Here is a 72,089-nt window from a genome sequence, read left to right on the forward strand (position 1 = left end):
TTCATGCTATTTATTTATAACTAAGAATAGTTCTTATCAGAGCCTTTTTTACATCAGTGATTACAGGTACCCCTCTGGTCGCCCCTTTATATTTTTGATATTTTAAGCAAACATTTAAAAAATTAAACTTTCAAAAAGTGAAATAATCAAAATTGCACATTAGGTTTAGTATTTTAAAAGTTTGATCAATTTTCTAAAATATCAAATTTATAAACGATATTTAGAATTTTGATATTTTAGTAATTTGGTTAAAATTTCAAAATTTCAAAACATTAACACAATTTGAAATTTTGATATTTTAAAACTTGGATCAAAATTCCAAAAATCTAAAATTTCAAAACTTTTTAAAACTTTGAATTGATAAGTGTTACACGGACCATTTAGGGATTTCAAAGTGAATTTGGCAGTCGTTATTGATCTTGGTATGAGTCGGACCCTCTCAAACTGAATAAGTCAGTCATTTCTTACAGTTATAAGGGAATTAATGATGAGTGAAGCCCATACGAACTGAACTTGACAGTCTGTCCTTACTGTTACTACAGTATTGTTGATGAATCAAGACCTTATCCAACGAAATTGGACAGTCTGATTTGAATGAATTCGTAACGAATTGAACCCTTTACAACTGAATTTGAAGCCTGTCCAGACTATCATTAATTTAAACAAATTTTATTTACTCAAATTAAAATGAATTGGATGTAAATCATACTTCTGAAGTCCGCTCTAAGACTATAACTAGTGAACTAGGATTTAATCGAGCACTTTTCAACCAATGTTTAAGTTTATTCTTATTTTGTGCTGTTATACCAATATCCTTTATTGGAGAGGGTTGAGGTTAATTATTTAAACCCTGTTGCATTTGACATGCCTGTCGCATATTAGTATTAGTTGTTGTTAAATAATGTAATTTTTTTTTGGTTTCTATCAAGATTTTGTTATAAATGCCGTGTTAGTGTTTTTTTTGTGTTTTTTTTTTTTTATAGCTGGCTATTTATGTACGATATTGATGCTACCATTAGTCCTTTCCATTACTTATTATGGACGTTACATTGTACATGTAACTTTTGTAAATCAAATGGCAATCAAGGTAATCATTTATCTGTTTTATGTTGGTTTTTTTTTATATAAAAACAAGGACTTCAGAGTTATAGTGAAAGATTTAAGGAAGCCAAAACGAGATGGTTGACAGTTAATGGAGTATAAGTTTCACAGATGCCGAATGACAACGGGTATGTTTCAATTGTTATAACCGCAATCCGTGCTCTTTTCCTCGAATGTGACATCATTGAATTAGATGTATTAGATGGTTTGTGCAAACATGAGTATTACGACGGTGCCACATGTGGAACAGAATCTGTTTACATGTCCGGAGCAAACGAGATCATTCCCGGTTTTGTTGGTTCGGTTGCTAGATCTTAGTTTGCTAAGTTGTGCTTGTATGCTGTTGTTTGTCTCTGTGTTGTACTTCGTTTAATGCTATGGCATTGTTAGTTTGATTTCGACTTATGTGTTTGGATTTTTCTATGGTGACATTTGCCTCTCTCTTAGCAAGCCAATGAAACTAAATGTACAGGGAAACAGACAGAAAGCACGCCTGGCAGGGTTTTGAGGTTTTCAACATTGGTTGTGATGCATTGATACCGATTCTACATGTTGATCATGAAAATGTAATGACCATCGTTAAAGAAAGGACTGAAACGACTATATATCATCGATTTGCTACAACACATGTACTTTTGCTCGGATTTTACAGTCAATTTGAAGTGACTAATTAACTTGTTTTGCACCTTCCGATGTTTCTAATAAAAAGGTAACTTCTCTTCAACGTGTATCAGATTCAATATTAAGTGTTATCCAAATTTACATTGTAGCGACAATAATTGATAATTTGACTGTGCAAACAATGTTAATATTTATGTTTCTAAAATTTGTTTAAATATAATTTTATAAAATAAATTTTATTTATTGTCTCTTCAATCCAGTTTTATGTATAATCCTTGACATAATGTTAAGTAAGTCAAATTGATTGTTTGCCTGTGACTAAAAATGTAGAAAAATCTATTTGAAATTTAATTTCACTAAGTTTCAATAATATAAAGATATTGATCATGTAGGTGAATCAAATTCAAGAGGAATTGTTCATACCCCTTTGAACAGTTTCAGGCTGAGTTGTTTACTGCATTTACATTGAAAACAGTCAGATTTAACGTTAAGTTCTGATTCGCAAAATCACGAACACTTTCCCTAAGTTTGTTTAGCCTGAAAATGTAAATAAATGGATCACATACTGGATTCAATAACAAAAGCCAATTGACTACAAAGGCAATCGTAGGTGTTTCTTCGTTCGAGTCTGCAAAGTTTTGAATATACAATCCATAAACTGTTCTGGGAATTATTGAGCAAACGGAAACAACGATGATACAACTTAATGTTATCACATTGCTGCGCATCTTTTGAGCAGTTTTTTTCTTTTTCTTTTCTTGTAATTCAGTTAATCCATTAATGGTGAATACTTTACTCTTACGTTTTACAATTCTAATTATTATTGTCACGTAACATCCAGCAATTAGAACTACTAACACAACTTTCGGTATTGCATTAAAATGAAGAAATCCTTTCTGAAACGTGTATGATATATCGCATCCATTTGATTGGACGAAATTCTCCTCTGCAAAAATAACTAGTAAATATCGAATCAAAGCATATAAATGGACCACTAAAAATCCAACTCCTACAGCAACATTACTGGTAAGTCGTCTTAAAATAAGACTTGAAACTGTAAATGTAGCATTAAGTCGTTCAAAGCATATAAATAGAGTTTGCAAAAGTGAAAATGTAACTGTTCCTGATGTTAAGTTATACAGAATGATACACTGTGTATGATAGCTATCACGGGTACTTTCAGTTAATATTCCTCTAACTACTGCTTGCCAAATAGCTTCGACCATCATAACTGCATCACTTATACTCAGATATAAAGCTAAAGATAGAAATCTACTTGCTGACCAGTTCTTGGTTTTTACCACAAGTCCAATTACACAAATATGAACAACAAACAGTAGAGAACAAATCGTAATAACAACAAAGTTCGATGTATTCATTCCGACAGCGATTTTAAAATAGATATGACAGTATCTAAATTCCTAGAACTTCACTATATTTGACTCTCCCTCTGGTATCTTTCGTCCCTCTTTTATAGATTTTCAGACATTGTAAATCTGCTCAAATAACATGACTTGTAAATAATGAAATACATATTAACATTTACGTATATATAGGAAATTATACCTGTACAATTATTGTTTGTATATTAAAAAAAAAGAAAAAACTGATTAGTATCCACGGTAATATAATTGAGGCTTTACGTCATGCAATAATTACATCGGTATAGTTCATCGAGACTTAATTAAGAAAAAACACCCAATTGATGACATGTGTTCTGACTGCAGGTATATTTCAGTGTCAGAAAATACCATATCAGCGACTTGTAGGAATAACAAACCACAAGAACAAAGCGTAAAGTAAAAAGTAAAATCACAAAAATACTGAACTTCAATGAAAATTCGAAACGGAAAAGTCCTTCACCAAATGGCAAAATCAAAAGCTTAAACACATAAAACGAAAAGAGAACAGCTGTCATATTCCTGAATTGGTTCAGGCATTTTCTTATGTAGAAAATAATAAATTAATAAAGGCAATAGTAGTATACCGCTGTTCAAAATTCATAAATCGATAGAGAAAAAACAAATCCTGGTTACAGACTAAAACTTAGGGAAACGTATCAAATATAAGAGAACTACGACACAACAGAGACACAACACCGAAATGTAACATACACAGAAACGAACTTTAGACCTGGTTTAAAGCTAGCTAAACCTCTCACTTATCACGATGACAGTCGCATCAAATTCCTTTATATTTACAAGGATGGGTGAACAAACCAAACAAACTGTTTGGCGAAAATGTAAAAAGGGGGGTAGAGCAGTCAACATGTGTTTTATATCTCATTGCCGTAACTTTAAAAGGATGATCGTCAATTCTAACAAATATCCGTATTGGTATTCATAAGTTTTTGATGAGTTTGTCTCAATAGCGGCTCGGTTAGCTATGACCAACTTATTATGCCACACACACGCGTTGGTCATAGCTAACCGAGCCGCTATTGAGACAAACTCATCAAAAAGCTATGAATACCATTACGGATATTTGTTAGAATTGACGGTCATCCTTTTAAAGTTACGGCAATGAGATATAAAACACATGTTGACTGCTGTACCCCCATTTTTTAACACGACTTTAGATAAATAACATTTTCGTTGAATTATAAATGTCTTTCTTCGTCAGTTTCTTCGTATTTTCATCTGATGTTGCAATGATAGGCCAAGCAGTCGATATATGTGTAATTGCCACTGACCTATTACTGATATGTTATCGAATGGAAACTTTTCACTTACGTAGTAACTTTTCGTTTTGAATTTTCTTGTAGTTCGGTATTTTTGCTTTTTATTATTTTTTAAATGTATCAAATTAAAACATAATGATATGACTGTATGGATAATTTTATCATCCTTAACGACTGGCAAACAAAGCAACCCTTCAAGGTAATCCATCTTCATATAAAATGAAAACAACAGGTCAAATAAAGCCATGTGTCCGAAGCGCTTCATGTCACGATGAAGCATATACCCTTTACAATCGCAGAGAAAACCAACAATGAAAGGCACTATTCGATAAACAAAAGCTGTATTGTGTATAGCCTTGTTAATCGAGTGGTACAGGAAAGTGTACACAGTGTTAGCAGAGATGCTATAATGTCCAATTAGCATGGGTTTGAATTCCACTGTGAAAAGAGTAAACATTTGCTACTGCAAGTTTTCATATATAACATGATTGTTAGGTTCAGATTCAGATTGATAATGTATTTTGGACGTTTTGGCATGTAAATACATATAAATTTAACCAATGCAGAGTTTCTATGGTAGAGCTGTCACACACTAAAAAAAACCAGATACATAAATATCTGTGACATCGTAGCAACGCAGTTTGCTTTAATCCACTAATGAAAGCTAATTGTGATTGTGTTGGTCGAGTGGTATAGGTCACTAGACACAGTGCAGATGTTGTTGTCACTATGTCACATAAGCAAGAATTCAAATCCCACAGAGGTGAAAAGAGTGATAAAAGAGGGACGAAAGACACCAGAGGGACAGTCAAACTCATAAATCGAAAATAAACGGACAACCCCATGGTTAAAAATGAAAAAGACAAACAGACAAACAATAGTACACATGACACAACATAGAAAACGAAAGAATAAACAACATAAGTGGTTAACAATACATGTGCTATTCAGAAAGGCAGGACATCGAATGTGGTGTTTTATAATATTTATTAATAATGAGATTCTTCGAGATACTCTCGTTCCTACGGTATAATACCTGCATTGAGACATATACTAATCAGTCAAAACATAGTACAATTACAAATCAGATGTGGAACATTATGTGCTCAGTTACATGCGTTGAACATAAACACATAAATTTGCTTCGTATTATCAAAATATATATTTCGTCAATTTCTCAAGCATCAAGTAAATAATTTTATCAGTCAATGACCAAGAACGAAAATTGCAAATCGTGATTTCAGACATACATTCGTCACAAAAAACTGTGAGGCGAGTAATGATAGGACTTCAGGATAGTCTTTAGAAAAAAGGGAGTGATAGATACTGCGTTTTAATTGTAAACAAATAAGGATTATTGTAAAAACAAAAGCTATCGTATGAAAAGGGTATTATTAATTACTTTCAATTAGATTTGTATGAATATTGTGGGCAGATTTAAACATCAGTATAATTTACAAAGTCGTCACTTTGGTTGAATGACAAAACAGCAATGTGTTAGATAATGTATTTGAATGCATATGCACGACGTGTTTTTAAGTGAATGATCTATTCAGGTAAGGTAGATTTAAAACTTAAATCAGCCACAGTTGTGAGAGGTATAAACCCAAAGGCACAAAACATAAATTCGCAAAATCACTTAATCACTTAATAATGCAAGGAAAATATTTTTTCAAGAAGTAAATAGATAGATACATTTGGTAGAAAAATATTCAATCTGTCATAAAATGAATAACTTTATCGTGCATAATGAATACATTCATTTCTATTTCTAAGTTTCCTTTTCATTGTGATTTTATTTGCAAATGATGCCAATATGTGTCAATCAAATAAAAAACCCACACAAAATATAACCCATTGATTAACACAATATTAACACAACAGTCATACAAATTTCAACATATTTTAGAATTGTTTGGCGTTTTCGTGTGCATTGTCACTTTTTGAAACTGAGTACCCAAGACACGAAGGTACCAACAAAGCCATCGAAAACCATGTTTTACTGATTGACAATCAACGAAATGACAGAAAGAAAAAAGATTTACAGATGAACAACAGACATAATACAGTACACAGAAAAATAAATTTTGTTTTCAATTTATCTAACAATCTCTACTTACATATAGATTTAAAGTTTATTAATATTCGAGAAATACATTTTTACATTTTTCGAACATTATTTAAAATACAGTTGGGTAACCCCATACTAATGTGTACAATGCTTGTTCCACGCATAGCTAACTCACATACGTTAATTAATCCTTTAAACGATCCGTAAATTTGCGTGATTGTTAAAACTGTATAATAATAAAATTACATATGTAATATTGGCAAAGATAAAGACATGCGCATATTTAAAATTCTATCACGTTTTAAGATATAAATTTTGTTTAAATATAGCAAATAATATATTGAACTCCACTTGAAAAAGACTGGTATCTTATTTAGTGAGGAGTTGTGTACTTCAACTGGGTTTCCTGAACGTTAACAAGAAAATCAAAATGTGTTTCAAAGTAACCTGCGAATCATGTAACAAGCCAACATGGGCAGGTAAGCTTTTTACCTGTACTCATTTCATTACATTCTATTCATTTGTTTACATCTGTCCTACGTCACCTGTTGTTCAGTTGTTGTCGTTTGTTGATGTGGTTAATAAGTGTTTTTCGTTTTTTGTTTTTATATAGATTATGCCGTTGCTACATTTCTTCTATCCTTATGCACAAATATATATACCTAACATTTTGTATCAAAAGAAATAAGCAAGCGAATTAAAAATAAGCATTTGGAATTTCTCAAAAATGTAATCCATGTTTATCAATTTTTCAATTTAATTGATTCCAAGCTAAAATTGAGAATGGCAATGGGGAGGTGCCAAAGTGACAAAATCCCGACCAAGGATTAGAAAACACCTCAAGTGTACTAGTTCGATGAAAACGAAAGTAAATTTAAACTCTGCAACATATAAATGAAATAAAACTATAAAAAAAACCATACAAGACTAACAAAGGTCTGAAGCTCCTAACTTTTGAGAGGCGCAAACATGCAGAGGGGTTAAACATGTTTATTGAGATCCCAACCCTTCCCCATACCTCTAACTAATGTACACGTAGCATAACACACAGTTAAACTAATTTAAAAAGGCGTCTGAGTCTGATGTCAGAATATAGTTAACAGAAGAAATTTAACAAAATGACAAAGATACACAAATTAAAAAAAGTGCTAGCAGTTATTGATGTGCCAGCTCAAGACAAACATTCAACTGTTTGAAAGGTCATGTCTACATCATATGAATATTATGTGCTAACACTCCCGTTAGGGGTTAAGTATCATAACATCATAATATATACTTGAAGATCATAACTCGTATCATGCATGTAGTTAATTTCTGATGCAAAGACCTTATTATTTAAGCTATGGTAATTCTAAAATATGCATCTATGAAGAATATGTGTCGAAAGTATATCCCATCTGAAGTATGTTCAAATGGTTAGCGTTCATTTCAGTTAAAACAAATGATTAAAAGAATTTTTTTTTTACGTTAACGGCATTATTAGCTTCCTTGCGAATGTATTGTATGACCCTTAAAAAGTGAATAGGTAGTATAAAAGTTATCAAAGGAACCAGGATTATAATTTAGTACGCCAGACAAGCGTTTCGTCTACATAAGACTCATAAGTGACGCTCATATCAAAATATTTGTAAAGCCAAAAAGGTATAGTTGAAGAGCATTGAGGATCCAAAAGTCCAAAACAAATGTGTCAATACGTCATGTGTATTTACCGTTGAAATAGACGAAAATGTCTATGAGAATTACAAAATATTTCATACCATAATTGAAAAACCAGTTAATTATGTAACACTGGATAACCTGCGTGTATATTTTTTGTATTTTCAGGATGTGGAAATCATATTGAAAAATGTTTGAAAGACATTCCACCAGAAGAAAGATGTAAATGCCCGAAAAAGTCAAATTAATGGTGATTTTTAATTAAACTTCAACTACGTGTATAACTTTTTAACGTAAAATTGCAATCTTGAATCAAATGAGCAATAGGAACATCAAGAAGTATATGTTGTAATTAAATCATTTTTTCAAAAGAGTAAATTAAGTTCTGAATGTGCATTAAATATTTGCGAGGCTTTTTGAAATTACCTTTTAAACAGTCAAAACAAAAATATGAGATGCGGAATGTACCATAGACAAATTCGTTAGTGGAAAAGAAAAAGACCAGAAGAGAAACAACAGTCTATATACCCAACATAGAAAATAAAGAGACTGAGCATTAAGAACAATTTACAGTTACAAAAAGCGTTAACAATCGTCATGTGTTGTAGTGAACATATTCAACGGTCTGCTTTTAATTTTGAATCATTTGTATACCTTTTTACTTAGACAAATTGTTGTTAAATTAGCTTATCTCATATTTTTCAGGAAATATTTTGCAGATTGGTGTTGGTTACACGAGTGAACAGAAGAACAAGAAACCTTTTAATTTGTAACTTTTGATTTTATTGATATGTCTATTCATCATGAGTATACATTAAAATATTTAAATGCATCACCTACTATTGCTTTAAATGTGCTTAAGACTCTTACTGTAAAAATACTTGCTGGCGTGGCCATAAACTCCGCATAATTTGTGTTGTAGATCTTGTATGTTGCTCTAGCATTACCTGACATGCTTCCTTCCTTTTTAGACTGTTTAGAATACTAATATGAAAAAGTAAAATCACAAAAATACTGAACTCCGAAGAAAATTCAAAACGGAAAGACCCTAATAGAATGACAAAATCAAAAGATCAAATTCATCAAACAAATTGACAAATGCTACATTCCTGACTTGGTACATGCATTTTATTATGTAGAAAATTGAGGATTAAACATGGTTTTATAGCGCTTAACCTCTCACTTGTATGACAGTCGCATCAAATTCCATAATATTGTCAACAATGTTTGAACAAAACAGACCATCTGTAGCATAGTTAAATTTAAAATCTTTTGGAACTGATTTATAAACAAATATCAAAGCATATACTGCTTAGTCAAAAAGACCACACGGTTATCTATTACTGGGTCAAAGCCAATGCTGGTGAACGTTTCGTCTCCATTAACCTGATCTGTTACAACATGAAATATCATTGATGCAGTCATTTTTGGACACATTTACGCTGAAGAAATATTCTAATTACTTACAGGTTCTGATCTATCATGCATATATAGATGGTTTTATCTGGTTCAGGCACAATCTGATATGCTATTTAAATGTTGCTTTTCATCTTCGTTATTGATTTCATTTGATCTTCAAACTTTCTTTATTCGAGTGCAACTGGTTAATCTTTTGAGACGAAACGTAGGTCTGGTATCTGTGTCCCTATTTTTTCACTTAAGATTTTTTTTAGGACTGTGTTGTTTATTCTGAGTTATTTCTCGGTAGACCTAATGGATACAAATATACCCCTATCAATCCGCAATTGTCTATCGCTGATTTTGACTTTTCATTTCGTTTTAAGCATGACCATCTTTAGTGGAGCAGAATTTGATATAAATTTAACGTATAAGTATCATTGACGATGACAGAACTTATATGTTGGGGTTGGACGGCTTGTTTAGTTAAAAAAATCATCAAAACAGAATTGAAAGTTTTATTGAAAAAAAATACATTTGTATTTCCAAGATAATAACTAACAGTTTACAAAATCATGGTTAATAAAAGATAAAATCAAAATATCAATACTATCACAGAATAAAATTGATTGTTGAACATGTAATACTGGAACTATTCACAATAAATTTACATACATTCATGTTTTCAAATAGACATCATTGCGGTTTTGTAGAAATGTAAATTTGAGTTAATGCTAATGTTTCATTCATAACATTATTATGTTTCAGTGAATTGTAGTTTGCAATTTTAATAACTCTACTTCAATTATAAAAATATATCTTAAATATAATATGTATTACATATTGCACACAGAGTAATCTCTATTTGTAGATTGCAAAACGTCATCTAAACTATTCTACAGCTACTAAAAGAATATGTATGTGACATTCAATACAAGACCATATCAATAATGATTATACTACAGACTTGACAAACTTAGGGAATAGTTTCAGTATTTATCCGGAAACAATATAATAATTTGACATGTTGCAAAGAGTTCACCTTAATTTCAGGATTGTTATAGTTAACAGTATGTTCAGTACCCACAAATAAATATTCAACATATTACAGAATGTTAGTGAAAAAAAAGGTAAGAATAAAGATAAATGCATTCTCTATAAAAAGTTGATATGTCTGATAAGAAGGTAATGCCAATTCATATTTTGACAGCATATTATCTAATTATCATATATATATGAATATTGTTGGGTTGATGTTTAGACGAGTTGAATATTGTTACTATATACTAGATACATCCTAGATATATAATGTAAAAAATCGTCTTGAGATTTCTCGTTTCTCGTTTCGATAAAAACAACATATAACAATGAAATAAACAAAATCAATCAATAAAAGTGATCAAGGCAGATAAAACCGATCACAACTTTTGTGTATATGATTATTTAAAAACAATAGCTCTTCAATACATAATAATATTTCGTTTTTACCCAATAGCATAATCATAATACATAAACAGACAGACATAATATTTTTTTTTCTAATTGATTGTATTTATATATATTCATGGATTGATCCCTGATTGAATGCTAAATGATAATATTGGTTTCGACAGATCTACCAAGTAGACAATAAATATTTACTCAAAATACCCAAGTAAAGAAAAAGAACGTCAGGAATCCTTTTGTTATCTGACCATTTACAATATAGAACATCCCCAACAGCATTGTTGAGGGTAATCGGGTGCATGGACCTTTCTTTCTAGTCCATAGACCCAGAATCTTGAACTAAAGTCTTCCCAGGTGTAGTTAGCTTCAGTTACTGGCACAGCACGCAATCTTTGTCTCTGAAAAAAATTTCCATTTCGAAATGAGAATCAATGAATCATTTCGTAAATATGTCAGATTTGAAATATTATATACTCCTCAGTCAGCTACATGTCATGCAAATAACCAATGATTAGGTATTCGTACAAATACAGGACTAGTGTGTCACTAGCTGACAAGGAGCACTGTAATTGTGATCATATAAATCCAGAAATATAAATTTACCATGACATTGTCAGTTTCTCTTGAACAGATGAGTATTATATGACCCCTTAGTTTGTTCATCCTCCTTTTCCATGTCAGTGGCTCTGTTGTTTTTCTCTTAACAGGTGATGTGTGTCCTTCTGGTTTAGATTGTAACAACGATTTGTTTTCTCTGAATCGATTTATGAACTTTGAACAGCAGCATACAACTGTTGCCTTTTTTTAATATATCTAGAGCTGATTACATATCTGACTATCACATTGTACTTCACTATATACCGATTTGACTTAGATATTTAAAAAACATGTAAAGTGTCCTTCCATCTGAGCTGATTTAGATCAACACACAAAATAATCAATTCTGGAGAAAATTCTAAATCGGGATTACATTTGATTTATAAACTTGTGAAACAATATTTTTTCATAGGTCATATGTATAAGAGAATGCTCATGTATGGGAGAACGAAGTTAAATCTGCATCAAGGGCTACATGCTATTTTTTAATTATTACCAGTGGCATATTTTAATATAACACCCAAAAGGTTTTTTCTAACCTCCTAGAGATTTTCAAGTATAAAATAAAATTGAAAATAATAAACTAACCTGCTGAAGCTGTCTTTCATTTGGAAATGCACTTCTATGAGAATTGACCAATCGAACAGAGTTATCATTAATCTCCCTCACAGGGTATGACGTAATTGGGAAAACCTAAAAAGGAACAACGTTATGATTAACAAACTATCAGTTGGTTTAATTTACAATTTACTTTTCGTATGCAAGAACAATTTAACTTTGATGTTGATCAATGATTTTTTCCGGAATGGTCTTTTACATGAGACTGGACTGTTGATGTATTATTGATGTGCTCAGTCCTCACGATAATATAATAAGATAAAGGGTAATTTATATAAAGTTTATTCTTTTTCAAGCACATCAAATACTTCAATTGTAAGTACAATGAAATTGATATATTTCCAATGCCAATATGTACCTATTTAGCAAAAATGATGACAAGTATTACAATGTAATTCGTTAGATTCCTATTTGATAATTTTCGTTGGAAAACGTTTAACGCCTAGTTGATTGAGTGGTCTAGGGTGTTTGACACAGTACATGTGGTATTGCTACAATGTGATAGAAGCAGCGGTCCGAATACCACAAAGGAAAGATCTAACGCAAATTTGCTGATCTGACATTGTTGGGCTACATTACAATATAAACAAAGATGAAAACGGTAAATAGTTTACATATTTGGAAGCATTTTTTTAAAAACATTTAGATGACATCATCACATAAACTATTTTTTGTTCCTGTCAATGCTAATAACAAACCTACCTGTGTCATTACTTGTTCAAAAATGGTTTCACCCTTAGCGTGTCTAACCAGTTCATCAGGCATGTCAGTTCGTTCTATAATGTGGTCTTCGTTGTGATTGGTACTGAAAAATACATAATTCCTAATTTAAGATGACACTCCTTTATTTAAATGTCTGAAACTATGATAAAGGAAGAAAGTAGATTAAAAAATCAGGGGAAAGTTCAGAAACTGTCTCGAAACTGTAAATCTGACGTTAAATTGAGAAAGAATATTAAGTAAATGAAGAATGTGTCTGAATACACAAATGCCGCCGCTCAATCTTTGCAATTTTCAGAGTATATAAAGAGGAATAACTCTAGAGAGGTAATTAAGTGACTCACTGCTAAAATTTGAACTTTTTCTGTTAGTTTTGGTTAATGTCATTGGGTATACATGCATTTCATGAAATTTGGATGAGGAAAACTGTAGTTAATGTGCCGAAACGAGAATGGGACGGGCGGATTAAAGTAAGGATGGTCAAATGTACCTTAATTGCCTATGACGGGGGCATAAAAAACTGCAAGGGCAAAATATCAGATTTTTTAAATCCAAGAGAACAATATAGCATTCACGACATGCCAATGAACAAACAAGAACAATCATTGACACCTAACCAGAACGTGTTCACATCTTGTTAAAAACTCGTCACAATACCACTTCATTTGTTATCTCATCAACGCTACCATAGCAATGCTATCGTTTTCTATTCACTTACTATGTAACTGTTAACTTAATGTAGCACTTCATTTGTCTGTATCCATCACAAGTATCACATGTAATACGTCCATCTCCACCACATGTGTGACAGCTGAAATATAAACACATCGTTTACATACAAAATAGTTACAAGTATATTTGATTAACTATTCAAGCAAAAGTTCATAACTTTTTGTGAATACGTCGTTACATGTCTTTTTGATATATTTTCTTCGATTTGACACTGATAAAATTATATGTTTTAAGTAAGAACCATTATGTAGACTTACTCAGGGCTAAATTTGTATACCATGACATAGATAGATCTAGGAACTATAGGTTTCTTATAATGTTTTGCATTTCTTTACAACAATAGCAAAAGTAATGAACCGAGGTTGTGATGGGATATAAAGATTATAATATCCGAATTTGCATCTAACCAGGTCTCCCATTTACATGTACAACTTACCTACAACGGCCGTCCCCTCCACATCTGTGACACCCTTCCATACGCTGGTTACCCTCATGGTCAGTTCGCATCACTCGTCCATCTCCTCCACAACTGTCACAATGAGTCTGACCCCATCCACCACACCTCCAACATCGATGGTATCCCCGGGCATCACAATCATGACAAGGCTAAAATTATTGTTAACATTGTGATTATTGAAAGTTACGGTATGATAATATAACTTCAAAACAGAATTTTGTAAAAACCAAAAAAAAAAGAAAAATAATTTTCTTGTATAATATGTTATGAATAAAATATTTTAAAGAAAAACACCCTGGCAATTGAACACTATTTAAAATGAGCATGACAGTAAGGGCTATGAAGTTTAAAACTTTTGATAGGCAACAGGTCCCATTATTGGATTGTTGGTGACATTTACGCATTCTTAAACGGAAATGTCACGTTGAGATCCCAGATATCGAAAGACGTGAAATTTGGCTAACGGAAACGTCAACACATATTAGAATAATACAAAAACTGTTTTTTTTTTTAAATACTTGGTGCAGATAACAGGGAATTATATAAATAAGCATTGACGTTTACCCTGACTGTAGCTGTATGTGGAACTTCCATTTCCTTTGTGTGGGTTTCAAACATTCCGTTTGGTTGGCATGGAATTGCCCATGGTGGCGGTGGTGGACCGTTCTGTGGTCCATCCACAGGTCCACCTCTATATGGTTCATTGACATACCCTGTGTCCCTTCCTTCACAGAATGTCTCAAGTGTATACTGAAACGAAATTGACAAATCAACGTTCATCAGAAGTCTTCGTTTAAATCACCAAATTATATAATAAAAAACGTATACCTGTTAATTTATGATTTAAATTGAACTTGACTGTCATAATACAAGTTTGAATGATATAAAAAGTATATTCTATTCGTATTGTAACTGAACTGGTGACAAAACAAAACATCAGGATCTTAATATCGAATTTATAGCATGGCCTCTTTTAGTCTGAGTGGGTTTTGTATTTACTCATTTACTCTCCAAAAACTATAATTCTTGCATCCCGTTAATTTTCACTGATATGGACACATTACATCAATAATTTGCAATGATGTATGCTATATAGACATTTTCGTTATAAATTTTCAAAAACTTGAATAATTAATATAACGTTTAATATGATAAGAACACACATTTTATTCTAATTAATAAAGGGCCCATGTAGAGCAAAGTAATTTATTACAATGATTTTGATAATTGACACAATATGTGATTGCAAAGCACGGCACCATGTACTCACATGTAAAGCAGTTAGTCCTATGGCTTTGGAAAGATTCATTTCATTGGCTGGTTTCTTGCCATAGCAACAGTTCTGGTTGACATGTTCAATCATAGCTGATTTACATGCTGCTTCGTCCAAGTTGGCTAAACTAAAATGGTATTAAATTATATCAATATAATACATCCAGTATATGCTTACTTAGTATATAATACCGTCAGTTTAGGGAAATATAGTGTTATTTTTTTAAGTGTGAAATTAAATATAATTCTTTTTATCGTTATATTTTGATGTACAATATCAACTTTGATCTTGATAAGCCATGTCAATTAATACGTCCTATATAACAAAAAAACGTCTTTCAAAATGCTATACTGTTATTTCCGCTTATGAAAATGTTCCACAATATAATATGTTTGTATACTCTACTGGGCTTCACTGAAAAGGCATTTAACAGGACATATATAAGCTTGCTCTTGTTCATTGATCCAGTACCCTAAGGGTTTAATAGTGGGAAATAGAAATATGGTCACTTTGGTCTTCTTCCCACCGACTGTAAAACCCTCCAAAAAATGGGGCGTCCGTTTGGCTGTACAGAATGTATGAAGTACATGAATAAACTGTGAAATTTGTTCAGAAAAAAATAATCCAACAGTTCTTGGTGAGAGGTGGATGGGAGATTACAAAAATGTTCTATCTAACGCTTTCGATATAATAGTGATTATAAATAAAGACACACAAGACTGGTGTGTGTATATAAAGTAGTTTGTACTTGCGCATTTGAGAAGAGATGACACTAAAACATCATTTAACGACTTACTCTGTAAATTCCATTGGAGGTGGTTTTCCTTGTGGTGGAGGTGGTGGCGGCGGTGGGGGCATCGGTGCCACTGAAATAAATGTGATCAGTTACAATTGAATTAAACAGATTATTTCACGTATGTGCAATATAAAGAAAACAATGTCTTACTTCATTTAGAAACTATACCTAAAAGCGTAGCTGCAATTGTTGTCTTTATTTGGAAAAATAATTAAAAAAAAATTATCATGAAATTTTATAAATATACAAGTGAACAAAATCAACAATATTGGATTGATATATAGTGGTTCAAGTTTCTCAGTATTTGATTTGTATATTTTGTTTTGAATACTGTTGTTTGTCTTCCGATCTTTTGGGTATTTGCCATGGAGTTGTCAGTTTATTTTCGACTTTTGAATGTTCATTTGGTATCTTTCGTCTTTCTTTTAAAAATCCTACTAGCAAAACCGGCTTTAGTCAAATTACTTTACACCGGCATAAAAGCGTTGCAAAATGAAATAATTACACAATTAAAAATGTTTTGTTTCATACTTACTCTGTCCGAAACCACCGACTTGACCATATCCTTGAAACTGTGGCATCCCTTGCATTGGTGGGGGCCCTCTCTGAGGTGGGCCTTGGGCCATTGGACCCCTTGGTGGGCCTTGACCTTGTCGAAAATCGGCCGGAGGTGGTCCCATGCCGGCATTCCATTCTAGAAGCAAAAAAAAAGGTACAGAAAAAAATGTTACTATTTAAATTTTCAGCACACAAACGGATGAATATTTAATTGATTGATTGGTTGGTTCAATAACATAGAATCAGGGTGAATATGCTATATTGACTACATGTTTATTTTTTTTGGATGAATGAATAAATGAATTTTATTCTCATCAACTAATGACATAGTTATAGAGACAATAAGTATTTACAACAATATAATATACAGTGCGAAATCGAAATGTACATTTTGTCGATAAAAATAGTACAATCTAAAAAATATCAACAATAAAAGCATTCTATTAAGAATCACTGAAAAGTTTGAATGCCTTCAAAGTATTTCATTCAATGGGTAATTAATCATAATTGGTGAAATATTGGAACTGCCATTTCAGACTTTAAACCATATGTAATAATAGAAAATACTTACGCTGAGGTGGAGGTCCTCCATAACCACCTACAAAATAAAATACATTAATGAATTCATTGGACCCACATATCTTTGATAAAACAGATGTTTCAATGCGAAATAAAAGAAACGTGACACATATAGATAAACAGCTCCAGTACCATTGAAAATGAAAGCAAACAAAACACATTCTGTAATTCATGTGCAATTTATGAAAGATGGCAAAACCCCTAAATTCCAAGTATGCAAATAGTTGTATGGCTCAAATTACACTTTGAAAAACGAAAAACTTTATTCTATGCCATCAAAATACTGTGTGGTATCTGGTTTTACTAAGCAATTGTTTTTTGAAAGTATTGAAGTAGTGTTGTCTAGCAATTATCAGTCGGGTGGATTGTGAAATTTGTGGATGGTCTGACATTTGGAATTTAGGATTGTCGAATTTTCACTTATTTAATATGCCAAGTTTGGTGTGTATATTGCATTGCTAAACTAATTCAGTGGTCGATCGAGCATTCATTGAATGTTTTTATAACTATTTTTTGGTTTATAATATATGTACTATATTAATATCTAGCGAACTTTACTGGAAGATATTTTATATAGCATTATATACGTTGATGGTTCTGTCTGATAATGATATAGTCAGTACATTGGTTCCACTGTCCCTCATCGACAATTGGCAATATCCAGAGCACAATTTTTATCAAAGTTATTGATTTTTGCTATATTCTTTTAATTTTATAAGCAGAGATCTGAGACAGAGATTGAATTACAATGCATGATTTTCATGTGAGGTACGTAGACAGACCGGTAGACATTGAAGGTTTGATGCGTCAAAAAAGTTGAACGTTACTATTGCGTTTGATATTGTTCACAAATATTCAACAAAGACAAAGTAATCTACTATATTGAATTTTCACTTGACCGATATGGCCAGTCTCGTTTGCGTTTATTGTTATCGCTCAATGCTAATCTTAGCAAACAAATGATGTTAACTGTTTATCCCTAATGCATATAAAAACAAATGTTTTGCACAGTTCACACCATCGCCTAATGGTCGATGAATGATTTGACGTTTATCATTTTAATTCAACGCAAATGTTAAAAAAAAAAAAATTATAAAAAAAACCAGATTGTTAGAGACCACATGGTTAAATGTTGATATACAAAAATAGCAATGAACATTGTCAGAAATTTTGTTATAAAAATCGATAATATAAAAATGTGCGAGTTTATAATTAAAAAAAAACCTGTAAAAACGTAGTCAAGTTTCGGGTAAAATTCCTTTGTCAGCAACACCTTTTAAATTATCATTATTGAAAATAACCTGAGTAATGAACTAGGCGGATTATCTATTTTATATAGAACTTTGAAATAAGAACTGGGATTTAATTTTAATTGATCTTATTTTAGGACAGCACTGTCTAGGAACAATATAAATATTAGACCAAATCGTACATACTCAGTTTTTTAACCTTTTAAATCAATTAGTTCATGTAAACTAAGTTAAATTTCTGTGGAATATTACTGTTAAAAAGGTATTTACATAATTATGAGATGAACATCGAACATCAATACAAAAAGTTAATAAAACTGTTGGGATTCTGTTACATTAATCAAATACTAAATTGAACTTGAATCTTATATAGAATAAGTTCCTGTGGCAAAATTGACCTATTGCATGATGTCCACTTAGATCATACGATTCTCCACGTGTCCAGGTACTTATACAACATTGGCTTTCAATTTTTTTTTCTGGTCGATGAAAGTGAATCCACGAAAGTGTATCGGACGCACACCATATACTCACTTTGAGTATAATTGCATTGGTTCGTAAGACAAAATTAAGTCTCGTCTAAAATAGCGTGCAGTGTTTCATGCCATCTAATAAATAACATAAAAAGAGTAACAAACAAAGCTGTTGTGGATGAAGATGGTTATTTTTCTCGATTTTTATTGAAAATAATATAGCAATATTCTGGTCAGCAATCTGTTATATAGATATACGTATTTTGAACATGGTAGAGTAGTGCAACTAGTTGGCGCAAACATGAATCATTATTCTGTAGATATATGTGTACTTATGTTTATGCCCGTTTTTGATTGAGCAAATTATACAAATCAGTTCATACCCTCATGCATGATTATATATAGATATAAATATTCGAAACACTAGGACGATTGTCTCGAATACATACAAATTAAATTAGAACACAATAACGTCCAATAACAGCAAACACTCACGATTATGTACCAAATAATGGCATAATTTAATGCATGACTAACTAATTTTAAAGGGTTAAAAAATGCATAGCCTAAGATACAGGATTATGTTCAATTCCATACAGGTCAATAAGATATATATTAAACATCTGAAAAATAATACAATAAATTGATTTGTAGCCTTTTGATAGATAATTCATTTATTTACAAATTTTGGTATAATTTCTTATCATTTATGATACAAATTTAAATCAATAAAAAAACTTACCAGGTGCTGCCATATTTGCAGGCTCAGTTCTTTACAAACACGTGTCCATGACAGTACACAAACAAACGGGTGGTTGTATATGAAAACAAACGTGCCGTGTGCAAAAAACCAGGTATGCTATCAAAAGAAAAACTATTTATAGTACATTGTATATTGATTTATAGAAATACGATATAATTTAAAATATTCCATTCGATTTGACTACGTCATGAAATCTAGATGACGAAGTTCAAAGAGTCGGTGTATTACATTTTTGGTGACTTAGTTTGATACAGAAATATAGGTTAATGGTAAAACTGTCATATTCTCCTTATACCCAATTTACTCAGTCTAATTCATTAAGTTTATACATAAATATATATATGGTAGTTGGGATTAAGTTGTTAGTGTATATATAGTTGTCGCAGTATAAGTAAAAAAAGTTTTAGGCTTTTTTGACATTTTATATTTTAAGAATTTTGTAAAATTATTTTTTTTCTTGTATTTGCAATATTTCATCAGAGACATATATACACATGTATATGTGTATATATGTCTCTGATTTTGTTAACTTTTCTTGTGAAAGGTTATCATATCTATGTTTGGTTGGACCTGCTTTATTATGTTGGACATAGGACTTCATCATCGGTAAATATTATCTGAACAGGACCTTATATTACCATATATTACGTGTTAAACTAGTCAAAAGTCCATAATTGATAAGTGTCTTTGTATGCTAAATGAATTTCACAATGCGATAAAAAAAAAATAGGCGCAATTATTTGTAAGGCAAACTATTGCGTTTATTTTTTGTATCGCATTTTAAATTTTAAAAAACTATACTTAGGAAAAGTGAGTTGAAATTACTTTGTGATTGTTAGACAATTTATAATTTCATTTGTGTAATTGTATAAATCTATGTACGGATTAATCGACACTCACTATATATAGGCAATTTTTGATCCTATAAGAAGTATATACGTTTGGAGGAATTTATATATATCTTTATTCTCAATAAACCATACATGTATACATAGGTATAGAGAAGGCATGCAATTATGTACAATATTTACAACAAGACAGAACAAACAAAATAGTTGCTAAGACAATACATGAAGTCCATTTTAGCCAGGAGCACATACACCCGTGTTAATAATCTGTATGAATTTACATAATTTAACCAATACTGATTTGTTTTTTGAAGACATAATCTGTTTGTATTTGACAACATTTGCATTTTTTAAATAATAATTTGACAGACAGTGTTTCCTGTTTTCTTCAAAGTATTTACATTCTAATATATAATGCAATTCATCGCCAATATCATTATTGTTACATAGAAGACAAATTCTATTGTTTATAACTATATTGTTTCATCTACCCTGTTCAATGGGGAGCTTGTGATTTGTGGTCCTAAATCTACACAAATCAATAGACAGTTTGTTCCCAAGAATTTCAAAATAATCTTCTTTTCCAAAAAAATCCTTAAAAAGTTTGTAATTTAGTGCTTTTGGCGAGTTTTCAAGTAAAGAATGTCAGACTTGTACATACTGATCTTTAAGTCTAAGTTTGATGAATGAAACTAACCACTTGCAATTTATAAAAGATTGCTTTTCCCATACATTTGGGATACCACATTCGTTCAGGATAGTCTTTATTCTGTTTAACCATGAAAAATTCACATTGTCATTGTGATAACACAATTTATATAAAATATATATAAAATATATAATAGTTTTGTCTCTTTACCAGAGTTTAATTTCCCCCAAAATGAAATCAATCTAGTTTTTATGTCCAAGTCTATAGGATATCTCCCAAGCTCCCCATAAATCTTAAAAGATGGTGTTGATGTTTTCAGACTTAATAACAATTTACAAAATTTTAGATGTACCCTTTCAATCATTTCGTTATTGCCAATACCCCATACTTCACAACCGTACATTAGTATTGGCTTTACCACTTTATCAAATAAATCCAGCTGGCTATATATATAGAAAGATTATGTAGACGACCTAGTCTTAACACTTCGTAAAGACCCTTGGTAGCTTTTTCTACTTTAAACTGTTTTGTTTTATTAAAATTGCATGTTCTTGTTAAAACTATTCCTAAGTAGTTAAATTCATCAACAATATCCAGTGTGTTGCCATTAAATAAAAATTTTCATGTCTCAATTTCATTTTCAATTAGAGCTATTTACGTCAGTCCTGACTGTTTATAGTATAGTATTCTTGTACTCTTTGCTTGATTTTATGCTTACAAACAAAATAACTAAAACAATATGTTCATATTAATATAAAGAGAAAGAACATATTGTACTGCCAATTATTTAAGAGCCCACAAGGAGGATAAAGAGCATACATATATAAGGAAAAAATAGCGATCAGACTAGATACTAAGAATTTAATACACAGTCACAATACAATTATACATAAAACCCTTTTTTTTTTTATGAAATAATGTATAGAGAAACGAAAAATAATCGATCTTACTCATAGACTTTAATAATTTGTCCAACAGCATTAAGGCCCTGATTGCTCAAAAGCTTAAAAAATAAACGAATTTTTGCTGATAATTTTGATAAATTGGAAGATGTGCATGCAAATGAGACAGAAACGTTAGCCAGAAAACAAAATATTTTATTGAAGATACACTATAGTGGTTTCAAGCAATAGACTTTTGGTAGCCACTTAGCTTTTTTTTTTTTTTTTTAAAAAGCTTGAAATTCACAGTCACAAATGATTTTAAGGGACTCAGGAAAGGTCAACTTTATTGTTGCTTAACAGCACAAGCTTTTAAAACTTTAAGTATGTAACGGCGAGCCTATGTTTTGGAACAGTATTATGTCCCTTTAAAATGAACTGTTTTACAATTAACATTCAATTACTTATGCATTTTACTGCAACTAGACACGATGTCGCTATTGTGTCTAACATTATAATGCATTTAGACAAAGGTTCAAATGACAGATCAAGCTATGTCACTTTTATGTGAATTTTTACTAACTTTATGTTTTTATGTTTTTATCTTTACAAAATTGTTGATATTTGTCGAATTATAATTTGCTAAAATAAACTATGAAAACTTGCTAGTATTAAATATGAAGGATCAGAGGCTCAGGATCTAGATTTAAACTCTTTATGCAGACAGGGGTAAACAGTTGGTTAAAATATGTCGACAGTGACACGGAAAATATACTACTTTATAAAAAAAACTCCTGTTACAAGTAATTAGGACTTAAAGGACTTAAAACAATTTATTTATTTCTTTAATGTTTCTTACTGTCCAATTCCGGTTTACGTAAATGGTTAGCTCCGTTTTACCTAACTGTTAAACATATGCCAAAAGATGCGATAATACCTTATGTCAGCATTGTCTGTTGTCTGTGTTTTCCTCCTGAAATCAATAGCCTGTATTGCTTTAACCTTTATTTCTCCAATGAATGTCACTACGACGTTGCCAGCGGTGTATTATGACGTCGACCTCGCTCGTTCTATAACGTTAGTCTTCCCGTTGGCCGCAAATGGTTCGTTATTATACCCCTGCTTTAACAAAAAAGGGGGGTATACTGTTTTCCTCTTTCTGTCCATCCGTCCGTCAGTCCGTCCATGCCATCATGCATGTATATTTCCGTCCGTCCTATGTATATTTCGTTGCATTTTTCTCCGGAATTTCTGAAATTCGAGTTTTGCGTTTTCAAATTCATCACTCAACACATTCCCGTTTACCGAACACTTGTATCATTTTACACATGATGGCCAAGTTGAAAATTTTTCGTAATACTTTTCTCAGGAACTACAATGCCAGGATTTCCGAAATTTGGTTTCAGGGTTTATATAAGTCAGCTATACAGTGTAATGCGTTTTCAAATTCATCATTCAACAACTTCTCGTTTACTGAACACTTACATATTTCTGCACTATTGACATTATCCACTTGGGGCGGGGGTTTCATCAATGAGCAGTAGCTCGCAGTTACAATTGTTGTTTTTCTTCACATTTTCTTGTTTTTTTTTTTTTTTTTTTTTTTTTTGCGACGTCAAAATGTGACATATTGGGAAAAGATTTATTTCTCTGGTGATTTTAATCATTAGCATATAAAACGAGATACTGAACATGAAGGCATGGTTTTTTCAAATGACATTTTGCTTAATTTGGTGACCAACACAAATTCTGCTTTTGCTTATCGTTTCTATCAAAAAGAAAAGAAAAAAACCCGACATTTTTGAGAATTTGAACTCGGTTTTCTCTAAAACTAGCACAAGAACGTCATGAAGGTGTAATTTTTTCAATTACATATATGAGTTGACTCGGTGAAACTTGTTGGCAATTTCATAGTAAAATGACCGTGGGGTCAAAACGAAAACGCTGTACCTTTTAGTGGAAAAAAGTATTTTGCCTATGTATTTTTTTTGATAGAAAGAAACGGACCATGAATTGATGCCTATACTGTATAATACAAGTACCAATAATTACATTAGATGTAAGTTTCATTATAATACGTTATTCTGATTGGCTAACATGTTATTCCGTAAACAATTGCATCAGACAATAACATTTATCATGCATGATGACACGAGGTCCCATAAAAAAAGTGCACAGGTGAATTAAATAAAACTGGATAAAAATCGTGTTTTCATGATTTTAGCTAAAAAAATGTAATTATAAGTATTGAATACTTCTTTTTGAAACTTTATAGGGTTGTAAAAGCGTTGACCGTGCGTACATTTTTAGAATGAAGCGCTTCCGCGCTTCATACAAAATGTACTTCGGTCAACGCTTTTACCACCCAATAAATTTACAAAAAGAAGCATTCAATTCTTAATTATATACTTCACGTTGTACATTTCATCGTGTTCATTGTGATGTATACTTCACGTTGTACATTTCATCGTGTTCATTGTGATGTAGAATCTATACTTCACGTTGTACATTTAATCGTGTTCATTGTGATGTATATTTCTCCGCCAGATATGAGGCCTTTTGAAAGGGTGTATTTCATCAAAATTCAAATCAAATAAATAACAATAACAAAATAACAACAATTGAAAATATTTTTATCTTGAGAGCAGAGCTTTTTCCCCCGTTTCAGGCCGAATCCTTATATTGTTGATATGTCTAATACCCGTTACGTTGTTAAGTACGTGACTACATAGACAATACTTTTAAATGAAATCCATTTGTTAACGACAATAATGATAGAACATTCAGTCTAATAAATTGAATAACACATAGCTGAGAGGGTGATAGAGCAGATCGGTACCCCTCGAAAAAGCCCTGTCAACCTTGACTTCGCCGCAGTTGATAATGTTTTTTTCGAGTACCAATCTTATTATCACCCTCTCAGCTATGTGTTATTTATATAATACCACATGCCAAGCTCCTTATAACTCTGAGTTTATACAAGATGCAAATAAAGAGGTATGTTGGTCTACATGTTGGTCAGTGGAATGACAGAAAGGTGTGTTTGATTGTTTGTTTGTTGCTGTTTTCCACATTCAATGACCTCGGACATAACAAAGTGGCCACGCTTTTTTTGTGTGGAGGATACAGAAAGGTAGATATAACTAGCGACCAGACCGAAAAGTTTTAATCCTTTCAATAAAGATATAATTCAAGTGAACATATTATACCTATCATCACCAAACCATGAAAATTCAAACTGTCAACATCAAGAGTTGGCAGGCCAGTAGTCAATTTAGATGGGTGAATTAACTTGACTACCAATTTTCCCAAATGACAAAAGATTAGCAGAAGGACTTGCAATCTGGTCATAAAAAACTTTAACTCCATAACAGCAGTGGATCGATCTTATCATTTATGTTAAAACAAATATGCATATTCGGAATTTAAAAATCAGTTTCATTTACAAACTTATTTCTTATCTGCAATTATGTGTGGCATATTTAGGACTGTGTTAACGTTTACATCTGCAGTATACGTATCAAAAATTTGAAATAAGGTGTGATATATCTTTATTATAAACTAGTTACACTTGATCAGTACCATACATGCCAATATTTAAAAATTCCCATGGGTTTTTTAATGTGCCAGATGGTTCTCATTCTCTTAAAAGACCTTTAAAGGGGACTTCAAATTTATCTAAAATGTTGTTTATTTGATTCTCCACACTCTTACCATCGCAACCCATGGTAAATAAAGGCAACAGTAGTATACCGCTGTTCAAAAGTCAAAAATAGATTTAGAGTAAAAAGAATCCGGGTTACAAACTAAAACCGAAAGAAACACATCACCTACCGTATAAGAGGAAAACAATGAATTGATTGTTTTATATTAAATTGTTGACAAAATTATTCTTTTAGAATTTCCAATTGGGAGTCTCCATGGGGGACAGTTGGCGGATATGCAGTACCATGACGCATTGACTGTTAGTCCAAACGGCTGTCATCTGAACTTAAGCAAATGCTTCAGTACTGACACGATTTATAAATATGACAAATATTATAACAGGAAATGTTCAGCGTATAAATAACACAACAGAACACAGACTAAGGCTACAACTCCTTCATTAACATTTTTCGGTGTCTGTTGATACCTTTTTAGTATTGACGTTGTTACTGTTGTAAATGAAATTGCTTCCTCAGACTCTATGTATCATGTACCAGACGTACATGGTAAAGGTACTTCAATAGACATACAATTAACTATACCTTTATACATCAACAGGTGAAAAATGAACAATAAGGAACAAGGTGATTCTATTATCGTAAAATCTAAAATGTTATATGAAGTTCATTTTTTTCCGTTTCAAAAGAATGTTTACAATTGTTTTCTTTTTATTCGTGAATAGTATCATTCAATTTTATATATTATGGGATCTTTGAATGACGTACTGTTGCTATTTGGGGACTCACAACAAACGAATAATTTGTGACATACCAATCGTAAACAATGAAAGTTAACACAAGCCCAAAGAGATAAAGAAGAATTGCAAAAAACACCCCAAAAAACTACATCAAAATAGATATAGCAAGACGAATATCTCATAAACACAGCAGTGAACACAGCTTGTTTTGAAGGATAAGCAATCACTCTTTCATTAGTTGGTTATTTCTGGTCAAATATTTTATTTTATCTGTTTCATTTCTCAAATCAGGTAGTGTAATTATTGAAATATGTCTTCAATAACGTTTATTCCATATTAGTAGGATTTTATATATATTGAAGTTAGAATAAAATATATTGTTTTTGATCTTCACATGGGATATTGGCTCCACCCGTTTTTTTGTTTTTTTTGTTTATCTCATTGGCCGCCATGCTAAGGGATAATATGTCACTTACTCGGGTGCCACATGTGAGACAGGATCTACTTACCCTTCCGTAGCACCTGGTATCATCCCCTAGTTTTTGGTGGGGTTCGTGTTGCTTATTCTTTCGTTGTGTCATGTGTACTATTGTTTTTCTGTTTGTCTTTTTCATTTTTAGCTATGGCGTTGTCAGTTTATTTTCGATATATGAATTTTACTGTCCCTCTGATATCTTTCGTCTCTTTTTTTACAGGGAAAATTCGACTGTTGCATTCAGATAGTATCAGTCCTTTAAATACTTCACCATTGCTGAAACAAAAGTAATGGTATAATATTTCATCACGAGTCTTTTTGTGGAAAACCAGATACGTTAAGTTTTTATCTATTTACAGCACATATGAAATATTTCCTTTTCTTTTCTCCCTCTGACAAAAGAACAAGTTTTAACACTTATAGCGACGACAATAAGTATAACATCTGACAGTTAAAGGACATAATCTGACATCTTTCAATACATATAGAAGCAGTTCTTGAGGTAATGATCATATACTGTGTTTAAATTTAATTTAAGTATATTTTAAAAAAAATCGATAACAATGTTTTATCATATCTACTTTTATTATTTTTTTTATTATTTTCATTATTATTTTATTATTGTTTTTATTATTATTTTTATTATTGTTTTTATTATTATTATTATTATTATTATTTTTACTTTCAAATATTATATTGCTATACAATAAAAGGCTTATTGCATGAATATTGGGGAATATTGTCCCTCGTAGAACATATATTGCACTCGCAATATTCCCCAATAGTCATGCAATAACCCTATATTATTATTATTATGATATTTACTTTGACACACTAGTTTGCAGTTAACATTAAAATACATTCTGGTATAATAATCTCATCATAGATACCAGGATTGAAATTTTTTATTTGTGTAAGATTTGTTTCGTCTACATCAGTGACGCTCGAATAAACAAAAAATAATTAAAAAGGTCAAATAAAGGATGAATTTGAAGAGCACTAAGGACCAGCAATTCGCAAAAGTCTTTTCCTGAGGTAGAAAAACCTTAGTTTTCCAAAAATTCATGTCAACACAGAAGTGAGGACTAAGAAAAATATTTCGATACAGTCAAATTCAGGAAACTTTAAGGAAGCTTTTTTTAATATATATATCCAAGAGATATATTCTACAGTAAAAATGTGGTTATATTCTAAAAAAATTATTTTAGGTACATTTCACATTTAATATTGGGGTCCAGTCTGTGATTAAAAAAATAATAGCACTTTTAACTTTGTTAAACCTTCGTTAAATTTTGAGGAATGTCTACATAGCTGACAGACAATAAAAATCGTAGGCAAAACACAGAGTTCCATGAAATCCCAAATATTTTTTTCTTATCGAAAATGATGAGCTGATTTGGTTATTATCAAATGTATAGACCCTTTGGGATTCTATTTTGACAACTTATTACTTTTATTTTCAGCATCAGTATCAACGAATTATGTACAAATCTATACAGTACAGTATACTGTTTGTCCTGTTTATTTCGACAACTACCACCTTCTGTTCGGAATGTCCATTTGATTCTTCTTGTGATTGTATTGTGAATACGTCAACAAATTTAACATCAGCATTATGCTCCAATAGAGGATTGGATACTCTTCCAAACTTTTATAAAACTGCACGTCTGCTAGAATCGTTTGACGCAAGCCACAACAAGATTGTTCAGATACCAAACTACACCTTTTCAAACACAAACAATTTACTTCACATGAATTTATCGGACAACAACATTTCAGCACTTTTTTCCGAATCATTTCACGGACTAGAAAATTTAGTAACTTTGAATCTTGAGCGCAACGGTTTAACGTATACATTAAACACCATTCCGCCGACTTGCTTCAAAAATTTATATAATTTGAAATCTCTGTATTTAAAAAACAATATCGGGTTTTATCCGACTGCTCAAAGATATCCAAATTTGTCAGCTTTGTTTGAACTTGAAACTTTAAAAATTGATGGATTACCGAAGGACAATTTTGAACAACGATTTGAAACACTCAAGGAACTTAAAGTTTTGGATTTGTCTAGTAAAGATTGTGATATCAAAATTGTAAGATCAGAGTTTTTTCTGTCAACGCCAAATCTTCATTATATAGATATATCCCATTGTAAAGTAAAAAAGATTTGGAAAAATACATTTAGCGAATTAAAAAATCTTACACATCTTGATGTTTCTGATAACGAAGATTTAAAGTTTGCTGGCATTGAAAATGTAACACATGACTTACAATTTACAGCTATTAAAATATTTAAATTTAATAAAGTGCATAAAACATTTGAAATGAACACAGAAATTGGTCGTAATACATGGAAAGGTCTTCAACATACAAACATAACAGAGATGCACATGGATAGTAACAGAGTTCAACTTGTCAGGACTGGGGTTCTTTCAATGCTGCCTAAAACACTAAATATATTATCAGCCGCTGACAATATGTTTTCGTTTGGAATATACATATTAGAAGCAAAAACCCTAAACATTAGTTTTATAAATGTTTCCTATCAGTTTTCCTCACATCAACCCGAGTTAGGTTCCGTGGATAGACCAAATTATAGTATAAACCGCTGGAAAAGAAACCTAAGAGTTGACTTTCCACTTCCGTTTCCAAAGAATCTTCGCACAGCTCACTTTCGGAGAAGTCAATTACAGTACGACATTCCGAGAGTTGAAATCATGAAAAACAATCTAGAATACTTGGATGTCAGCAGTAATCTGCTTGCCCGCTGGAAAGGTCCAACGGTTAATTTTCATCACTTGAAACATTTGAACTTATCTAGTAATTATTGTTCTAACATATCAACGGTTTTCTTCGAAGGAACAGTCAACCTGGAAAAGTTATATGCACAAAATAATTTGCTTGGGTTTAGCATTCAATTTGATATAGATGGTAAAATTTTAAAACCGCTCAAAATGTTGCAAGTAATAGATTTTTCACAAAATAGAATACCATTTTTGCCACCCTTATTTTTCGTATTTCTTGAACGGTTGGAAGTGTTAAAGTTGTATGATAATCTCTTTGAAGATATTGATTTCAGATTGACTCAAATGAAAAATTTATCCCTTATTGACCTATCTAGAAATCGCATTCAATTCTTAGGATCTGTTGCAATTAGCCAGTTAGAATCAGTTTCGCGCGATCACATGGTGTCATTAAATTTAAGTGAAAATCCGTTTATTTGTTCATGTGCTTCATTAAAATTTCTTAAATGGATGACGGAGACAAAAGTAGTGTTACTCAATCGTGAAAACTATTATTGTAAATATGAAAACGGCACAAAAACATTACTTTTAAACGTTAATAACATTTATAATAAACTGAAAAAAGATTGTTCGTCCTACCCTGTTATAATCATTGGAATAACCGGGGCTATATTTTTGTCTGTTTCAATCGTCTGCTTTGGACTATTTTACAGATATCGATGGAAACTTCGATATATATATTACATGACTAAGAATAGGTTCCGTGGATATGTTCCAGTAATAGATCATGCAAACAAAACTTATCTCTACGACGCTTTCATTTCTTACGCTGAACAAGACTGTGGTTTTGTTCATAACGATGTCATCAAAAATTTAGAAGGAGAAGGCAATCTGAAGCTTTGTTTACACAAGCGAGATTTTCTCCCAGGAAATGAGATTGCTGCAAATATCACAAGTGCGATTCACAACAGTCGTAAAACTGTTGTAATTCTAAGTCCTCATTACTTATCTTCTAACTGGTGCAGGTTTGAGTTTAATATGGCAAAAATGGAAAGCATGTACACAAGAGAAAATGAAAATATACTTTTCATGGTTTTTCTCACTAATATTCCTTCCAGAGAATTGCCTTTGATGATGATGGAATTTATTGATTCCAATTCTTATATAGAATACCCTGATGATGAATTTGGGAACGTTGTATTTTGGCAAAAAATGCTGGAAGCTGTAAGTGCTTGAATTTAATCAAGATTACTGAATTGTTTGTGTCTTGATAATAACTGTTAATAATAAATTTGACTTACTAAAATACACTGTGACTGTTAACTACACATCATAAGGACTCATGCAAAAATGATAAGAGTTTGACGTCTTTATCATGTGAGTTGTCGATATATATATATATATATATATATATATACTGGTCAACAAAAGAAACGATACAAGACTTTTTTTCAAATTAAAGATAAAGTTTTTCATTCATTGGACTAATATTGAATGTGGTAATACTTAATCATTATGGAAATATAAATCCGCTTAAAAAATTTTTTTTTTGCTTTCGTGACATTTTTCGCGATTTTATGTTTTTTTTACAAAATTTACATAAAACGACAATTTTAAAAACAAAAGTTCCAACTAATGATGCCAACCTCTCATTTAAAGGTAAAGTCAGTGTTTGCCATCAAGTTATTTTTTAAAATCATACAGTTTCTTCGTTTATTTGTTAAGCAAAGTTCGGCCCCACGAGAAATCGTTAAAATGTATACATAATCAACTGATTTACTATAGACAGCATGTGTAAAGTGATATTCAAAAAGCGGTAACAATCTTAAAACTAATCCGAAAGGTTCCAAATTTACTGTGTGTTGTTTTCATTAATAAAGCATCGATTTGAGACGAAAATAAAAAAAAAAATTTGCAGTTTTTGGGATTTCAAAAAACACTTTTTTCCCCCAAAATTTGAAAAAAACAATATTTCAACCGATTATTTACAACATAAACATTACTTGATTAGCATATTGAATATTTTTAAACAAATTTGAAATTTTATTTTGTACTTAGAAAATTATGTGTCAATTTTTTATTCAACTTTCGGCGAAACTAATTTGCACCCTATGATCGTTTACACGGAATTTAAATACTTTTGAATTTTATTATCACTCATATGTGCATACATTGCAAATGAAAGCTTTTTAAAATAGTGTATTGCATTTTGTTTTATATTTAATACTTTTTGATAAATTTTATTTCAAAGTCGTGTATCGTTTCTTTTGTTGACTAGTATATATATATATGACGATGTGGACATGATTATTCATGTATATACCTATTCATACGAGAGGACAACGTTATCGTCTAATGATGTCTATAATTCTAAACATTATCATCCTAAATTTCGAGTTTAAAAATAAAACGGTAAAGGTCAAACGATGCAATAGTAGGGTCATATATGTCTTATATTTGATATTCTACGCCATGTGTTCGCAACTTTACAAATGATAAGCGACAAAAATTCGTAGAAAATTCGCTTACATCATCAAATTAATCGGTTACATGCATTAAAGGCATCTGCAAAAAACAACAGAACAAGCTGCTTTAGCACACCTAGTTATATTGGGATTGATTGGACATTTAGATCAAAGCATATAAAGACTTTTTTAATAACAGTTCAAATTATTGATATACAGGAAAATTCATTATATATCATGCGATTCGAAGCTAAACCAATGATATAATTGTTAAATACAATACGAGAAGAAAGCTTTTAGAAAATGGTTTGAGAATATCAAAAGAAAAAAAGTGCTCAACATACGTTTTTGGTGGCTGAAATATGAAATATAAAATAGTAAAATCTCAAGTAGATTCCTTAGGAAAAGGCACTATATCGGTCAGAGTTACCTCCCGTCAAAATAACAATTTAAAAACATTATAAATTAAGCAAAAATAATATAAGAGATATAGGAAGATGTGGTGTGAGTGCCAATGAGACAACTCTCCGTCCAAATAACAATTTAAAAAAAAAAGTAAACCATTATAGGTGAATGTAAGGCCTTCAACACGAAGCCTTGGCTCACACCGAACAACAAGCTATAAAGGGCCCCAAAATAACTAGTATAAAACCATTCAAACGGCAAAAACCAACGGTCTAATCTATATAAAAAAACAAGAAAGTAAAAATAATTTTAAATGAGGATTCACATTAAGTATCTGCATTCATATTCAAATTTTGCTATATTTGACGTTGATTACATGAAATGTTGATTCTCACGTCAAACTGTGACATATCGGTAAACAATGCATTTTCGACTTTTATTTTAATCATTAGCTTAAAAAGGAGTACATTGATCCCTCTTTAAAAAATGAACATTTGGATTGATTATGTATGGAGATTCTTTGTACAAACTTTAAAAACAAAATTCCGACGGTTTTGTTTAAAGTGGACAAATAAAGATCCAAAAATGCCCTTTTTGTCCTAAATAACGACAATTTGTATAAAAAGCAAAAAGATTTAAATGTTTTTTTCTATTATATTTATAAACAATGATTTTAACTCATAAAACCAAAATATCTAGTTCATAGTCTGGACTTTGCTACATCTCATAGAATTATTGCCTTTACAAATGGAGAGAACATAGAATAGGAAATACATTGTTTATATATAAGAAGTTCTGAAACTTTTATCTTCACACTTACAAGTTGGTGATGAAAAGAAATAACAACATTTAAACTGTTATAACACTGCACCATAGAATTTCAAATAACGGAAACATAAGTAAACGGTCATGTTAGTGTTATAGTATCATGAACAAGGAAACCCACTCTACTTTAAAAACCAGAGGTACTCTCAGCATGGTACCATCACATCCACTTGAAGTAAAGAACCAGTGTGAAACACACAAAATAATTTAGAATAAAAAAATAAAAGTGCCCAATTGCATTGTATGGTAAAGATTATGTGACAGTTTGCTTGTACGATATTAATACCCCCAGTTTAAGCAAAGTCAAAGTCCATGGGTTTGCTAGGGAAAACCTGAATATTTTGAACAAAACACAATGGAAGTGATGAAATATGGCATTATATGTTGAATTGTTTAGTAAATTTATTAAATTACAATTTGGGATTTCTGAGGATAAATGTTTTAAATGTATAATGTTGTGTCCGGATGCGATAAAGACCAAACTTTAACTCCAAAATGTTATAGAAAAAGACACGAAATAAGATGTGCAAAAGGTCTTCGTATGAGTAAGTTTTCCCGAAAGTTTAGTATGAATCTGGCGAGCTGTTTGGTACACTTGATGCAAATGGATCAGAAGGACGAATGAAGTGACGGGCTACAGCAGTTCCTGTATACAGATTGTTTTTGAAACGCGGGTATATAGTAATCCTATGGGATAACGATTCAAACAACTACAGACTTCCAGCAATGAGCAAAGCAAATACCTTATAGTAAGCTATAAAAACTCCACAAATTTTGAAAAAAAATGCAAAATATACATCAGGTAGGATAAATTAACTGTTGACACAGAGATTTGTCTCGCCTGTCTGCATGCAATTTAGAAATAGATAATCTGAAAAACAACATTTCGAATTAATTCAAAGTCACTGGACCAGTGTCTCGAAAAGGTTGACAAACGGAGATGTACAAACAGCAATATAACTGTATATGTTAGAGAGGAGCCAAAGATTCCAGAGGGACACTCAAACTCAAACCCAAACTGACAACGCAATGTCTAAATAGTTATCAAAGGTACCAGGATTATAATTAAGTACGCCAGACGCGTGTTTCGGCTACATAAGACTCATCAGTGACGCTCATATCAATATATTTATAAAGCCAAACAAGAACAAAGTTGAAGAGCATTTTAAAAAGTTATGCCAAATACGGCTATGGTAATCTATACCTGGGATAAGAAAATCCTTAGTTTTTGAAAATTTCTAAATTTTGTAAACAGGAAATTTATAAAAATGACCACATTATTGATATTCATGTTAACACCGAAGTGTTGACTAATGGGCTGGTGATACCCTCGGTGACGAAACGTCCACCAGCAGCAGCATCGACCCAGTGGTGTAAATAGTTATCAAAGGTACCAGGATTATCATTTAGTACGCCAGACGCGCGTTTTGTCTACATAAGACTCATCAGTGACGCTCATATCAAAATATTAAAAAAAAATAGATAAAGACAAACAGACAAATAATAGTACACCAAAACAAAACATTGTAAAAAAAAAGACTAAGCAACACGAACCCCAAATAAAAATTTACGAAGGGACTATTTCAACTTCACCATTTGGCACTCTTGTATTAATTAGTGTTGTCAACGGTTAACCGGTTAACCGTTCGAACGACCGAATACCAAATACTAAAAACGCTAACCGGTTAACCGGACTTTTTTCAATTCTAATAGGTTTGATATAAATTTGTATTGAAATCATTAATTATTTGTGTTTTGTTTAAAAATTGTCGTCGTGGTAATTAATTTGACGGATCAATTGTCCAGTATACTGATCGGTATTGTTAATCAAAAAATCAAAACTAGAGGCTCTAAAGAGCCTGTGTCGCTCACCTTGGTCTATGTGAATATTAAACAAAGGAAGCAGATTGAAAATTGACTACAAAGGTCAATAACTCCTACGGGGTCAATTGACCATTTCGTTCATGTTGACTTATTTGTAGATCTTACTTTGCTGAACATTATTGCTGTTTACAGTTTACCTATATCTATAATAATATTCAATATAAAACAGCAAAATTTCCTTAAAATTACCAATTCAGGGGCCGCAACCTAAAAACAGGTTGTCTAATTCATCTGAAAATTTCAGGGCAGATAGATCTTGACCTGATTAACAATTTTACTTCATGTCAGATTTTCTCTAAATTATTTGGTTTTTGAGTTATAAGCCAAAAACTGCATTTTACCCCTATGTTCTATTTTTAGCCGTGGCGGCCATCTTTATTTGATGGCCAGGTCACCGGACACATTTTTTAAACAAGAAACCCCAAAGATGATTGTGGCCAAGTTTGGATCAATTTGGCACAGCAGTTTCAGAGAAGAAGATTTTAGTAAAAGATTTATAAAATTTACGAAAAATGGTTAAAAATTGACTTTAAAGGGCAATAACTCCTAAAGAGGTCAACTGACCATTTTGGTCATGTTGACTTATTTGTAAATCTGACCTTGCTGAACATTATTGCTGTTTACAGTTTACCTATATCTATAATAATATTCAATATAATAACCAAAAACAGCAAAATTTCCTTAAAATTACCAATTCAGGGGCTGCAACCCAAAAACAGGTTGTCCAATTCATCTGAAAATTTCAGGGCAGATAGATCTTCACCTGATTAACAATTTTAACAATGTCAGATTTGCTCTAAATGCTTTGGTTTTTGAGTTATAAGCCAAAAACTGCATTTTACCCCTATGTTCTATTTATAGCCATGGCGGTCATCTTGGTTAGTTGGCGGGGTCACCGGACACAATTTTTAAACTAGATACCCCAATGATGATTGTGGCCAAGTTTCAAATAATTTGGCCCAGCAGTTTCAGAGGAGAAGATTTTTCTAAAAGATTACTAAGATTTACGAAAAATGGTTAAAAATTGACTATAAAGGGCAATAACTCCTAAAGTGGTCAACTGATCATTTTCGTCATGTTGACTTATTTGTAGATCTTACTTTGCTGAACATTATTGCTTTTTACAGTTTATCTCTATCTGAAATAATATTCAAGATAATAACCAAAAACAACAAAATTTCCTTAAAATTACCAATTCAGGGGCAGCAACCTAACAACGGAATGTCAGATTCATCTGAAAATTTCAGGGCAGATAGATCTTAACCTGATTAACAATATTACCCCTGTCAGATTTGCCATAAATGCTTTGGTTTTTGAGTTATAAGCCAAAAACTGCATTTTACCCCTATGTTCTATTTATAGCCATGGCGGCCATCTTGGTTAGTTGGCGGGGTCACCGGACACAATTTTTTAACTAGATACCCCAATGATGATTGTGGCCAAGTTTGGTTAAATTTGGCCCAGTAGTTTCAGAGGAGAAGATTTTTGTAAAAGTTAACGCCGGACGACGACGACGGACGACGACGGACGACGACGGACGCCGGACACCAAGTGATGAGAAAAGCTCACTTGGCCCTTCGGGCCAGGTGAGCTAAAAATTAATTAGAACATGTCTCTCAGCTCGGGGCAAGATCTTCAGGAAACATTATTATTTTCATGTTTTTTAACAGTAATTCTTAATTACGTAATACGATTAAATTTTACAATTTACTTCAACATTTCATTTTTGTATCTTATATTGTGTAGACCTACATCTGAATCTCCGTCGCGCAAGTCTTTGTCATACTTTAAACTTAATGCTAACTCAAAAACTGTAAAAAGCAAACCAACGTGAATGCAATCAATGTATACTTGAGGATGAATCAATTTTAATTAAAACACCTCACATTATTTTCGGAGACAACAAGACAAAATGGAAGAATCATCGGTTTCAGACATATTCAATTCTACAAGATCAAGTCGTCTTTTATTTTTATTTTCCAATTTGAAGTTAGTACAGACGCCATAGTTGATACCGTGTATTGATTATTAAAACTCAAACTTCGACAGGAATCTTCACAGACAAGCCTTGTAAAACCAAAGGCCGAACTTCAACGTAAATGTATGACTTGGAAGGAATGTAGTCACATTGATACTCATACCACATTTTCTTATATCGATGTGTAGGGTGCTATTGATAAGGTCTTCAAACATTAACTTAAACTATCGGTTAACCGGTTAACCGGTCGAACGATTATACGAGTAACCGGTTAGCAAATGGGTACGATTTGACAACACTAGTTTCCTTGTGAGTAGCAAACCTCTATCAAGGAAATGATAATAAAGAAAACAAGCCCGGGAATATCGTATCAAATAGGAGATATATACTCCGTATGCGTGCACGTTGCTGTCATATTGCTACAAAGAAAAGGAAAGTTCACAACTGGGAAGCTGAAATCTCTTTTGTTGTAAAATGTTGTTTTCAACCAAACTTCATTGTCAATTTCTAGATGTAAGTCATGTTATGCGGCAGCCTTAACTGTGTCTGTTGGATCCTTTATTTCTGGTTTGATGGATCGAATAGATGCATTCAACTGTCACCAAATTTTGAATTATTTAGTGAGAGAACATTATCTATATAGCGGAAATTAATGTTTAAGGATACTGCTAACTTCTTTTCTTTCTTATTCTTGTATGAAGTCAGCCTTATAAGAATAAAGGAAAAAGTCGGAAAGAAGAGGGGAACAGTTGTTTCCCATAGGAATGCCGATAGTTTTGTTTTAAAGCACGTCCTAAAAAAGTAACAAATATGTTATTGGTCAGGAAATCAAGCATCTTGATAATGTGATGCAGTTTCAGAGAATTCTTTGTTTTAATCAGAGTGATTTTTAACTAAGTAGGCTTTATCCCTCCCTTAAACAAGATAAAAAGATCTTTGGATTTTTTTGTATCCGCATCTGATTAACGCCACCTCTAAAATAGGCAGTTTCAAAATAACTTGCTGATAAAATTGTTGTTAATTATTTACTGGAGAACTTGGAAGTACTACCAATATATCGTTGTTTATAGGGACACTTATATTGTTTAAGTATCCAATTAAGGGGTGTCCAGTTCTTCATCTTTGGTTTATCCAGGATTTCCTCTTTAGTAAGTGTCGTGGTGGTTGGTATATGTTGGGTTTCCATGTAAATTATCAATACTTAAATCATTTATCAAGCAGTCTATGTAATGTGATTTACACACAAAAGCCATGTTGTATGGGTTTGATCTGCAGCGACAATAACATATTTGTCATGGAGGTAGGAGAGGTGTTTTGTAACATTTGGGTCATTAAAGATTGACGTAGCGTGGGTATTGATAAACCCACTCAGTTTCTTATTTCTGATTTGTATCAACATCCTCACAGCCTTAATTCATTCGGTATTACGTATTCTTTCTCACGTTCAACCTATTGCCTGGAATAATACTCGAATGAATAAATCAGTATTTTGAAGTTGTGTTTCCAATTGATTGATTTAGGCCGACAATATTTAGGACCTTTTGGATAACACATTTCGCAGGGAAGTGTTATTGACAATGTTGAGGTATTGTCTATTGTTAGTAGTTCAAACCAAACTAACTTAATCATTAACTTTACAGTGGAAAGTGTTAATTGCTTGAAGGTCACTGGACCAATACCTCGGTGATAGTCCATACAATAGTCGTCAAACTGATATATTCTTATATAGAACATATCATTGATCTATCGAAATAAGTTCATATCAAACTAAATTAAGCAGAAAACTAATTATCTTAAATGGCTTATTAATTCAAAGTTACTGGACTATGGACTAAGGGATAGGGACTCAATATAGTCGTTAAACTGAAAAGTACTAGTAGTAATGCAACGTCCTACAAAATATTAATGATCTAGTCGGGTAGTTTCTATCAAACTAACTCAGCCAGAATACCCAACAATTGTAGCCGACGTCATCGCCGTAGAAGTAGACATAAAAATCGAAACAGATTGACAAAGTCATGGCAAAAAAAGAAACGAAGCTGCATAAAGATTTAACTTTATAATCAACACGACGATTGTCACATGTGGGGAAGGACCTGGTAACGACGCTGGAGTGTCTGAAATCACTTTCGGTTTTTGGGTTTGTGTTGCTCAGTCTCAAGTTTTGATTTTGTAGATTTTTGTTCGTCTTTTCCTCGCATTTTGTTCCTGTGATGACTTTGTTAGACAATCTAGAACTCCATATCTATTTTTTTTAACAAAATAATTTCATATTGACTTTTTTATTATCTTCTATAATTTCCTCGTCTTGTGATGTTTACAGTGTATTTTTTTTATTGCTTACATCCTTATAGATAAGATTTTTGTATAATTATTTCTGCATTTTGGTATTTTAATCATACAAGATTTCCTCGTAACTTGTTATGCATTATAAAGAGTCTGGCTACAGGTAAATGAAAGTTTTTATACACATTCTTTTTTATTTGTCTCTTCAGTTTCAATCCGCATACTTAGAAATAAAATAATTCTCATTAAAAAAATACTTTTACTGTTACTAACTATTCTTAAGTTGGTGTATTATCTATGAAGATATATTTATGAATTGCTTTCGTATCTGGAGTGTTTTTCTAATCAGAAGATGAATATTGTTTTTGTTTCATTTTTAGGTCAACTGCAAGAAACGTCTTTTACAATGCGCTTATATGTACATCAATATATACTGTTATTATCAGTTTTGGTATACGGTGACTTTTGTTTAAAATGCTCATTCGAATCCTCTTGTGATTGTACCTTAAACACAACAATAAATCTGATATCAGCAATATGTTCCGATAGAGGTCTGCTAGCCATTCCGTATTTTTGCAACTCATCGATTCTACTAGATTCATTTGACGGAAGCTACAATAAAATCGAGCGTATACCAAACTATATTTTCCGAAGTGCTAAAAACTTAAGAAACCTAGATTTGTCACATAACAGTATATCTTTATTATTATCGGAATCCTTTCAAGGACTTGAAGAATTAGTTACTTTAAATCTCGAGTCGAATAGTTTAAAGTATAATATTGATATCATTCCACCAGACTGTTTCAAAAGTACTCCTCAACTTAGATACCTTAACTTAAAAAGTAACGTAGGTTATTATTCGTCCACTCAAAAATATCCAAGTTTGTCATCTCTTTCTGAACTTGAAATTCTGAAGTTGGATGGATTACCACGAGACAGTTTTCATCGAGGATTTAATGAGCTCAGTAAACTCACACACTTGGATTTGTCAAGTAAAGACTGTGACATAGGAATCATTCAGTCACGGTTTTTCCATTACACACCAAATCTTCGGTATATAGATATATCACACTGTAAAGTGAGAAAAGTTTGGAAAAATACCTTCAGTGGATTGAAAAATCTGACATATCTTAACGTTTCCTACAACGAGAATTTGAAATTTAATGGCATTGGGAACATAACTTATGATTTACAGTTTACATCCATTGAGGTACTGAAATTCAACAAAGTACATGAAACTTTCGCAATGAATTCAGAAATAGGTTACCATACATTGAAAGACCTTCAGCATACAAAGCTAAGAGAGCTGCACATGGATAGTAATAGATTGCAATATGTTAAAACAGGAGTAGTTTCAATGTTGCCAAAAACACTAGATAGACTGTCAATGGCCGACAACATGCTCACGTTTGGGCAATATATTTTGGAAGGAAGAAACATGAACATTTCTTTTCTAAACGTGTCATTCCAGTTTACTTCACATAAGCCTGTATTAGACTCCACCGACAGAAATGAATCGAACTTCAGAGCTAAGCGTAGAAAAAGAGCTTTTAGGGTGAATTTTCCACTTCCGTTCCCAAAGAATTTACGGGAAGTTCATTCGAGAGGAAGTCAATTACAATTCGATATCCCTAGGCTAGAACTAATGGAAAATATGTTAGAATATTATGATGCCAGTCTTAATCTGCTTGCACACTGGCGCGGACCATTATTGAATTTCTTACACCTGAAATTTTTGAATTTATCCAGTAATTATTGCTCTAATATTTCATCATATTTCTTTAAAGGCACTGCAAGACTGGAAAATCTTGATATCAATAATAATTTGCTTGGGTTTAGCATTCAATTTGATGTAGATGGTCAAATTCTAAAACCGCTTAAAAATTTGCAAATGATAGATTTTTCACAGAATAGGATACCGTTTTTGCCACCCTCATTTTTCGTATTTGTTGAACGATTGGAAGTGTTAAAATTATATGATAATCTCTTTGAAGATATTGATTTCAGACTGACTCAAATGAAAAACTTATCACTTATTGACCTATCTAGAAATCGTATTCAATTCTTAGGATCTGTCGCAATTAGTCAGTTGGAATCAGTTTCGCGCAATCACATGTTGTCATTGGATTTAAGTGAAAATCCGTTTATTTGTTCATGTGCTTCATTAAAATTTCTTAAATGGATGACAGAAACAGAAGTAGTGTTACTAAATCGTGAAAACTATTCTTGTAAATATGAAAACGGCACGAAAACATTACTTTTAAACGTTAATAACATTTATAACAAACTGAAAAAAGATTGTTCATCTTACCCTGTAATAATCATTGGAATAACCGGCGCAATCTTTGTGTCTGTTTCGATCGTCTGCTTTGGACTATTTTATCGATATCGATGGAAACTACGCTATATCTATTACATGACTAAGAATAGGTTCCGTGGATATGTTCCAGTCATACATCATGCAAACAAAACTTTTCTCTACGACGCTTTCATTTCATACGCCGAACAAGACTGTGGTTTTGTTCATAACGATGTCATAAAAAATTTAGAAGGAGAAGGTAATCTGAAGCTTTGTTTACACAAGCGAGATTTTCTTCCAGGAAACGAGATTGCTGCAAATATTACAAGTGCGATTCACAACAGTCGTAAAACTGTTGTTATTCTAAGTCCTCATTACTTAGCATCTAACTGGTGCCGGTTTGAGTTTAATATGGCAAAAATTGAAAGCATGTACACAAGAGAAAATGAAAATATACTTTTCATGGTTTTTCTCACTAATATTCCTTCCAGAGAATTGCCTTTGATGATGATGGAATTTATTGATTCCAATTCCTATATAGAATACCCTGATGATGAATTTGGGAACGTTGTATTTTGGCAAAAAATGCTGGAAGCTGTAAGTGCTTGAATTCAAACAAAACTACTGAATGGTTTTTGATATTTAAAAATATATATTAATATATGTTTTCTTACTACAATGTCCTGTTACTGTAAATGACACACCAAAAGCTTGACATTATTATCATCCAATAAAGTTCAAATTAACTACAGAAGTTATTTTAGAGTTTCGATGCAAGACTCTGTTACGTAAAAACACGTATTTTATCAGAAGCACCAAAAATGAAATAAGAGATCAAGCAATAAAAAACCGAAGCTTTTCTTTTTGGAGATACGAGAAGTAAGTCTCTTTTTACTTTTTACAATCGACTGTCTGCTTTAACCCTCTTGATGCCGTAGGGACAAATGTGTCAATATGTTTAATGCATGCAATCATTTGTTCTTTACTGTATATTTACATTAAAAAATGCCTGTATCAAGTCATGAATATGACATTTGTTATCCACAACGATGCGTGACCAAAACAAACAGATGTAATAGGGTGAAAATGTCAAAAATACAGCAGTCAAAATTGTGTTATTATCTTTATCACTAAACAAACGAAACAAATAAGAAACAAAGAGGAACACAATGGTATATTAGCAAAAAATAAAGACAAGAATACACAAATTTACCATAGTACAATAACACAAAGACGGGATGTATAAGTACAAACCCACGTCATATATGTAACAAATAAACATAAAAAGGCATATAGACAGACAAAGCACATGGCAAAATAAAAGACAAACAAGAAACAAGTCTTACAATAGCTCAATAACGGGAAGTACAGAGTCCCATTATATGTTTCGAAGTAGCACGAATAGGCATATAGTCAAAGCACATAAGCAAAAAACAAAGACAAGAATACGAGAATATCATATACACTAATAAGGATGTACAAGTACCGCAAGTATCATAATCACAATAAAAAAAAAGTAAGGGTTTCGCGGAACCCAGTGTCTCACCTATTTTTGCTGTAAATAGCAGGCTCAACAACAATGAGGAAAAAAATCAATAAAAATATTCCTCGTTACTATTTTATGATTGTAAGAAAATCTAAGTCCATTTAAAAGTAAATTACAGAAAAAACGGAGTAATCTTTTTACAAACTTTACTTCTGGATACATTCTTATGATCATAAATAAGCTTCTGTCCAAGTTTGGTACACACCCAGGATAGTTTAAGAAAGTTATTAAAATTTTAAAAACTTTAACCACAAAGTGAATGTAATGGTTCCCCGCAGAAAAACTAAGTCCATTTAAAAGTAAAATATGGAAAAAATGGATTTATTTATTTACAAAATTTACTTTTGGATACTATCTTATGATCATAAACAAGCTTCTGTCCAAGTTTGGTACAAACCCAGGATAGTTTAAGAAAGTTATTAAAATTCTAAAAAAATTAACCACAAAGTGAATGTAATGTTTCCCCGCAGAAAAAACTAAGTCCATTTATAAGTAAAACAAGGAAAAAATGGAATTTTATTTTTACAAAATTTACTTCTGGATATTATCTTATGATCATAAACAAGCTTCTGTCCAAGTTTGGTACAAACCCAGGATAGTTTGAGAAAGTTATTAAAATTCTAATAACTTTAACCACAGAGTGAATGTATTTTTCCCCGCAGAAAAAAACTAAGTCCGTTTATAGTAAAATACGGAAAAAATGGAATATTATTTTTACAAAATTTACTTCTGGATACTATTTTATGATCATAAACAAGCTTCTGTCAAAGTTTGGTAGAAATCCAGTTTAGTTTAAGAAAGTTATTAAAATTTCAAAAACTTTAACCTCAGAGTGAATATTTGTTGACGCAGCCGACGACGCCGACGACGACGGAATGTAGGATCGCTTAGTCTCGCTTTTTCGACTAAAGTCGAAGGCTCGACAACAAACAAAAAAGAAATACAAAAAGGCATATATTAAGTTGAACAACCTCAGTCATTGCTTTCTTGTTAATTGAATATTTTTATTTATGTATGTTAAATCCATCCATTAACGATTGGAAGATTTTAAGTCCTGGACTGAAAGGTAAGATTGACATTGACTCTAACGTAGAATCGCGCGTTTGACGTCACAATGTAAACGTCACACAGGTAGTGAAATAAAATTTTAATGTAACAACGTTTGTAACGTTCATTTTGATTGGATAACGTCACTTTCTTACATGGCATCAATTGACAATTGATGCTATGGGACGTACGCGCAAGCGCAGACAGCATATGACAGATTTTAAATACATGTTTTAACGTTGTTTTCTATCAGTTTCATTAGAATGGAGATAACAATATTGTATTTTAAGCTCCAACGGCATCAATTTGGGATTTGATGGTCGCAAATACCCGTTTACTGACTTCGCTAACGCGTCGCCAGTAAACTAAATTTGCGACCATCAAATCCCCAATTGATGCCATCGGAGCTTAAAATACAATACAGTTATCTCCTAATAAGTGTGTCCTTCAAAGTATGGAAGAATATAGTATATAGTTATTTAGGTATATCTTCTGCAGACGCTAAATTAGAAGTTTACCTTTCCTTCTTGTCGCATGTTTATATGCTTATTGTGTATTCTGATTTGTTGTTGGCGCTGCAACAGTAGAAGCGGAAAGCGAATTTCAAATGTTCACAATACGATTAGAGAAAGCATATTTTCTTACATCTGTTTAGGTATAATGCTTGACTAACATACAACTGTGAGCTCTGGTTTACAAGTTGCTCAACTCGAACAAAACGTTGAGACTATATACATATCTTCATGATGCAATTATTAATAAGATTCATACATATATTGACACCATTATACTACTTTAACTTTTAAGAAATGAATCTAAGTTGAACGAATTACTGAATTGCTGATTTGCAAATAACCAAATAGTTGATCCGTATTTCAAAATTAGACACAAATACAAAATCAATACTTTCTTAGACGTTTAATTCCTTTTTCAAAGATGTAAAACATAAAATAAAATAGAATCCACATACTAGAATTGTGTTTCATAGACACGTAATAACAGGTTTTAGACCAAACATATAAAGTATGTAGTTCCTCTTGAAGTCTCTGTCAATCGTCAGCATTTATAATTCCATAATAAGGTTTGTACATTCCTCTAATACATTCAGCAGTAGAGCTAACACAATCTGGTTGATAATCAAAGTTTTCAAATATCATGAGGCTCTTTTATTATTATGAGTTGGTATTCGACACTTCTGAAAGTAAAGCAAAAGATTATTCTTTCGTTTAAAACAATATGCTAGTTATCATGTTTTCCAGTCATGTGTTTAGAAAGGGTATCACAAATCCCTGTGGTTCTGTGAAGATAGAAAAAAAACCACCAACTCCATCTCCACCTCCAAGGGAAAATCATAACGAAAAGTTCCTTATCAAATGGCAAATCAAAGTTCAAACACATTAACCGAATGGACGACGTTTCTATTGTGGACATTCTGAACAGAAATGGTTTGAATGGTTATGTTTTTAGAAATATCTATTCGAACTAACATAAGGACAGGTGAGTTCAATATTATTATTTTTTAAATGAAGGAGATTCTTTTTAAAAAATGTACTTGTGGAGACAACTATTAATTGTTCTCGCATGAGGAAGTCATATGTAATATGCCTGTAACCTATTCTTTGCAACTAACCTGAAAGTATACGGTTTAACAAATGAATTTAAAATTCTGTAACTGGGATTTCAAAATAACTTTTTATTAGTGAAGTTACCGAAAAAAATGTTGTGTTCATTGAGAAATTGTTTGATAAATGTCTTTTTTATCTTAATTCTAAAAAGTTAAACAAACTTAATAAGGTAATTTTAAATAGAAAGATTTCCCTATTTGATATGATTTTTTTAATGGTTAAAAAATGTTAATACAGTCAATATATAGAAACTAGTATGAACTCGACAACTGTAATGCTTACCAAATTCGATAAAAAAAAGTTTCTTATTTCAAAATTGGAATATCCGAAATTTAACTTTAGTATCGTTACATCATTCAGGAATAACAGTTATCTTTAGGTTTTCACAGTTTTTTTTATTCTTAAACATTTTAAATTAAATAAACAAGACTGTCGTGAGAAACAACTTAAAAAAAGAGTCCTACTTCAAGTAAAGTACATTTGAATGATGTTCTTGATTAATTTTTGGGTGAATTATTCATTATTCACTTTCATTCATCCTGTTTTTAGATATTTATGTTTATCATAATAATTGTTCATGGCTTTCTATTTCTATCTGTCTATAATTTTTGATGATCCCATTGATTTTTTAGAATGTTTCTACGTCTATGATATTTTGTGATGTAGTCGGTAATAGAATAACGAAACTGCTTGTCCAATTAGTTATCAAAGGTACCAGGATTATAATTTAGTACGCCAGACGTGCGTTTCGTCCACATAAGACTCATCAGTGACGCTCATATCAAAATATTATAAAGCCAAACAAGTACAAAGTTGAAGAGCATTGAGGATCCAAAATTCCAAAAAGTTGTGCCAAATACGGCTAAGGTTATCTATGCCTGGGATAAGAAAATCCTTAGTTTTTCGAAAAATTCAAAGTTTGGTAAACAGGAAATATATAAAAACGACTACATTATTGATATTCATGTCAACACCGAAGTGTTGACTACTGGGCTGGTGATACCCTCGGGGGTGAAACGTCCACCAGCAGTGGCATCGACCTAGTGGTGTAAATAGTTATCAAAGGTACCAGGATTATAATTTAGTAAGCCAGACGCGCGTTTCGTCTACATAAGACTCATCAAATTTGTCCACAAGTTGCAGAAATTGAGTACAGAACATTTTTATTTGGTTCAGATTTGAGATTCAATATTGCAGCATTTATCAAAATACTAAATATTGAACCATACTTTTGGTGTGAATAAATCTAATTGTTCCTAACCATATTGTGATTTTTATATTTCATAGTTTCCATACTGTATCCGATGATAATAGATGAACAATACCTCTTTTTTTAAACAATTTCCTTGACTTGTTTAATGATGTAAAATTCAAAACCTCACAAGGCTGATGATAAACATATTTTGATAGCAGATTGAACTATGCTTATGTGTATACAAACAATGAGCTACTATATATTGAAGTTTACGTGAAAACAGACAAAAACTCGACAATAGTCATAAAAGGGGTCGTTCAATGATTTTGGTTATATGAAGTTAGTAGATCTTCTGTTTTTGTCATGTTTTGGTTGTTTACGGTTTCTGTTACTATTATATAACTGAGATAATAGACAAAACAATCGAGAATTAATCTTGTCGGGAATATGACAGTTGTTATCCATTCCTTTGATGTGTATGAGCTTCTGATTTTGACATTTGACTACGGACTTTCCGTTTTGAATTCGATATTTTTGTTGATATACTTTTAATTCATTATCTTCTATAAACATACTGACTTTATACAAAATGTATGCCATGCCACGGTATATGTCTGCATTTTTGTTTATGTTCTTTCTATGAGTAAGGCCTCAGGGAAGATCAGTTATAAAGCTAACTGTATAAACAATACTAACATTAATGCTGGTATTAAGGGCAACAACTCCTTTAAAACCAGTCAGTCTTTGGTTTTGGTCATTTTGCCAGTTTTGCTGATAATTTTTTATTTTTTGGAAAGTTTCTTCCTATATATTAATAGTCATCTAATAAGCAAAACTCAAAATTGATCACAAATCGTCGTTTACGATTATTTCCGCCTATAAAAGACTACTGTAACATATGAAATAATGAAGTCTCAGTTCGTATAAGTACAAATTCCATGGTTTCGGTGGTAATACCAGTTTGGTATATTCTCCCTAGCTCAGCGTGTTCAGTGATTTTGACAGTTTCTTCCCATCTACTAATGTTTGGAGATAATAGGTAGCAACAACCAAATTAATCAAACGTCTTTTTGATGGCAAAAACTCGTATAGTAATGAGACCTCTGATCATTTTTATGGAAATTGAAGCTATGTACATCTTAATATTCTGAACATTTTTGTCTGGCCGGATTTTCTTTTTATTATGGTTTACAATATATTAGAAATTTAATACATTTTCGCTATGTTCTTTTCTTTCTGTTGCATTTGGTGGATTGGCAAGAACAGAAATAGTTTCCTTAAGAATTATAATGCTCAAGTTTCGAAGAAATTAGTAAAATTGTTTCAGAGATGTTGCAAAAGTTTACGTCAAATGGAACACATCATTTGAACGATAAGTTGCCTCATTAGAAACCATATTATAGCTCCTTATCTTTGAACAATATTCTACGACCATGACTGAATGTTTGATAAAAAGCAAAATAACAAAAATAACAAACTCCAAGAAAGAAAGTCCATTTTTCAAATAGCAAAATCAAAAGCTCAAAAACATGAAACAAATGGATAACAACTGTCATATTCATGACTTGGTACAGGCATTTTCTTATGTAGCCTGAACCTGGATTGAACCTGGTTGTAAATCTAGCTAAACCTTTCACTTGTATGACACTCTCATAAACTATCTTTATGTTGACAACAATGTTTGAAAAAACAAACAGACATAACAGGTAATGAATTGCTTCACTGAGCGCTGCCTGATACGACTGCAGAGGTAAAACCATGGACAGTTCGGGCAACTTTTGACACAATATTCAAGCATGATAGTATGTGAATTTAGATTGTTATCAAACGTTTGACAGAATAAAGGTTTCTTACACATAGTAAATTTGGTCAAAGATCTTAAAAATTTATTGCGCAATACTGAGCAATTCAAGATTTCTTCGTGAAACTTTTCAAAAATTGGAAATTTAAAAATTTTTGAAATCATTTAGGAATCCCTTAAAAAAATGGGGTGACCCCCCCCCTCCCCCCAATAAATCCTTTTGATGCCCTTCTTTGAGCTTTTATCCTGAAACCCAATCTAAGCCTTCCCTTTGAAGTATGGAACTTTGTAGACCAATTTTAGAGAGATCCATACACTTAAGGTGGTACCCAACACTTAGACTAAAATTAATTTGGATCGTTTAATTTTCATAAAATTTTGACAAAGTATTAACTTTGACCCTTTAAAAAATATATAAAAATTTCAAAAAGGTTGAACTAACCATTTTATCAGAAAAATTACACTGGTTATATAGCAGTTTGACAAACACCAATTTTGATCACTGAGACACTTAATATTCCCTTTACAACACAACGTAATTAAAAGGTTTAGCTGATTTTACAGAGTTATCTCCCTGTAGTGTTAGGTACCACCTCAAACACAAGTTATTGTCTAGAATCAAGAAAATGTAGATTTTTGGCTCCTTTTTTGCCCCTTTTTCCTACACGTGTGGGGCAATTACATCCAAACTCAATCACAGCCTTCCCTTTGTGATATGGATCCTTATCATATAATGTCAGAGAGATCCATACATTTACACACAAATTATTGCTGAAAACATGCGTTTTTGGACCCTTTCTTGCCCCTAATTTCTGAACTGTTGGTATCATAACTCCCAAAATTCATCACAACTTTCCTTATGTGGTATTGAATCTTCTTATAAAATTTCATAGAGATCTATTTGCTTAAAGTAATTTTATTGTCAGGAAACCAAATGTGTCTTCAGACAATGACAACAATGCAGAGGACGACTAAGTCATAGCATTATACAAACCCCAAAACAACTTGAATACTTATATTTGTTTCAATGTGTTGTTGCATGGACGGTATAAACATCACTGCAGATGGTTTCATTTGAGGCTTTTTTTGAACAACTGTGAATTGTATTCACAATTAGGTTTTTAGCAATTTAAGACAGTCATAAAGAACACTGTAAAAAAAATACCACTTTTTCTATATGTAGATTTCTAGAAACATATATATGCTCTTCTATCTACTGATTAAATTCTAGAAACAAATATAAGCTCTTCTATCTACTGATTAAATTCAAAGTTTTTATCAAAATATTTGGATCAAATGAATCTATAGTGCTTATCAGTGTTTTAGCATCATATATCATGATATTATTGTTCGATTATGTCATTGAATATAATTATACCCAAAAGACCCTTACTGATCATTTCAACATGTAAATTGCCTTATATGACTTTTTTAAAGAGGTTTTTAATTTTTCCCAATTCATTTTTCCTTTCTGTAATGGGATTCTGAGAATAAATTTCAACCTTTATTTAGCTTATTAAACTGGTCAACTATCTAAAAATGTTATTACACATAATACAACTATCAGATAACAGAGTACATACATACAATAAAAAGATCTAAAAATAAAACTAGAAGCTGTATTTATTTAAATAAGGAAAAAGATAGCATTGTACATTGCATTGTTACTGTAATGAGTTTTTTTTCTTTATTGTTTTTTCGAAAATGATGTAAACTCATGATTAGAATATCTATTTTAATCTGTTTTTAAAGGTAAATTTAAAAAAAAATAATTCTAGTTTTACATTAAAATACTGTCAATAGAGTAGGCAACTTTTCAAGTGTTACTAAATCATTACTCAATGCTACAATCTTGATCATATACGGTATGTCCAAAAAGACATGACTTGTAGAAATAATGGCACACTAAATTTCCCTCTTCATCATAATCAGCAAAATTCCATATTGTTGACTGTGTCAAATCTATTTGACTGTGATAAATTTATGTTCAAGTTCACTAACTCCCACAGGGACAGATGCCTTCTCATCATAATCACACCATTCCTAAAATATAAGATTTAAGATAATAAAGACATCAAAACATATGATTACAAATGAAATTCACATCTTATTCAATCATCTTGAATGAGGTCAATGAGTGCTTACTTGCCATATTTTTTAAATGTTATGTCAGCAAACTTTTTTAAATCATAAAATCATCAGATTCCGTATTCCATTAGTAAATCAATTATATATGCAGTGTCTTACACTTTTACTTAAGCAGCTGGACTTAGTTTTTCATTCAGGTTCATTTATACAAACTTTAAAAAAAAAATCAAATTAAAAGAAGTCTATTGATATTTATGTGAAAAAATGAATGTCAATCTGTATGAAAAGTAAAGTTGAAATAACAAGAATTAGAAAATTTTTGCTTACAAATCAAACTAAAGTTTTATTTATAAAAGGGTCAAAGGAAATTTATTTTTTATTGCATCTCCAAGGAAAAAGTCATAAGATAAAGTTAAAACCTACCCCTTCTGTTAATTCTACTTCAGGAAATTTAGTTCCACTTTCTGCACCTTCAGCAACAAACCCAACCTAAGGTAAAAAAAAAACTTAAAATCAGAAAAAATATTTGGCTAATGTGCCTAACTGCTGTTATTAGATTTTAATATTTCAGTAGCTTCTGTTGACCTAAAATACATCCACATTATTTGGTCTCTAGTGGATAGTTGTCTCATTGGCAATCATACCTCATCTCCTCATTTTTGTATCGTTCTGGAATAATTTTTTAAATCACATTTATAGATACTTTCATTGATACCAGTGGATTATTGGATTTATTCAATAGAGGTAGTAAATTAATAATTTTAAAGTCAGAGCCTCAGCAAGGACTTCAAATTTATAATTTAAATATTAGGGATGTACAATTTTTTTTAGATTTAAACTTTTGTTCTTACCCTGATTTTTGGGTTAATATGACTATAAAAATTGGTGAAATAAAAATATCATGTGGTGGTGCACATCTCTTTTTTGCTACAGCCCTTTGAAAGTACTTAATTTTGATGATTTTTCCATTTTTCATCAGTTTTTGCCCATTTTTAGGCTATTATTGTGAAAAAATCACAGTTCCACAATTAAACTTTTTTTCATACTTTCAATAAAGATGAAGTGGACCAATCTGAATAAATTGAACTTTAAACAAGAGACTCAAGAGCCTGAATCACTCACCTTTATTTTTTTTGGTTAAATCTCTCATCAATGATTATTTTGGCTTTTCAATTTATTTAAATGTTCTTTGAATCATCCCATTTTCTTCAAAAGCAAAAAAAACTAGAGGCTTTAAAGAGCCTGTGTTGCTCACCTTGGCATATGTGAATTAATCAAAGGAAGCAGACAGTTCTTGACAAAATTGTGTTTAGGTGATTGTGATGTGTTTGTTCATCTTCCTTTACTGAACATTCTTGCTGCTCACAATTATCTCTATCTATAATGAACTTGTCCGTGTAGTTTCAGTGGAAAATGTTGGTAAAAATTTGCAAATATTATGAAAATTGTTTAAAAATTGATTATAAAGGACAATAACTTCTTAGGGGGTCAATTGACCATTTTGGTCATTGTGACTTATTTTTGAGTCTTAAATTGCTGTACATTATTGCTGTTTACAGTTTATCTCTATCTATAATAATATTCAAGATAATAACCCAAAACAGCAAAATTTCCTTAAAATTACCATTTTAGGGGCAGCAACCTAACAACGAGTTGTCTGATTCATCTAAAAATGTCAGGGCAGATAGATCTTGACCAGATAAACAATTTTACCCATGTCAGATTTGCTCTAAATGCTTTGGTTTTTGAGTTATAAGCCAAAAACTGCATTTTACCCCTATGTTCTATTTTTAGCCGTAGCCACCATCTTGGTTGGTTTGCCCGGTCACAAAACACAATTTTTAAACTAGATAGCCTAATAATGATTCTGGCTATGTTTGGTAAAATTTGGCACAGTAGTTTCTGAGGAGAAGATTTTTGTAAAAGTTAACTAAGATTTACGAAAAACGGATAAAAATTGACTATAAAGGGCAATAACTCCTAAAGGGGTCAACTGACCATTTTGGTCCTGTTGACTTATTTGTAAATCTTACTTTGCTGAACATTTTTGCTGTCTTCAGTTTATCTCTATCCATAATAATATTCAAGATAATATCCAAAAACAGCATAATTTCCTTAAAATTATAGATTCAGGGGCAGCAACCTAACAATGGGTTGTCCCATTCATCTTAAAATTTCAGGGCAGATAGATCTTGACCAGAATAACAATTTTACCCCTTGTCAGATTTGCTCTAAATGCTTTGGTTTTTGAGTAATAACCAAAAACTGCATTTGACCTCCATGTTCTATTTTTAGCTGTGGCGGCCATTTTGTTTGGTTGGCAGGGTAAAAAAACACAAATTTCAAACTAGATACATCAATGATGATTGTGGCCAAGTTTGGATTAATTTGGCCCGGTAGTTTCAGAGGAGAAGATTTTTGTAAAAGATCATGGAGATTTACGAAAAATAGTTAAAAATTGACTATAAAGAGCAATAACTCCTAAAGGGGTCAACTGTAAATCTTACTTTGCTGAACATTATTGCTGTTTACAGTTTATCTCCATCTATAATAATATTCAAGATAATAACCAAAAACAGTAAAATTTCCTTAAAATTACCAATTTAGGGGCAGCAACCCAACAATGGGTTGTATGATTCATCTGAAAATATCAGGGTAGATAGATCTTGACCTGATTAACAATTTTATCCGATGTCAGATTTGCTCTAAATAATTTGGTTTTTGAGTTATAAGCCAAAAACTGCATTTTACCCCATGTTCTTTTTTTAGCCATGGCAGCCATCTTGGTTGGTTGACCGGGTCAAAAAACACAAATTTTAAACAAGATACATCAATGATGATTGGGGCCAAGTTTGGATTATTTGGCCCAGTAGTTTCAGAGGAGAAGATTTTTGTAAAAGATCATGGAGATTTACGAAAAATGGTTAAAAATTGACTATAAAGGGCAATAACTCCTAAAGGGGTCAACTGACCATTTTGGTCATGCTGACTTATTTGTAAATCTTACTTTGCTGAACATTATTGCTGTTTACAGTTTATCTCCATCTATAATAATGTTCAAGATAATAACCAAAAACAGTAAAATTTTCTTAAAATTACCAATTAAGAGGCAGCAACCGGACAATGGATTGTCCGATTCATCTGAAAATTTCAGGGCAGGTAGATCTTAACCTCAGATTTGCTCTAAATGCTTTGGTTTTTGAGTTATAAGCCAAAAACTGCATTTTATCCCTATGTTCTATTTGTAGCCATGGCGGCCATCTTGGTTGGTTGGACGGGTAAAAAAACACAAATTTTAAACTAGATACATCAATGATGATTGTGGCCAAGTTTGGTTAAATTTGGCCCAGTAGTTTCAGAGGAGAAGATTTTTGTAAAAGTTAACGCTGGACGCCGGACGCCAAGTGAGCCCGGTGAGCTAAAAATCATTTTCTCCTATGTTCTTTTTAGCCATAGGAGCTATGTTTCTTGACATACAAGGAAATAAAATATAAAATTTATACTAGATACTCTGAAACTCATTTAGCCTAAGTTTGGCTGAAATTAATAAAGCAGTTTCAAAGGAGAAGATTTTTTAAAGTAAGTCAACATGATGAACAAATTGTGAAAAAAGTCTTTAAAGGGCAATAACTCCTTAAGGGGTCAATTGACAATTTTGGTCAAATTGACTTATTTGTAGATGTTACTTTGCCTAACATTTTTGCTATTAACAGTTTATCTGTATCTATAATAATATTCAAGATAATAACCAAAAACTGCAAAAAAAAATTAAAATCATCAATTCAGGGGCATTATACCTGAAAAACCAGTTAACCAATTAGGCTGAAAATTTCAGGACAGGTAGACCTTGACCTAATAAAAACTTTAACTCCTTGTCTTATTTGCTCTAAATGCTGGAGTTTTTGAGATATAAGCCAAACAATGCATTTTACCCTGTGTTCTATTTTTAGCCATGACAGCCATGTTTTTTGATAAAATAGAAAATAAAACAAAAAATTTATTTTATACACACTACTGATCATTCAGTTGAAGTTTGGTTGAATTTGGTTGAGTAGTTTTAGAGTAGAAGATTTTTTAAAGTTAGCAAATATAATGAACAAATTGTGAAAAATTGTCATTAAAGGACAATAACCCCTTAAGGGGTCAATTGACAATTTTGGTCTTATTAACTTATTTGTAGATCTTACTTTGCTGATCATTTTTGCTGTTTACAGTTTATCTTTATCTATAATAATATTCAAGATAATGACCAAAAACTGCAAAATTTCCTTAAAATTACCAATTAAGTGGGAGCAACGCAACAATGGGTTGTTTGATTCATCTGAAAATTTCAGGGATGATAGATCTTGACCTAATGAACATTTTTACCCCATGTAAGATTTGTTCTGAATGCTTTCGTTTTTGAGATATAAGCCAAAAACTGCATTTGACCCGTATGTTCTATTTTTAGCAATGACAACCATGTTTGTTGATAGATCAAAACTTCGGATACTATTTATAAACTAGATACCCTAAGGAACATTCAGTTAAAGTTTGGAAGTATTTGGCCTTGTAGTTTCAGAGGAGAAGATTCTTGAAATAGTTTACAACGACAGACGACAGACGACAGACAACGGACGACGGACGACGGACGCCAAGTGATGGCGTAAGCTCACATGGCCCTTTGGGCCAGGTGAGCTAAAAACTATTGTAATAGTTTACAACGACAGACGACAGACGACGACAGACGCCAAGTGATGGCGTAAGCTCACATGGTGAGCTAAAAACTAAAAACTAATGGCTAAAAACTATTGTAATAGTTTACAACGACGGACGACGACGGACGCCAAGTGATGGCGTAAGCTCACATGGCCCTTTGGGCCAGGTGAGCTAAAAACTATGGGTAGGTGTTAATATAAGAAAGATTGTCATATATTGATACTTTTTAGTGGCAAATTTACCATGCTGTCAATTTTGTAAATTTGTGATTTTTATCTGCTTGAAGAACAAAATGCATATGATCTCCTGCTTTTGGTTATAAATGATTGAAAAAATACATAACTAAGTAACTCATAAAGACAAAAGTAATATGGGATGTGTATGTTTCTGGTAAAATCATTGTTTGTACCTCTCCCCTATTTTCTCAAATTTGGGCCAAATAGACTGCCTTAATAGGTAAACAAAAATTGAAAAATTAATTACTCAAAAACTACTGATTATAAATACACAATTTTTTCACAGAGTTTAGTTTGATTAAATCACATATTTTGGAAATAATTCTAGAACCAGATTTCAACAAGACTGAAACCTCAGAAGAATACATCCTTAAGATCGGATAAATTTGATATTTCACAAGTAAATATTACCCAGTGGGTGGATAAAGGTTATGACATTAGACTCATCCAATCATTTCAGATCACCATTAACCACACGTTGATTAGATTTTTTATGCAATGGGTTTCAGAAAAAGTTAAATTGCCATGGAATTAGAGAAACAAATATATGCAAATCAAGGTCAACAATAAGAGTCTTACACATAATGTTCTCCAACTTATCATGTGTAACAATTATTAACTTATGTTGACCCATAGAAAAAAGAATAGACATGTACCCTAGGTGAAAACTCTATGGGTTCTACTCCTCTGCAATCAAACACAACCATTGTTTTGAGATGTCCAGAATCATCAGCGGTGTATGGCTTAATTGTATCCTTTAAAATATCTAAAAGAGAAGAAAGTTGTCTATATTCTCATACATTTTCGTTCAATTTTAATGAAATAAACAATCATCAAAGATACTAGGCTTACAATTTTGTGTGCAAGACACATGTTTCACCTTCAAATGAGTAATCATGACTTTTGTATCTAAAAAACAAAAGGCCAAGAGAAAGTATTAAGTTTATGAACATAAAGGACCCAAAATTCCAGGATTTTTCCCCTCAAAAATAGCTAAGGTAAACTATTCCTGAGGTAGAAAATCTTAGTATTTTGAGTAATTCAAAATTTAGAAACAATTATTTTACATATATGATCATTTCAATTTACTTTCACTGGTATCAATTAAAAGTGAATACTAACAACCAAATGAATTAAATATTAGATTAACCTATTGTCATTTAAAGGTACTTTTTACTGTAAACCATTTAAGTTTATTTATAGCCTAACTAAATGTTTTGTTCATTCACTCAATCATTCAGATATCTAATGACATCTTTGTCAAAGAATGTTCAATCCTTAATAATGAATGATATTTCTATTTCATTTCCTGATAAATATTTAACACTTTTTCTCTCATAATTCATTGTAATACCTATTGAGTTTTCTCAGCTACATAGTTTACATTGTAATACCTATTGAGTTTTCTCGGCTACATAGTTTACATTGTAATACCTATTGAGTTTTCTCGGCTACATAGTTTACATTGTAATACCTATTGAGTTTTCTTGGCTACATAGTTTACATTGTAATACCTACTGAGTTTTCTCGGCTACACAGTTTACATTGTAATACCTATTGAGTTTTCTCGGCTACATAGTTTACATTGTAATACCTATTGAGTTTTCTCAGCTACATAGTTTACATTGTAATACCTATTGAGTTTTCTCGGCTACATAGTTTACATTGTAATACCTATTGAGTTTTCTCGGCTACATAGTTTACATTGTAATACCTATTGAGTTTTCTCGGCTACATAGTTTACATTGTAATACCTATTGAGTTTTCTCAGCTACCTAGTTTACATTGTAATACCTATTGAGTTTTAATACCTATTGAGTTTTCTCGGCTACATAGTTTACATTGTAATACCTATTGAGTTTTCTCGGCTACATAGTTTACATTGTAATACCTATTGAGTTTTCTCGGCTACACAGTTTACATTGTAATACCTATTGAGTTTTCTCGGCTACATAGTTTACATTGTAATACCTATTGAGTTTTCTCGGCTACATAGTTTACATTTTATCACCAAACTGGCATGTCCTCTTCCTCCTTTCAACGGAGAATTTTCCTAAAAATATAAAAATAACTTCATTATTTGTTTAACCGCATATTCCCAATTAATCACTTAAATCTATTTGCATTATTTTTTACCTTTTTGACCAAAAAAAAAAATGGGCTTAGGTTACAAAAGAAGATATGATTTTTACAAAAAGTATAATAGATCAGGGAAGATTTATTTTAACAGTACATATTTCTTTATATATTTGGTCATTTAAGACATGTGTTGATCTGTATCATAAATTTGAAGCTGTCATCTCTTTAAAATAAAGTAAATTTTAAAGTTTTTTTTCAATGTAACAACTGAGATGTAAACAATCATAAGTCTGGCTATTTATAAATTTAATAACTTAAACTTAATCCATTTTCCAATGCCATTTATCATGTTTCCACAAAGTAATTATAGAAAATTTGGAGCTACAAAAAAGTCATATACAATTTCTTTCACATACCTGTTGAAACATACCTTAAACATTCAATGAAAAAGTAAACTAGAGGTTCTAAAGAGCCTGTGTCGCTCACATTGGTATATGTGAATCAAACAAAGGAAGCAGACAGTTCGATCATGACAAAATTGTGTTTAGGTGATGTGTATGTACATCTTACTTTACTGAACATTCTTGCTGCTTACAATTATCTCTATCTATAATGAACTTGTCCGTGTAGTTTCAGTGGAAACTGGCAGTAAAAATTTACAAATATTATGAAAATTATTAAAAATTGATTATAAAGGACAATTACTTCTTAGGGGTTCAATTGACCATTTTGGTTATTTTGACTTATTTTTGAGTCTTAAATTGCTGTACATTATTGCTGTTTACAGTTTATCTCTATCTATAATAATATTTAAGATAATAACCCAAAACAGCAAAATTTCCTTAAAATTTCCAATTTAGGGGCAGCAACCAGTTGTCCAATTCATCTAAAAATTTCAGGGCAGATAGATGTTGACCTGATAAACAATTTTATCCCATGTCAGATTTGCTCTTAATGCTTTGGTTTTTGAGTCATAAGCCAAAAACTGCATTTTACCCCTTTGTTCTATTTTTAGCCATGGCGGCCATCTTGGTTGGTTTGCCCGGTCACAAAACACAATTTTAAAACTAGATAGCCTATTAATGATTCTGGCTATGTTTTGATTAATTTGGCCCAGTAGTTTCAGAGGAGAAGATTTTTGTAAAAGTTAACTAAGATTTACGAAAAATGGTTAAAAATTGACTATAAAGGGCAATATCTCCTAAAGGGGTCAACTGACCATTTTGGTCATGTTGACTTATTTGTAAATCTTACTTTGCTGAACATTATTGCTGTTTACAGTTTATCTCCATCTAGAACTAGAGGCTCTAAAGAGCCTGTGTCGCTCACCTTGGTATATGTGAATTAAACAAAGGAAGCTGACAGTTCATGACAAAATTGTGTTTAGGTGATTGTGATGTGTTTGTACATCTTACTTTACTGAACATTCTTGCTGCTTACAATTATCTCTATCTATAATGAACTTGTCCGTGTAGTTTCAGTGGTAAATGTTAGTAAAATTTTTCAAATTTTATGAAAATTGTTAAAAATTGATTATAAAGGATAATAATTTCTCAGGGGGTCAATTGACCATTTTGGTCATTTTTACTTATTTTGGAGTCTTAAATTGCTGTACATTATTGCTGTTTACAGTTTATCTTTATCTATATTAATATTCAAGATAATAACACAATAACCCAAAACAGCAAAAAATTTCCTAAAAATTACCAATTTAGGGGCAGCAACCTACCAACAAGTTATCTGATTCATCTAAATATTTCAGGGCAGATACATCTTGACCAGATAAACAATTTACCCCTTGTCAGATTTGCTCTAAATGCTTTGGTTTTTGAGTTATAAGCCAAAAACTGCATTGTACCCCTATGTTCTATTTTTAATCGTAGCGGCCATCTAGGTTGGTTTGCCCGGTCACAAAACACAATTTCTAATCTAGATAGACTAATAATGATTCTGGCTATGTTTGGTGAAATTTGGCCCGGTAGTTTCAGAGGAGAAGATTTTTGTAAAAGTTAACTAAGACTTACGAAAAATGGTTAAAAATTGACTATAAAGGGCAATAACTCCTAAAGGGGTCAACTGACCATTTTGGTCCTGTTGACTTATTTGTAAATCTTACTTAGCTGAACATTTTTGCTGTATCTCTATCCATAATAATATTCAAGATAATATCCAAAAACAGCAAAATTTCCTCAAAATTACCAATCTAGGGGCAGCAACCCAACAACAGGTTGTCCCATTCATCTAAAAATTTCAGGGCAGATAGATGTTGACCAGATAAACCATTTTTCCTCTTGTCAGATTTGCTCTAAATACTTTGTTTTTTTAGTAATAACCAACCAGATGCTCCGCAGGGCGTAGCTTTATACGACCGAAGAGGTTGAACCCTGAACGGTTGGGGCAAGTATGGACACAACATTCAAGCTGGATTCAGCTCTAAATTTGGATTGTGATTAAATAGTTGACACAGCATAGGTTTCTGACACAGAATGAATGTGTTCTAATGAACTTGAAATTTTTGTTTTCTCTTAGAGCAATTCACTATGCTGTTGAATATTAATCCTCTCAAAATAATGTTTAAAGAAATTTTCTTTTTATCTATGAAATTTCAAATGAGAAAAATTGAACCCAATTTTTTTTAATCACATCCCCCTTTCCCTTATTCCAAAACTAATCTCAATTAAAATTTCTAATGGAGTTTGCAACAATAACTACTCATTTAAATACATCATAAAATATTAAGATGTAAAAAAACTGCTTGTTATCACTGAATGGAAAAGATTATTTTAATTTATCAAATGGTAGTAAAAAGTGAATATACATTGTATATTATATATAACAAAGATTTAAGTTGATTCTGGACAAAGAAAGATAACTCCAATTAAAAAAAAATCTTGCTATTGCACAATATTGTGCAATTAGATATTTCTTGCTAACTATTGTGGACAAAGAAAGATAACTCTAATTAAATTTTTTTTTGGCTATTTCACAATATTGTGCAATTAGATATTTCTTGCCATTGCACAATACTGTGCAATTGAAAAGACTTGCTATTGCACAATACTTAATATAATAAATTTAGATCCTGATTTGGACCAACTTGAAAACTGGGCCCATAATCAAAAATCTAAGTACATGTTTGGATTCAGCATATCAAAGAACCCCAAGATTTCAATTTTTGTTAAAATGAAACTAAGTTTAATTTTGGACCCTTTGGACTTTAATGTAGACCAATATGAAAACAGGACCAAAAATGAAGAATCTACATACACAGTTAGATTTGGCATATCAAAGAACCCCATTTATTCAATTTTTGATGAAATCAAACAAAGTTTAATTTTGGACCCCGATTTGGACCAACATGAAAACTGGGCCAATAATCAAGAATCTAAGTACATTTTTAGATTCAGCATATCAAAGAACCCAACCGATTAATTTTTTGTCAAAATCAAACTAAGTTTAATTTTGGACACTTTGGACCTTAATGTAGACCAATTTGAAAACGGGACCAAAAGTTAAGAATCTACATACACAGTTAGATTTGGCATATCAAAGAACCCCAATTATTCAATTTTGATGAAATCAAACAAAGTTTAATTTTGGACCCTTTGGGCCCCTTATTCCTAAACTGTTGGGACCAAAACTCCCAAAATCATTACCAACCTTCCTTTTATGGTCATAAACCTTGTGTTTAAATTTCATAGATTTCTTTTTACTTATACTAATGTTATGGTGCGAAAACCAAGAAAAATGCTTATTTGGGTCCCTTTTTGGCCCCTAATTCCTAAACTGTTGGGACCTAAACTCTCAAAATCAATACAAACCTTTCTTTTGTGGTCATAAACATTGTGTTTAAATTTCATTGATTTCTTTTTACTTAAACTAACGTTATTGTGCGAAAACCAAGAATAATGCTTATTTGGGCCCTTTTTGGCCCCTAATTCCTAAACTGTTGATTCTAAAACTCCCAAAATCAATCCCAACCTTTCTTTTGTGGTCATAAACCTTGTGTCAAAATTTCATAGATTTCAATAAACTTAAACTAAAGTTATAGTGGGAAAACCAAGAAAATGCTTATTTGGGCCCTTTTTGGCCCCTAATTCCTAAACTTTTAGGACCAAAACTCCCAAAATCAATACCAACCTTCCTTTTGTGGTCATAAACCTTGTGTTAAAATTTCATAGATTTCTATTCACTTTTACTAAAGTTAGAGTGCGAAAACTAAAAGTATTCGGACGATGACGACAACGCAGACAACGACGCCAACGTGATAGCAATATACGCGAAATTTTTTTCAAATTTTGCGGTCGTATAAAAACTGCATTTAACCTCCATGTTCTATTTTTAGCCGTGGCGGCCATCTTGGTTGGTTGGCCAGGTAAAAAAACACAGATTTTAAACGATATACATCAATGATGATTGTGGCCAAGTTTGGATTAATTTGGCCAGGAAGTTTCAAAGAAGAAGATCTTTGTAAAAGATCATGGAGATTTACGAAAAATGGTTAAAAATTGACTATAAAGGGCAATAACTCCTAAAGGGGTCAACTGACCATTTTGGTCATGTTGACTTATTTGCAAATCTTACTTTGCTGAACATTATTGCTGTTTACAGTTTATCTCCATCTATAATAATATTCAAGATAATAACCAAAAACAGTAAAATTTCCTTAAAATTACCAATCTAGGGGCAGCAACCCAACAATGGGTTGTCTGATTCATATGAAAGTTTCAGGGCAGATAGATCTTGACCATATAAACAATTTTACTCCTTGTCAGATTTGCTCTAAATGCTTTGGTTTGTGAGTTATAAGCCAAAAACTGCATTTTACCCCTATGTTCTATTTTTAGCCATGGCGGCCATCTTGGTTGGTTGGCCGTGTAAAAAAACAAAAATTTTAAACTAGATACATCAATGACGATTGTGGCCAAGTTTGGATTAATTTGGTCCAGTAGTTTCAGAGGAGAAGATTTTTGTAAAAGTTAACGCTGGATGAAGAAAGACAGACGACGGACGATGACGGACGACAGACGCCAAGTGATGAGAAAAGCTCACTTGGCCTTTTAGGCCAGGTGAGCTAAAAAGGTGTGTTCTAAATATATATTAACATTTTATATATCTTCTTTAAAGAGAGATAAGCCACTTGATTATTTTTAAAATACCTGATATAGATGTCATTCCACTTTTCAACTCTTTCTCTGTTACATAGGAGTCGGATCCAGGCCCCCCCCCTTTTGAGGGAAAAATTTGGTTGATTATATAGGGAATCACTGAAGCAATTTTTTTAATTCCAAAATTTTTGGTGAAAGATTTAAGACAATAAAAACCAAAAAGAAGAGTTGTCATTAAATGTTCATATTGTGAACTTAAATCATTGCTACTGTGAATTCATTTATTTTTCGTGAGTATCAATTTTCATGATAGTAGAAAATTTGCACATTAGTCTGTATTTGTTTTTATGCCATTATGGTTTTCTCAAAGTCTACATAAGAGCCTATAATAAATTTGTCATTTGTTAAACGTTTAAATTTGTGGTTCACTTGTTCCCAAGAAAACCAATGAAAATTTGTTTGCAACAAATAATAATAATAAGTCCACAGTAATATCTTTTTTTTTACAAGAACTCCTACTAAATTGAATATACCGTTAATGTTAAATACTGGAACTCATGAGTTTCTTCACCACAACTAATACACTTCAGCTATAAATAAAAAAAAATACATTTCCTTATAATGCAATTTTTATATAAATTCACAAAACCATGTGTGACAACAAAGAAAAGGAAAAGAATCTTTGAAAATCCAGGGGACCACAATGTTAGTTTCAGAATTAAAGAGCAAATGAAGCAGTCACATATAGGGAAATATTCCTCATTGCATTGTGATGTCTTTATTATTTAAAATACAAAAATTTCCATAATAAAAACTTAAATTCATAGTTTCGGTAGTGATTTTTGATTTGCATCAATTCAATTTCAAAATTTCTACAAAGGATTTGCACCAAAAAAATGAAATTATTTATGAATTTATAATACTACAATCATTTCAAAAATAATTGTGTATGAAATAATTCCTGTTCATGCTAATAATGCATCAATCATCGGAATAAAAAATTACAATTAAGATAAAATTTTATAATTATCTATACAATATTAGAAAAACTAAACAAAAAATTAACAGGCACAAAAAAAACATTGACCAAGACATGATGACAGAAAGTCTATGATATTAACACTGTTAAAGTTGTTCTTTTAAAGGAATATGCAGATTCATAAAAATTTACCTGGTGTGAAAAAGGTCTAGTCTATATTCAGGTAAATTCTGAAAACAAAATGCCATGATTTTTTTCTTCTTCTGATTTTAACTACGTTTGACATTTGTAGATCTTTTTTTAAATGCTGAATGTTTTACTGTTAACATAAACAAAAAATAAAAAGACAAAAAGTAATTTTATTACTTGAACAACAAAATAAAAAAGAACATCATATCATTGTTTGGAGAAACTTTTAAACAATCACAATGCATAGGAGTAAGATTTTAAGAAATATAGCCATTGATTATACATTAGATTATACATAAGAAATATAGCCATTGATTATACATTAGATTATACATAAGAAATATAGCCATTGATTATACATTAGATTATACATAAGAAATATAGCCATTGATTATACATTAGATTATACATAAGAAATATAGCCATTTATTATACATTAGATTATACATAAGAAATATAGCCATTGATTATACATTAGATTATACATAAGAAATATAGCCATTGATTATACATTAGATTATACATAAGAAATATAGCCATTGATTATACATTAGATTATACATAAGAAATATAGCCATTGATTATACATTAGATTATACATAAGAAATATAGCCATTGATTATACATTAGATTATACATAAGAAATATAGCCATTGATTATACATTAGATTATACATAAGAAATATAGCCATTGATTATACATTAGATTCTCACTACAGGGATTTATCATTTCAGTCAAATCTATCTTAATTTATATCTTGTCTTGCTCATAATTGCTTGTCAAAGCTCTTTTCTCTATCTTATAATTTTTAAGTTAATGGCCAAAACATTACATAAAATTATTCACTGAGAGCAGCCTGATATGACAGCAGCCTGATATGATTGCATGCAGAGGTGGAACTCTGAAGAGTTTGGTCAAAATTGGAAACAATATTCAAGCTTGAAACTGTCTAAATTTGGATTGCTATCAAATTTTGACATAATATAGGTTTCTGACACAAAATAATGTGGTCAAAGATCTAACACATCTATTGTACAATAGAAACTTTTCCCAAAATTTGAAATATTTAAAAAAAAAAAAAATTATGAACCCTTTCAAAAATTTGGAAAAACAATCTCCACCCCCAATCTTTGCACCCCCTTTAGGAGCACTTACTCCCAAACTCAATCCCAGCCTTCACTTTGAAGTATAGGACCTTGTAGTAAAATTTAAGAGAAATCTGTACACTTACACTCAAATTATTGTTGGAAAACTACAAAAATTCTTGTTTTTGACAGATATGTTGATATATATGGAACCTTGTGGTACAATGTCAGAGAGATCCATACACTTACTCACAAGTTTTTGTCTGGAGACTACAAAATTGCTTGTTTTTGGCTCCTAATTACTAAACTGTTGGTAAAATAACCCCAAAAAACAATCGATTAAAACCTTCCTTTTTGTAGTATTGAACTTTCTGTGGTATTGACCCCCAAAAATGTTTTTGGTTGTATAAAAATTGGAAATAACTATGTTATATAAATTCTAATTTTTGTTGTTGTAATTGCTGTCTACAGCCTCAGTGTTTATCCATGCCAATTTTCTGGAAATAAGGTAATGATATTATTGGTTTAAAATGAATGTCATTTAAGGGCAATTATACTTCTATGAAAGTTAACTGACATTTTTTGTTGTACAAAGGAACATTTTGTATTTGTCAATCTTGTGTTACTGAAATATTTTGCTGTTTACAGTTAGTCATTTCTATTATAGTTATAAAGAAAACAGCTATTTTAATGCAATATTATTTTTAATTGCCTTTAATTGTAAGTAGAGATCTCTTGTTTATTTGTCTCCCTTCAAAGGGAATTTTAAATATTTTATTGACATCACATAGCATGGGGAAACAGAAAATCTATCTGTGTGTAATCTTTAACTTTTTCATTTTTTTTAATAACATTTTATTTGTTCTTTTAAAGCTAAATACTTTTGATACCAGAAGGTGTTTTTCACTAAAAATTGGTTAAAACGTTGATATGTCACTTTCAACTTTCAACTTATGCTTTATATCTCAGCAAATGGGAAGTGATTTGTTGAAAAAGTGTGTAATACAAGAATCAAAACTGTAATTGGAAGATAGACTTTTCATAAAAATTATCATCAAAGGGCAACAGCTCAATTTTTCTTCAAGATAATTGTCAAAAAACAGAAAAGTGGGTGCAGAAATCATTTTCAAAGGCTATAACTCATAAATATAGTAATTAAGGTGGTATGGGTGTCTTTCGCCATCTTGGATTGTAAAAAACAGAGAATCTAAGGTCCATATTTTCTATCAAATTAGCAAAATTTGATGCAAGTATGCAGATTTTTCATGTGTTTTTACATTTAAAAGATCGTATTTATAAGAATATAACTTATAAATATAAATATATGTACAAGTGTAGATTATTTTTGGTTGTTTTTAAATATTTTGAAATTGTCATTTTAAGGGGAGGTAACTCTAAAATAGTGCATTTTCTGTTGGATTGTTCATGGAATTTTCCTACTTTGTATTTTAGCCGGGAAAAACGCACGGTAACCCTATCTTTTCTTTTGATATTATCAAAGCATTGTTTGAAAGCTATATTTTCCTAATTTATTTTACAATTCTATCATTTTCGTTTAGTTTCTATTCACAAAATGGTGTTTTTTCCTGTATAATCCATACAAAATGTGTCATTTTGTCACGACTCGTAGCTTGAAAAAATGCACGGTGACCTATCATTTTTATAATATTTTTCAACATGTATCAATAGATACTACATTTTGGCAAAGTATGAACAAATTCTATCATTTTTATTTTAGACTCCCATACCACCTTAAGGTGGCTCAGGACTATTCGATTTGCATAATTTCACGCATGAATTACAAAAGTATTTGATACAATTTTTTTTAATATTTTGATTGATTAGAAATGTTAAATCATTGTAGTTATGTTACTAATAGAACATTTTCGTTATTATCCGTATTTGTTAAAGGGTCAAAATGACATTTCACCCGTTTTCACCATTTTCCCGCAAAAATTTGGGATTTAAGCCCAAATAATTTTCTTTCCTTATCGGTGAACTATGTTTTTTATTGGCTCATTCTTTGAAGCTATATTCCAGCTTTTCATGTTACAGTTTTGGACCGATTGTCATAGAACATTTTTTTAATATACCGATAAAAATATGTCAACACCTCTACTTTCCCTATTATTTCATTGAAAAATGGTTCCTTTAACATACCTGTTTAAAAGTGAAATTTTGAGCTTAAAAGGTCTGTGACCCTCTATTTTCTTTTAGACCAATTTGATTCATTTTCTTTGAAGAATAAAATAACCAAAAATACGGCACTTCTGATAGAAACTTTGAATAGACCCGAGCCACCTTAATGAGGTGAGCTGATAATAACTTACCCTTAGATACCATCTGAAATCTTCTCCATCAGGCTTCAAGTTTGTTATATTTTCTAACTCAGCTTTAAACTGGAGGCCAATTTTCTATACAGAGAAAAAAGAATTTCAATTTACATTTATGATTATTCAACTTGGACCTTTGTTTGAAAATCATATATATATCCTTTTCACATGATTTTTTTTCCTTTTTGGCATATCAGTCTCACCAAACACATTTTGGAAAGGAGGCATCAAGCCAATGAATAGGTCACTCCTGATGTCCAAGGAAATAAATTCTGTTAATAATTTTACATGTTGTATGCAGAAGATTTGAAATATTTTTTAGGGTCATTGAAAAAATTTAAAACTAAAATATCCAATATATTCCTGAACTTTGAAACCAAATTCAATACACATCTATTAAACCATATTAAAATATGAAAATTACAAACTGAGATACACAGAATCTGTTTAAATAGAGTGATTCTTGTACTCAACAAAAAACCTTTTTATATCACACTCAGGAAACTATCAATGCCATGAAAATCAGAACGTGTATACAACTTAGGGATACTGTGGGATAGGGTTATTATCAACATTTTACCTTCTATTTTAATTTGCTATGATCACTTTCCTTATACTTAAATGTGTTTTCAAGAGTGTTCCTATATTCATGATATCACCATGTTTGGAAAAGTGTGATTTTTTTTTTTATTATTAAAATAGGCAGTTGCTATTTGTCCGGCTAGTCCGGCCAATACAATGCGCATGTCACTATAATATTAGTGTGTGTGGGTGTAATATTATCTTCACCAGCACCAGGTGGTAACACATGTTTGTTATCTTAAGTCTTAGGGCCTAATCTTGTTAATACTAGTAATTGTAATTTTTTTCTTCATACTAGTCTATAGTCCAATGTGGATAAACAATACATCGAAAAAAATCATAAAATATCCTATATTTTTAATATAAGAAGAGAGAAGAAATTACAAATGTACTTGTAAAACAAATTTAAGTAGTGTTTGACTCATGCATTTTAAGTTAGCGTAAAGGATTTTGTCTAGCTGAAAAAGGTACAAAATTATTATGTCTGTAGCTGTCAAAGAGAATTATAGACCCCTTGCCATAAAGTTATCCATATTTTGAGTGAAAGGTGAGAGATTTTTCTATAATGCCCCCAACCCCAAACATTTTTAAAATATTTTTATTTACGTGAGGGGGTTGGGTGACACGGTGTGCTCATTTTCCCAAATTTCTCTTTTCTATTTTTTCTCCTGATCCAATCTTTGTTGTCCCATGTATTTCAATACCCCACTTTTTATAATCATATTTCCAACATCCCCACTTCAAGTTTGTAGAGTCACTTTTATAAGATTATATCATTCTTGGGAGTTCATACTATCGTATTCCATTGTCAAATTCCGAAAACTGCAAAAAATATCACAAATATTCGTATCACCGTTTTCAGCCATCTTAAAATTGAATATCAGTGATCAGATTACACGCACCCCCTTGGTCATGTTGGTGCTACTGAAGATAATATTACACCGGCGTCCGAACGCACATGATATGACATGCGCATTACCATGGCCGGACAAATAGTCCTGGCACTATTCGTCTGGCTAGCTGGACAAATAGCCACTCCGATTAAAATAAGCTTAGATAAAAGTGCTATTTGTTTTTTGGAAGCTAATTGCGGTGTAGTTGCAGAACTATAGCTCTTGGGTTCTTATAATATTTTTCTATTTGCAAACTATAGTTGGTAGATGGTAAAAAAAATATCATTAGGAACCACAGGGGCGCATATCATAGATGTTTGGATTTCTGCCCAAAAACATCTATGAAACTCGCCCCTGTGAAGGAACTAAGAGCTACAGTTCCACAGCTAATTGCAGTGTAGTTTTTTGTTCCCACTGTATAGTCTGTATTCAGAGATATTAGCCAACACTGATTACTTTGGAAAAAAAAGGATATCATTTTTTAGCTCAAAATTGTTTAGTGAGAACAGAGACATATAATATCTGGTGAGAAATACAAATCCATGTTCAAGTTAAGAATTCTTCTACTGGTACTCGTGAGGATGAATATTAAATGAGAAGATAGTAGTCCGTGTCGACTATCTGACGTTTCGTGAACATATCATATGTACTTAATATAGCGATAATATGAGAGTAAGATTTATTATTCTCATCAAAGTGAAAGTATGCTTACCACCATTTTGGGGATGGCACTGGCTACGGTTACATGGAAATGTAACAATACTAAAAATATTATTGTTACATAGGAGACTAAATGCCGGAATGCAAAGGCGGATAAGGAACCGATTAATTACGAATGTAACAATAATTACTGAGGCTACGGTTACATGGCTTTATTGTTACATGAAAAACAGCAATCATTAAACTTAAATCCTGTATAGTTTTGTTGCCTTAATCTTGCATATGTACGAAATAATACTTGTAACAATGATAAATAATAAATATTATCGTTAAAAAATGGTGTTTAAATTGTTTTTTCTAACGTATAAATGGTTTTGGTGTTTTAAAGACACTACTTAAGATAAGTAGTGCCAAAGGCGAAAATATAGACCAATGGTTTGCTGTTGAGAACTCGGGCTGAGAAAAGTGTTCACTTTAAAGTTTAACTGCACACCTACTCGTATTACTGTCATTATACAATGCACAATGGATGAAGAGATTCTTGTGATCAATTTTGTTGTGGGTGAAAAATTTAAAACTTGGGATTCGTTTGAAACAAAACTGAAACAATATCAAGACACAAATTTCATTTAGCTATATGAACGCAGTTCTAAAATAAATAACGGACGGCAATGTGACCATACTGAAAGATGACATAAAACTACATCACATGCTTCCAACCAAAATATTAGATGAAAACATAAACATTGCTCGAGTGAAAAAGTATTTCTCACCGGAAGCATGGCAAACATTAAAGGTTGCATTATCATCAAAAAGGGATATCGCAGAATGGAACTGTACAGTATGTGATACGGACGTTCACAGTGCGGCATCACTGGTGTGTGATGGCTGCTTGGAGTGGTTTCACCAAAAATGTGTCGGACTCAGAAATGCTCCAAAAACCACTTGCTGGATATGTAGAAAATGTCATTGCAAATAAATAATTAAAGAATTTATATTTTATAATTGTATGTATTGTAAATATAAAATAAATGTCTTTAATTTTTATTATCTAGTACATTTTAATAGACCCATCGTATATTGCTGTTTTTCATGTAACAATAAAGCCATGTAACCGTAGCCTCAGTAATTATTGTTACATTCGTAATTAATCGGTTCCTTACCCGACTTTGCAATCCGGCATTTAGTCTCCTATGTAACAATAATATTTTTATTATTGTTACATTTCCATGTAACCGTAGCCAGTGCCTTTGGGGATAGTTCTAGAATAATCTACTTTCAGTTTAAAAGATACGTAAATAAATAATTGTTTTAAGTCATTGAAATTTACATTAAGAATATCATTGATTTAAAAAATATATTTTTATTTAATATTCCTAAGCTTTTTATATAAAACAAACCCTTTCATAATGTTTAGACTACATGAGAATTTAATTCTCCCTTCCCAAAAGCTTAAGAATTCTCCTGTAGTGAGATAGGAAATTTCACACTGAAAATAATCAAAATTAAAATGCTGAAACAACAAAACTTTAGTAGTCTAAATAACAAGCCATTTTGAATAACAAAAAGCTGCATTTGAAATCCAAAACTTTTCAGCAAATGGATCACCAGGAAAATGAAGATGCCAGTGATGATGGTCCGTCAGTAGCATCAAAAGTGTTTTTTGCAGAACTATGTGGTCTGCTAGAAAAGATCTCAAAAACTCAAGGAAATGATAAAAAGAAGAGAATAATGAAAGAATTTATTGATAAATGGAGAGATTTCCATGATCAACTGCACACAGATGATAAAAAAACAGTGAGCATTGCAGAAAATGTAACAAAACAATATCAAGGTGTCACCTGGACACTTTAACAGTTTAACAGAGGTCTCATACACCTTATCGCTATTTTTCTACCATTACTGGAAAAGTGATTGTTGTATGCGTCAAATGTTCAAGTGGCGGGTCAGGTGGGATTAGCGATAAGGTGTATCTGGGGTCTGATCACCGATCACATTATTGTTTAGTATGAAT

The 72,089-nt window shown here is 31.6% G+C and overlaps 5 protein-coding genes and 1 long non-coding RNA gene across 7 annotated transcripts in view; 4 read left to right on the top strand and 2 right to left on the bottom strand.

Annotated features, from left to right (window-relative positions):
• The first annotated feature begins 6,754 nt into the window (after positions 1–6,754).
• Positions 6,755–8,961, top strand: LOC134707044 (uncharacterized). Its single transcript, XR_010105679.1, has 3 exons — positions 6,755–6,952; positions 8,298–8,379; positions 8,835–8,961. It is a non-coding gene; the product is annotated as an uncharacterized LOC134707044 (long non-coding RNA).
• Positions 8,962–10,031: 1,070 nt separating this feature from the next.
• Positions 10,032–23,184, bottom strand: LOC134718625 (protein SSUH2 homolog). The gene is made up of 12 exons (XM_063581273.1): positions 23,105–23,184; positions 19,769–19,885; positions 17,296–17,322; positions 16,702–16,860; positions 16,167–16,236; positions 15,368–15,497; positions 14,662–14,847; positions 14,077–14,246; positions 13,627–13,719; positions 12,891–12,993; positions 12,159–12,263; positions 10,032–11,371 (listed from the first exon to the last, which is right to left on the bottom strand). The coding sequence occupies exons 2-12, from the start codon at positions 19,779–19,781 to the stop codon at positions 11,225–11,227; spliced, it is 1,203 nt and encodes a 400-aa protein (XP_063437343.1). The 5' UTR covers positions 19,782–19,885; positions 23,105–23,184; the 3' UTR covers positions 10,032–11,224.
• Positions 23,185–27,315: 4,131 nt separating this feature from the next.
• On the top strand, positions 27,316–31,024 carry LOC134718631 (toll-like receptor 4). Its single transcript, XM_063581284.1, has 2 exons — positions 27,316–27,546; positions 28,508–31,024. Exon 2 carries the CDS (start codon positions 28,526–28,528, stop codon positions 31,022–31,024), a length of 2,499 nt encoding a protein of 832 aa, XP_063437354.1. The 5' UTR covers positions 27,316–27,546; positions 28,508–28,525.
• A 9,001-nt stretch (positions 31,025–40,025) lies between these two features.
• LOC134707051 (toll-like receptor 4) lies at positions 40,026–42,857 on the top strand. Its single transcript, XM_063566537.1, has one exon. It carries the CDS (start codon positions 40,038–40,040, stop codon positions 42,537–42,539), a length of 2,502 nt encoding a protein of 833 aa, XP_063422607.1. The 5' UTR covers positions 40,026–40,037; the 3' UTR covers positions 42,540–42,857.
• Positions 42,858–50,909: 8,052 nt separating this feature from the next.
• Positions 50,910–70,139, bottom strand: LOC134718652 (CXXC motif containing zinc binding protein-like). Of its 2 annotated transcripts, XM_063581305.1 has the most exons (7): positions 70,128–70,139; positions 67,938–68,021; positions 63,887–63,943; positions 58,138–58,219; positions 56,823–56,932; positions 51,656–51,721; positions 50,910–51,187 (listed from the first exon to the last, which is right to left on the bottom strand). In XM_063581305.1, exons 1-7 carry the CDS (start codon positions 70,131–70,133, stop codon positions 51,107–51,109), a joined length of 486 nt encoding a protein of 161 aa, XP_063437375.1. In that variant the 5' UTR covers positions 70,134–70,139; the 3' UTR covers positions 50,910–51,106. The 2 variants fall into 2 exon arrangements, with proteins under 2 accessions (XP_063437375.1, XP_063437383.1); XM_063581313.1 differs by lacking the exon at positions 63,887–63,943.
• Positions 70,140–71,521: 1,382 nt separating this feature from the next.
• Positions 71,522–72,089, top strand: part of LOC134718642 (DNA ligase 4-like) — a 17,443-nt gene continuing 16,875 nt past the window's right edge. The window contains exon 1 of the mRNA XM_063581294.1: positions 71,522–71,872. Within this exon, the coding sequence (XP_063437364.1) occupies positions 71,675–71,872 (198 nt within the window). The 5' untranslated portion in view covers positions 71,522–71,674. The remainder of the gene's footprint in view (positions 71,873–72,089) is intronic.

The sequence above is a fragment of the Mytilus trossulus genome, chromosome 1, assembly GCF_036588685.1.
Source record: "Mytilus trossulus isolate FHL-02 chromosome 1, PNRI_Mtr1.1.1.hap1, whole genome shotgun sequence".
NCBI classification, from domain to species: domain Eukaryota; kingdom Metazoa; phylum Mollusca; class Bivalvia; order Mytilida; family Mytilidae; genus Mytilus; species Mytilus trossulus.

Bases quoted from the DNA above. Each gene is read 5' to 3' on its own strand.
- LOC134718625 (XM_063581273.1), bottom strand. The intron at 15,498-16,166 runs GTAAGTCGTTAA...ATACCATTTTAG, and splicing joins CCTCCAATGGAATTTACAGA to TTTAGCCAACTTGGACGAAG. The intron at 12,264-12,890 runs GTAGGTTTGTTA...GTTCCTTTTTAG, and splicing joins TTGAACAAGTAATGACACAG to GTTTTCCCAATTACGTCATA.
- LOC134718631 (XM_063581284.1), top strand. From the start codon at position 28,526: ATGTACAAATCTATACAGTACAGTATACTGTTTGTCCTGTTTATTTCG.
- LOC134707051 (XM_063566537.1), top strand. From the start codon at position 40,038: ATGCGCTTATATGTACATCAATATATACTGTTATTATCAGTTTTGGTA.
- LOC134718652 (XM_063581305.1), bottom strand. The intron at 63,944-67,937 runs GTAAGTTATTAT...TTTTATTTATAG, and splicing joins ATTTCAGATGGTATCTAAGG to CTGAAGTGTATTAGTTGTGG. The intron at 51,722-56,822 runs GTACATGTCTAT...TTTTTACCTTAG, and splicing joins CCATAGAGTTTTCACCTAGG to GTTGGGTTTGTTGCTGAAGG.